Source organism: Citrus clementina, unplaced genomic scaffold (assembly GCF_000493195.1).
Source record: "Citrus clementina cultivar Clemenules unplaced genomic scaffold, Citrus_clementina_v1.0 scaffold_5, whole genome shotgun sequence".
Classification (NCBI taxonomy): Eukaryota; Viridiplantae; Streptophyta; class Magnoliopsida; order Sapindales; family Rutaceae; genus Citrus; species Citrus x clementina.
Window position 1 is genome coordinate 13,152,513 of NW_006262201.1, and position 65,294 is coordinate 13,217,806.

Consider the following 65,294-nt stretch of genomic DNA (forward strand, 5'->3'; position numbering starts at 1 on the left):
GATCCCGGTTCCAACCATGGACACTCGCAACAAAACAAATGCAAACTTCCGCAATGACGTCACCACAACTTTAGCTTAGCACGAAACAAGTTTTGATCAAGTTAATGCTGCCTTGCAAGCTGTGCTAACCAACCTTCAAACTTTTCCTCATTATCGTAACCTAAGTTCCAACCAACCTGAAACCAACCCATTTGCAATTAAAGAAACCTCTTGTTCAAATGCTGCCAATGAACGTCCTAATCACCATTAACACCCCATCATCACCTCAAGTTGGACTTCCCAAGGTTCAACAATGAGGACCCAACTAGCTGGGTTCACAAGGTAAAGCAATATTTTGATCTCAGCTAGCATCGTTTCACATAAAAGGCATTGCTTTACAGTGGCATAGGAGGTTGACAAAATTTTGTGGACCATTCATATGGGAAGAATTCACTAAGGTAGTATCCCCCCTCTGTTTTGGACCAACATATTAGGAGGGCCCGTCAAAAGTTTTGACTCGCCTTAAACAAACCTCGTCAGTGGTAGCATATCGAAAAACTTTTAAAAGACTTTCACACCAAGTTGATGGCTTGCCTGAAAATTTTTTAATTGGTTGCTTTATTACAGGACTCAACAATGACATATGTTTGGACATGAAAATTAAATAAGGTCATATAAGAATGACACGAGTAATTGAGGAGTGAAACCAATTACTATAGAAATTGACCCAACCAATCCGCTCCTAATCCACAATAGTCACGCAAAGACTAGTACTCAACCCAACAGCTGGTGTGTTAGGACCCCTTCCAAATCAGCACCTGAATGAAAATCTCATGACACCGTCAGCAACATTCCGCTTATCATCAATCAAGAGGCAAGTGAAAGACACGAAAAGGGGTTATGTTACTATTGTGATGAGAAGTTCACTTCATGCCACTACTGTGAGCGACCATAATTATTTATGGTCGAAAACTTGCCTCATTCAAGAAGTGAAGACTTCAATAACATCCAAATAGAAAAAGACACTCAGGAAATCATACCAGAGATTTCTTTTCACGCAATGGCAAGAACGAAACATCCATAAACCATATGCCTCCTAGGCAAGCTAAAAAATAAGGAAGTAACAATATTGATAGATGGCGGTAGCACTCACAACTTCATTGATCAATCTATAGTCTCCAAGTTCGGGGTTACTAGTGGTCAAAGATAATAAGTTTCAAGTTATGATTGCAAACCGAGAAAAAATAGAGTATGTTGAGTAGTGTCAAGTGCTTACTCTCATCATTCAAGGACATCTAATCACTATGTCCTTCCAGTCGTTGCATGCCATTTGGTCTTAGGAGTATTGTGGCTTGAAACTCTTGGACCTATCGAAACTGATTATAAAAAGCTAACCATAACTTTCAAAGTCGGCACGGATTGGCCAAACTAGCATCGCAACTTTAATTGACAAGGAGCTCAATAGAATACATAGCACGAGTTTCTTTTTTCAAAAAAGTATGTCAAGCATTAACCAGCGAAAGGTGCATTCGCTAGATATGAGTCGTCTCTTAGCTGTTTTTCTCATCTTTTTGACCACCCACTAGCTTTTCTCCAAAATGCTCCCATGATCATCATATTCCTTTACAACCAAGCTGAGAACTAGTGAGTGTACGACCATATCGTTACCCATATTACTAAAAGATTAAGATAGAAAAGATGGTGCAGGAGCTTTTACAATTGAGGTTGATAAGGGCTAGTAAGATCTCAATCTCATCACTCGTCCTGTTGGTGAGGAACACAAATGGAGGCTAACGATTTTGTGTGGATTATCGCATCCTAAACAATATTACAGTTAAAGATAAGTTCCTAATACCTGTAACTGATGAATTGTTGGATGAGTTGCATGGTGCCAAAATTTTCTTCAAATTGGATTTGCAATAACGAAATCATCAAATTTGAGTAAATGATGAAGACATTCCAAAGACAGCGTTCCGAACACACGAATGACACTACGAGTTTATGGTAATACCATGCAAGCCGTTATTCATGGAACCATGCAACTGACTAAAAATGTTAGAATTAATTGTCATACCAAATGTATTAGTTTGTGGGTTTTATTCAATAATTTCATGATGTGTTGATCTTTAGCTTAGTAGGAAGTTGATTTCTGTATTTTTAATCTTGTTTGTTATTCTTCCACTATTGTAAAGACTATTATATATAATCAACAGTGTCTTCAATACAGGGGTAAGCATATTGAAAGCCATATCATCTTTTCTTTCCTTTTCCTTCTTCCTCTATCAAATTCAAACATATCACATTCTAAAGTCAAATCATCTGATATAAAACAAAATTCATTTATATGTATTAGGGTTTTCCCATCTTTATAGACGACATTACCATCTTTATCCTACAAGTTAGAAGATAAAAAAAAATCAGCAATAAATAAAGTAAAACCTTAATTAAAGTAGAGTGAAGCGAAGAAAGGAAGACTAAGATTTAGCATGGCAAAACATGATTGTGAAATTGAACATTTACAATTGCAGAAACTTACAACCTAGAGTTTTCTATTCACCTAGCCCTCCCAAAAAAAAAAGAAGGATAACTAAGAGAAGAGAAAAGCAATTTATAGTGAAGTTAAGGGACTTATGGTAAGCGTGAAGAGCTGAAAGCAACTTCTCTTCAAAAAAATTTCGTTGTGCATCAATTTTTGTTTGATTTTTTTGTATTTGAAATTCAGCTTCAACAATGATTTTATCCTTTGATGTATGTTTTCGGTTTGGATGAGGGATTGAAGTGGGAAATGACTTTGGCTTTGAAATGCTTTGAGGGTTTTTGGGATTGAAGTGTGTTAGGTTGAGCGTTTTGCTTTGGTTTTGGTTTTGGTTTTTCTTCCATATATCATTTTTGGTTTTTTTTTTAATTTAGATTTAGGATCTAGCCTTTTAGTGTTGGTAGAATGTAAGGGTGGCCGTTCAATTCAAATTAACCCGAATCAAACCAAACCTAAACTTTTATTCGGTTTTCAATTCGGTTTGGGTTGACCTTAAAAATCAAATGGTGCGAATGTGTGAAACCGTTCGGTTTGGCAACTCGGTTTAAGTTAACCCAAACCGAATGGGTTATAAAAAAAAAAAAATTGCAAAATGAAAAAAAAAAAAGAGAAAAACAATCACCCGAAATAAAAACTAAAACAAATCAAAACAAACCCTAAAGCTAAAAGTTTAAAACTATCTCTCAGCCTCTCCTCTTTCCCTTCATAAGATAGGTGGTAGGTTTTGTGGGTTTTGAGGTGGTTGGAAGGAAAGAGGTGGCTGGTGTTAGAGCTCTGGGTTCAATGATAGTTTCGTCAACAAGGGAACACCGCCAACGATGGCTAAAATAGTGGTTGGAGTGGGCTATTGGGTATGTATTCTAAGGTTTTAGAATTTATGGGGCTGGGGTGGATTTTGGGCCTGCTGATTGGTGGCATGGTGGCCACTTCCGCCCATCAGTGGTCTTTGTCCATGGATGGCTGGTCGATGGAGTCAATGGCGTGTGTAATGGTTACGGCTTCGACTTCTTAATTTCCATTTTTATTTATTTAATAATTTATGTTTATTATTATTTATTTGGATTAAGTTGTTTCCTTTATTGTTGTTTAATTTATTATGCACTTTATAGTTTTGAATTTGGTGTCTTAATAACCTGAAGACTTCATCGTTTGTTGAATATTTCATTATCTATTGTTTTATTTGTTCATTTTTACCATAGTTACTATAACCCACGAATTTGTAATCTAAACCGTATTACAATTTAACCCGTATTGCAATTAGAATTATCAATGCGAAACCAAACTAAATTATAAAACCGAACCGAACCAAACTGAAATGATTTTTCAACGAAACCAAAAATTGATAAAATCGAACCGAAAACCGAAATGATTCGTGAAAGAGAAATGATTCGTGAAAAGAGGAAAAATGAAGAGCCCAAATCTTTTTCAATTGTTCAATTTTTATATTGCCCTAAGAACAAATAACACCATTTATATTCAAGAAAATAAAAATAAAATAAAAATTATAAATCAATATCATTGTATTAGTGAAGGTTTATGATTTTATAGCATCAGTAACTACTGACATTTAGTTGTGAAACGCAGAAAAAATACCTTCTGTAATCAAATACTAATACTTTTTAATATAGTATTATCGCTTTAGTATCAATGAATGTTATTTTTCTACTAAAAGTATGAGCATGTATATAGGCATAATCAATTTTAAAATGAAAGACCTATCTTTGAAAGTAACGCTAATTGCATTTATAAGTACTTTTTTTTTAAGGAACTATAAGTACAACTTACTCTCACACACACCGGATGGTATGCTATCTAAAATCCTAATTAATCCAATCATGTACTCCATTATCTTACTACTTGGGATCATTTCACTCCACATACCGTTGACGAATATTAAGCTTATTTCTAGATTCATTCTTCGCTTTCTGATTTTTTAAATATTTATCCTAACAACAACTCAATTAGTGGGCTTTACACCCAAATTCAATTGCGGTGCGCAAAGCAAGTGAGCAAATCAAGATTCCATATGCATAATAATTACGATCAGAAGCCATAAAACACCAACATTTAGTTGTTCAGTCATATTTGGATACATTGATAATCAGATATTCCACTGCAACAATTACCCTAAACTTGGCAATTAGCTGAAAGCATCCATCGTGGTTCAACATTTGCCTTTTCAATAAAACCTGAGTGAAGCATATTTCTGAACTTGTTTTTAAGCGTCACATTACAATCCAAATTTGCCCGTCGTGATAATTAAGTTTATTTAATTTGTAATTTATTTTTGAACAATGCTTGATCTGATAAGAGGACTTGCATTCGGTGCTAATATGATTTTGTGTTGATCTTTTCGAAACGTTGTAACTGGTAGTTAAGATATAAGAATGTATATGATATTAAATAATAGTCGCATACTATTATGTATAACACTCCTTGCATAATAGATATAAAGATAAGCATAAAATCATTTATCCAAATTCATGATAAGACAAGAAAAAGGTGAATTGAACTTACTAGCTAGGTCCATCTAGTAACATTATTTTGAATGATCTTTTTCAGAAAAATTAAAGGTACTTCCGATTTTTCGAGCCTTTTCTATGGTATTTCCTTCGTTAAATTTATTGCAAAATCGATGAAATCTTTCTCGGAACTTTACATTACAATTTATAGCTAGTGTGTGTATCTGGGAAAGATTATACAATTTGAACAGTAATATATTTAACTTCTGCGACAGAATTTTACGACTTTGTAGTGTTAATTAATAAGTGTTAAAAATCTATATATTATGTTTAAATTGAACCAAGCCCATGTGAAATCTCTGGCAGTTTCGTTTCTTAATTAGTTGAGCTAAACAAGTTGACGTATATAAAAGATCATTGAGAATCAATTGTTATTACTTCTGGAGATGCTCATAATAATTAAGCAAATAGAATTTGTTCGTTGAGTGTTCTTGACACATCCAAATTAATGTTAATACAAGTCTGCCACGCCACATAAATGCTCAATCAATTGGTATAATATTTTATAAATTCAGTCACTTTTGAAGGTAATGTAACCTAAAATATTTTTTTTTAACATCTATCTTGATGAAGTTGTCCAACTAGACTTTACCTCCTTTAAAATATTACTTATTATATGGGAAGAAGTAATTCAGAACCATTTACAAGTTTAATTTTTTTTTAATTCAAGAAATATTGATGAGTAAGGACAAACTCAGATGCCAAAATTTCAAGCAACCATGACGTGAAACCAAATTCCATTTTTATGCACAGTTCTTGATAGATTTATTTCTTCTAAATAATAAAATTATTCAGAGTCTTGTACTTTCTTTTTCCTCCTTCCTTCTCCTACTCAGGTTGAGATCCACACGTCAACAAGAAATCCAACAAATCTTCATAATGTGATCATTGTTGCCATTATCATTGACCATTGACGTGTGCAAAAAAGCTATATATGTAAATGATACAGAATGCCGCCCTTAATTTATATTAATTTTCAAAATCTTACATTAACCAGAACAATGAAACAAAAAGACAAATAGAAAACTGAATTTGTTGCTTTTATTTTTACACTAACCCTCCCAGTTCGGCAATAAGTTATATAGTACTGTATGTTTCAATTCATGCTAGTTCTTTCAAAAAAAAAAAAAAATCACTAGCTTCCAATTATTTGAGAAATAAATTGATAACATATATGTACATCAAATTATAGGTTCTGTTCCTCTGCGGGGAAAAGGAAAAAAAAAACTTAAAATCAGAGACAAAAACATTTTTAACAAAGCTATCATAAGGAAATTTTAAAAAAAAAACGAAGAAAGATTAACAAAAGGAGAAACAGATGTATAGCATAAGGGTATAATTTATTAAAAATGATTTTTTTTCGTCGGGGCAAAATTGCCTGAATTTTGCATGGGCAATTAGTTAAACATTAAAACGAACACCATAGGAGTTAGTCCCAAAAAAAATTTAGACATTCGAGCATTCAGATGATCACAACCGTCCGTTTTAACCGGGTTGCTATTTGGCTTGTTAGTATAAAATTCAAGCAATTTTACCAAGTAGCAATGTTGATAAATTAAATTTTGTCCAAACGAAGTAGCAATTGTTCTGACCCTACATAAGAATGGGGTTTTGTCTGAGTCGGTACAGTATATATACATGATGAATTGTGCTATATAATGGATGAAGAGAGAGAGAAAGAGAAAACGTTTCAATTTGATCTATAATAATTTGAGGAAGAAAAAAAAATTAAAGGCAGCAATTTATGACTATGACTATCTCAATTAATTCATGTCAAATAAACTTAACGTTGGGAGAATCACAACTACCATACCTTTTGTCTCCCCCATGTTCTCTCCTTTAAACAAGTTTTCAGTTCCATCAATGGCACAGATAATCATAAAAATTTAATAAAACATAAAAATAGTCTTTAAAAGCTCATCAGTCAAACCATGTATAGTTCCCACACACGTGTAACAACAGCCCATCTTACAGAAAAGTTCACACGTGTGAAGACCATCTAGTTTCTCATTTCAGCATTACCACTAATAATGCTTTTACATAATCTGAAAACAAAAAAACAAAAAAAAGAAAGGTATTTATATATGAAGCAGAATAACCCTAGCTAAAGCATAATATGAGCACATGAAAAATTAATAGTTGACAGAAGGAACTTGAAAAGAAATGAAAAACTTCAAAACTCTCATGTATTACATGACATTTCAATTATCTCAAAATGGTTAAAACTAGTCAATTGAGCTCAGTAAATGCTAACACTATTATTATTAATTTTTTTCTTTTTTTTTTTGGTAGCTACTCTATCCATCATGAATCTATAAAATTATGAATCTATAAAATTAATTAATCAAAGTATGGGACAATATTATCACTAGAAATGGAGCTACAACCTGTTGTCCTCATAGGTGGTGTGTATAGAGAAGAAACTGAAGATGATGAAGATGAAGAAATGACTATAGACGGCGGGGGAGGTGGCGGTGGATGAGGAGGAGGCTGTGATGTCGAAAGAGACGGCGCCGATGAACCGCCAACAATTGAGACAACCCCAGATGAAAACAAAGGGTTACTAGATGAAATAATAGTACTAGCAGTAGCAGCTTCTCTATATTTGTATTTCATTATTTCAGTCCTCATTGCATTCAGCTCAGCTTGTAAAGATTGTACTTGTTGCTGCAAACTTGAAATTGCTCCTAAGCAACCATAAACCGGATCTCTCAACCTTAAGTTTGCTTCAAAAACAAGACTATTTGCAGCATCTGCTCTTTGGCTGTCTGGCACTTCCTACAAAAAATTAACCATTATAATTAAGAACAAACAAATAAAAATCAAATGAAATGCCCCCAACATAGCTCAGCTGGCCGTGAATACCATTTGCGTAACTCGTGTTTAAGTAAAAATAAGGGTCGGGGTTTGATGCTAAGTGGGTAAAATTTTTCATTCCTATCTAGATCTTTTTAAAACAAAAATTATTAAAAAAATACAGAAAGAAATCAAATAGAGTATCTCATCATTTAGTACGAAATTAGGGTTTTGCGTATGTATGTACCGAGAGCAACTTGGAAACATTGCTTGCACCAAAGACTTTATGAACAGCAGCAAATTTTTGGGGTTCATGGGGAGAGAAATAAGGAGAAAAAGGGCATTCTTCAGCACATCTTCTTCTCAAAAGTTTACAAGCAGCACAAGGAGTAACCGTGTTCAAAGTCCCTGCTGATGAATTAGGATTTAACATTTGTCTCCTTCCCATTTGGGAATTTAACACATCACTTTCTCTCTTGATCCTTTTTCCTATCTCATCAAATCTTTCCCTGGAGGCACAACAACCAAAAACAAAATAGAAAAGAAAAGAAAAACCATTAGGGTTAGGAAAAAAAATCATTAAAATTTTAAAGAAAATAATTCTTTTTTTTTAAATTTTGTCAATAATAATAGATTGTTACCTGTCTCTGGACATTCAGGGATGCTAATGGTTTGTTTGTCTAGAACAATAAGGAGGTGAAGAGATAAAAGATATATTGAAAGGGAGAGAAAAGAAGAAGAATGAAAATGAAGAAAGCAGTGCTTATAAGGCAAGGTAAAAAAGTAGGTCAAAGGTTTTTTTGAAGAAAACAAACAAAAGGAAATTTAATAAAGAAATTAATTATGAGAAAGGAAAAAAAAGTTGAAATTGAAGAGGGATTCTTGATTTTATAATTACATTAAACGTTTTGCATTTATGAATTATTCTTGAGGAAGAGAGAATGCCAGCTCTTGCTTGCTCACGTGTGAATGAATCCCTATGGGGCTATTGAGTATTTGACTTTTGATAGCATGGCTGTGATTGCTTAATAAGGATTATGATAATAATCTGCTGTGTGCTTATGAAAGTGGTTTTCCTCTTTTCTTCTGATTCATTGTATTTGAATTGTTTCTCTCCACAATATTAATCATTTGTTTATTTATTTTTTAACTCTCTCTCTCTTTCATAATTCAAAGTCACATCTTTAATCAAATAAAACTACTTGAAAATAATTTAATCAAACTCCTAAGAATTACCAATTAACATATATAAAAGCATATATTAAGAAGTTATATACCGAATAAATTCAATCAGATTTTTTGTTTAAAGCTTGCAAATCAAATTGTGACTATGGATCCATTTGGGATTATTTTTGAAAGACTCAAAAGTGATTTTAAAAAATTTAAATCTAATTTTAGTGTTTAGTAATTTTTTTAGGAAGGAGTATCTTTTCAAATTTTGATTTTCAGAATCATTTTATACCTAATTTCATATATATAGTCATAAACACTATAAAATTAAAATTATCTTTATTAATTAAGAAATAAAATCATTAACTTTAAAGAGATTATTATTATTATTACCAATTATATTCAGATAATAAAATAAAAATAAGTTAATAATATAAAATATTTATTTTAGTTATCAATTATAGTATATATACAATCAAAAAAAAGATATTTTATATACATATTTATATGTGTGTAAATAAATTTTTCAACTTTATATCTAATTCAGTTATTTACATTAATACTCTTCACAATTGATTATTTTTATACAATGTATTAATAGCAATTATTTTAAAGTTACAACATTACCAAACTAATCATATATATCTTCCAAAATTAATAATAATAATAATCATCATCATCATCATCCTATATCTCAAGAAATTTTTAAAACGCAGACAAATACAACTATACAAGCAAAGCAAATCAAGGCGGAAAATATCAACACCAATTTTCTACGCAAAACGATAAAATGTTAACAAATGGGGAAAATCATCCTTAGAAATCCTCCATGAAACAGACGAATGGATGACGTGTTACGTCCATTCTACCTACATACCTTTCTACTGCCAATAGAATCCAAATCGTAGCCGAAGCATGGTGGTGCTCCAATTGTCAGCAAATATTTTTATTCTAGTTATATGGAACCATAGATAGATACTGCGTATCTTAATTCTTGGATTTTATGGAAATATATAATCAACCAAGCTTGTTAGGCAGTACCTACTAGGCTACTACTATTAGATTGAAAAAGAAATTGAAGAACCCCAACACCCTACCAAATTGAAGAACCCCAACCCCAACCCCCTATCTCTTTCAATTATTTTTGTGACCTAATTTATGTGTAAATGCACCAATCATTCATCATTACCTATTATTATTAAGGATTTGGATCTAATGTTGAACTGATGTGTGCTCAACCTTTTACGATATTCTTCTACATATGTATGTATAGTATATACTGTTAATATTCAATTAGTAAAAAACTAAAGACCACGTCGTAACAAATAATTGAATGCCACAAATGTATTCATTTGCGATGATTAAAAATAATAATTTTTATAAATTTATTAAAGCTTTGATTTTCAACAAAAATATATGAGATAATTAATTTTACATGATAATTTTTTTTGTAATGTTGTTCTGTTTTATGAAATGTCTATGATAACGTAGAGCAAAAGAGTGACAGTATCTTTGTTTAAATATTTTAACAAGAAAAAAGGAAGTAAAAAAAATATTGTTTTGAAGTAAACAAAAACATAAATCAAAAGTGCTAACGACCTAACATTTTTTTTATATAGTAATTACTAGAATAGTAAGGCATATTTTTCCTTTCAAGGACTTAACTCAAACGAACTCTCTTATCTAGTTTAAGAGAAAAAAATAATAATAATAAACTGTTAGGGGATTAGTAAGCACATTACCACGTTTAAAATGATATTTTACAAGAACCGAAAGGTATTATTATTCCGAAGGGAAGGGACTTCAATTCCCTCCCTTGGTGTAGCTGTTAGTGTCATCGAAATAACTTTTATAGGCTCCATTTCTTTTTCTGATATTGTGGTTTAAAAGGTATAATTTATGAAACAAAATTTGGAAGTGTTTAGTAAAGGAAATGATCCATGGCAACTTAATTTATACAAATTTTGACACAATTAGTTAACCATTAGATTAGAGATTTATCCATTATTAGGATTAAACGAAGTAATGACGCATGGATATATAATAATTATTTATTAATGAATTTAATTTTTCCAAATGTTTTTCTTTTCCTCTGACAATAATTAACTACATTTTCTCCTCTCTTTCTTAACTTGTCTCTTCAGTCTTCACTTTCCTTTCGTATCTTTTATCTCTAGCTAGTAACAAATCCTCTTCCTCTCTAGTAAAAAAGGAAAATAGCATTAAGTTATATCATCTGTAACTTATAGTAAATCTTATAGTAAATCTAAACATAGTCATGCATAATCTTCTAATTATTTCACATGTTGCCATTTTGTTGTATTGGGTGACTACATTGGGTTGCTGTGAGTTGTAGATGTAACTTACTAGCTGCCGTATTAGAGAAAAAAAAAGAAATTAAAAAGAAGAAAAATTCAATTATTACAATTATTACTAAATATCCATGTCATCAACTGCCCCCAGTAAATATCAAATTTTGAACAATTATTTTGGCAAAAAATAATGAAGATATTATAAGTTTTGAATCAAAGAATGCAAGTGTTTATTAAAGCTGTAGTTTTTAAGTTAACTAAATTATTACTCTACCTAATAACGTTAGAAAGTGGAGCTAACTTATTGAAAATACTTCTCTTCTCAGAACAAACTAATTTTCCTTTTGTGTAGAAATATTTATGATATGTCAATACATATATGATTCTTATTCAAAATTGTATAGTTGCAACATGATACATTAGACTTACCATCTTTAATCTTATTTTGGTCGTGAAGGTATGTATTCCATATGTTTTGTTTTGGCTTTTCTATAGAATTAGGATTTACAGCCTTTTAATAGTTATTATTCATAATTATTTCTAAAGATAATTTAAAAAAAAAAAGGGATTAGTTTATTGTATCTAAATTTTAAAATTTACAAGTAAACTTGAAACACATTCTACATATATATATATATATATATATATATATATATTATCTCATAATTTGAAATTATAACCAACTCTTGTTATCATTAAAAGTTATTTTTTATTCGCCCACGTATAAATTCAATGTTTGGTTTTGGTTACTTTCGCGATCACTCGAGAAATTCAATGTTTGGTTTTGGCTATTCGGATTTCGGCTTACAAGGTTTGTTGATGGGAAAATATGTCAATTTGTCATCTCATTCTTATTGGGCCTCACAAGAAAAGTCCAAAAGGAGTGACACCCAGTTTCATGCATCGTTGACCGCCGATTATGATGAGTTTGCCTGGCAAACTCCTGTACGCTCACAATAAAATTACTAAGTGCACTCCGTGTCCATTTGATGGTAACGTACCGTGTAGGATACGCACCAAAAAATATCATGTACACCAACATCCACGCGCTTATAAAACGTTAAGGCAATCCATCTTTCACTCGTACCATGACTAGAGATGGCAGCTTTTAACCTGAATAATAAGGGGTTGGTAAATTCTAGGTCAATTCGATCGGATTTTGGATTAACCAAGTTGGAAAAAAGTAATGCAAACTCAATTTAAATTTATAATTTGATCTGATTTGATTTAAATTATATTTAAATTGGGGATCAAAATTTTAAGTATTTGTTTTTTAATTTCGTGTAACTCGATCAAAAAATTTGATCGGATCGAGTTGGATAGATTCCTGTACGATCAAGTTGAGGGCTTCATATACTTCTCATCTAAATCCAAATTTTTCATAATGGGTATGTCAAATCGGATCAAGTTATTTACCCATTCCCATGATTAAACTCAACATGAACATAGTATGAATTGGGACTATTGGCCCCCATCAATCACTCTTATAAAACATCTTTTTCTAGAAATACATGTTAGGAAAATTAAAGTAATATTACTGCTAATAACACCCATGTGTTAATTCCATAAATGACCTTACCTATTTTTTCTCAATGAAGACCTGCGTAAACTATATGGAAAAGACAGGGTAATAGCTCGTTTAATCCTTATATTTTGAGGTTAGTGTCCGTTTAGTTTTTATATTTTTAAAAATACATCCTTACAATTAAATTATTGACACCGCTACTATTATTTTTTGTTTCTTTTGCCTTACTTTTGCAATATTATTTTCTTATAATAATGTTTCTTTTTTTAGGATATTAATAAAAAGAAAAAAATTACCAATTTAACCAAAAAAATAAATAAAAATAAAAAATATATATTAATTTTTGTGGAACACTCTGCTGAAGAGTTAATGTTCAAAAAAGTTGATAATTTAATTTTTTTACAATAGTAATTTTTTTGGACATACATGAGCTTCTAGAAAAATTAGTATATATTGTTTTTGTTTTATTTTATTTTTTGGGATTAAATTAGTAATTTAGTTTTTTCTTTTTATTAATGTCTAAAAAAAGCAATGTTGTACCAAAAGAAACAAAAAGTAATGGGAAGAGTGTCAATAATTCAATGACAAGAATGTTTTGAGATATTTTTAAAAATATATGAACTAAAGAACCACTAACCTCAATATATACGGAGTAAATGAGCTTTTATCCGAAAATATAACTCAAGACTATAAAACTATCCCATTTAGTTTATTATTACATAGAACTTCGATCAAAAGATAGGAGTCATAAACTCTCCATGGTGAGTAAGTAAACTTCCTAAAAGAAGCTGCCAGGATTTTGATAACAACATAAGTAATGGTGAAGTCAAAATTGAAGCCACAAACAAACCTCAAACCCTAAAAATTATTACTTCATAAAAATAATTTAAAAAATTTCCTTTCTTTTGAAAATTATCATATTAGATTTAAGATTTATTTGTTTTATTGAATTTAAGGGTATTCTTATAATTATAATTTTTTTTAATTTTCAAAATTTTGTAAAATAAAATAGTATTTTAATTCATTTAGGGGCAAAATGGTTATTTTAATTGTCAAAGTGGTTGATTGATACAAGTTTAAAAATAAAGGTGGTGCAAAATACATATTAAAATTTTGTAATAATTAAATGTATATATGACAAAAAAAAAAGTAGTGTAGAAATAATTTTCCTAAGATTTAATAGTGTTCTAGCCAATCGTATATTCTAAAAGAAGCATGAGGATCGTAGCTAGTGAGAGGGCGAGGAGAGTTGCATAAAAATGGGACATCTACTTTTACTTTTTAAGTTTTGGCGATCTTTAGAAGGTTATTTGTGGAAAATAGGGGCCACTTTATATGTAGATGCTTTATGCAATTCTGAAAGAAGGGATAATGAGACTTGCATGTTGAGTTGATGATGGATAAATTAGTTCTTCTAGCCTTCATAATTGGATATTCTTTTTACAGCATTAATGTTTGCCTCGAGTCAAACTTAGAGAGTCTCATAAAAACAATGTCATTTTGATCTTGAAATTTTTTTAATTTGAGCACCAATGTTGTGTCAAGCATTTTGCATTCTCTTTCAATCTGTTTCAACCACACGATGTTGTTTGATAATGAATTTTGTTAATTTGAGCACTGTGTTGAGTACAAGCATATGCTTTCTCCTTCGATTTACTTTCAACCATAACACTTCAGCTACAAAACCCCAAGTACAGAACCCCTAAATTGCAAAACCCCAACTGGTTCTTCAAAGTTAGTTTCAATTTGTACGTGGGCTTTGGCATAAGGTAACGTATCGGTTCCTGAACGTTTACTTGAATCTTAAGCTGGTTCATTTTGAATTGAATTTTGACCTATCTCATTTTGAACCGTAAGCATTTGTTTCTATATTACTGTTTCTAAATTTAATGAATTTGAGATAATTAATTAATAATATTTTGAAATTGTTTCTAAATTTAATAAATCTTAAGCTATTTTATTTGATTTGTGAGTTGAATCATGAGCATTTATATCTAATTAGCATTTGTTTCTATATAATTGTTTATAAATTTAATAAATTTGGGATAACTAATTAATAATATTCTGAATTTGTTTCTAAATTTAAATGAATTTGAGATAATTAATTAATAATATTCTGAATTAGTATAATTTGCAGCAATAATGGACGAGATTGATGAAGTGGAGGTTGATGAAGTCAAGGAATTTCAAGATTTACAAGAGGCTGATTTTGAGGAAATAATGAAAAATTGGTGGAGTTGCCGAGCCTAAGGTGGGATGTGTTTTAATAGTCCAGATGAAATGTTCGAATATTACAAAGTTTGTGGCCAACAAGAGGGGTTTCCAGTGATACGAAGATCTTGTAAAAAAGGGGATAATGGGAGTATGAGATATGTGACATTTACTTGTGGGCGAAACGGCAAGTCAAAAAAAAATCCAATCATGTATTGCGGCTTCAACCTAACCAGAAAATTGAATACAATGCTAAAATTGGAGGACGTTTGGATTTTGTTAGTGGAAAATAGGTAACTGAAAATTTGTACCTTGAACACAATCATGCCGTAAGTCCGAGCAAGAGTAGGCATTATCAATGCAATCGTACCATTAGTCCTTATGTAAAAAAAACAGCTTTAAATAAATGAAGAAGTAGGAATTAAAATGGCTTAAAGTTTCAAATCTATTGTTGTTGAGGCCAGTGGCTTTAAAAATGTCTCATTCTTAAAAAGAGATGTTAGAAATCATGTTGACAAAGTAAGGTGATTAAGGCTCGAAGAAGGGGATGCTGCTGCATTTCAGAATATTTTAAGAAAATGCAAGCAGAAAATGATGGATTTTTCTTCAGTCTTGACTTAGATGAAGATGGTATGTATTTTGGGCAAATCCAAGAAGTAGGGCAGCCTACAAAGACTTTGGAGATGTTGTTACATTTTACACCACATACCTTACGAATAAATATGACATGCCATTTGCTCCTTTTATTGGAATTAATCACCACGGTCATTCTATTTTGTTAGGATGTGGGTTGATTTTGCATGAGAATACAGACATTTATTTGGTTGTGTGACACATGGCTATCATGTGTGTTAGATAAATATAGTCTTGGTGATATTCAAGGGTTACCTGGTTTATATGAGAAAAATATCGTTGGATTTCATGTTTTGTTAAAACAACTTTTTAGGGTTGGCATTTCAATTGCTCAATGTAGTGAGAGTATGAATGCTTTCTTTGATGGATATGTTAACTAAAAACTAACTTTGAAGCAGTTTATGGAGAAATATGAAAAAACAATGGAAAGTGAAATTAAAAAAAAATGGTAAGCAGATGCTAGGTGCTTCAGCCAACGGATGTCATGTCGTACTAGTTTCGCAATGGAAAAACAAGTTGAGAAAGTATATACATTATTTCCAAGTTTCAAGAATTTCAACAGGAGCTAATGGATAAGATGTATTGTGAGGTTTTCAATTGTGGGGGATCAAAATATGAAGTCATTGAAAATGATGGAAAGAATAAAGAGAAGACTTTTAAAGTTATTTTTTAAAACGATGATGCTGAAATTCATTGTTTGTGTTCAATGTTTGAATGTAAAAAAATTGTTTGCAGACACACCATTGTAGTGTTAATATTTACATCAATTATGATGTAAGGAGTTCGAGCATTGAACATCAGTGATATAAAGAAAAGTGTGTTGCTTTTTATGATGTTGCTGATATATCTTCAAAAAATAAAGAAAGTCATAAAGAGTGTTTTTGTTTGGATAAAAAAAGTAATGAATGATGTATCTCTAAATGCTAGCTGTGAAAGCGAAGATACAACTGTTGTTGGTAGGGCGAGAAGTTGAATGGAAATCATATAGGATCCAATAGTATCTTGTTGAAAAGGTTGTCCACTTTCTTAAAGAAAGCAAAAGCAATTTAAAAAGACAAAACAAATGTCGAACAATACTTCATTGAGTACAACTATAAAGGTAATTCTATTACATCAAAGTCATTTATATTAATTTATCACATTAATTTTTAATTAATTTAATACAAAATTTTTAATATGTCTTGCTTACTTTCATAGGACTTAAAGGTACATGATTTATCTTCTCAGGCGGCTACTATTATCACAACACAAGAGAGCAATATGGCTATGGTAATTTTTTTTTATGGAATATCCATTTAGTCTTTAGTTCTACCTACTGTTAGTGTTGTTCTATTATTATTTGTTTAATAATTTGTGGTTTTTGTTTTGACAATAGCTACCACAACAGGCATTCCCACAGTATGCTTTGTTTCCCTTACTATCAGCCTTGGATAAATTATGGAGGAGTTCATCATGTAAGCTTCCAAAAATTACTACAACAAGATTTCGAGGATGGCAATCAGATGGAGTTTTCAGCTAATGAACCAAGCACATAATCAAAGTTGGCTAGTGTTTTGATGTATTATTTTGTTTTCGTCATTGTTTGAATCCAAATGTCATATTCAGTTGTTGAATATAATTAATTCACATCTATAAATGCAGTCTATATTTATGTTGTTGCAGCAACAATTTAAATGTAATTTCTAATATAAAAAAGTAAAATAACTTAAAAACTTATATTTCGAAAGAAAACGTAATTGCATGTCTACTAGTCTTTTCTTATTACATAGTACAAGAAATCAACAGATATTACTCTAATTGTTGCAATTTTGTAACTCTAAAATAATTGTTCCCTAAATCAACCAAAACCTCAATCAGCTAAAACATAAATCAGCAGCTACCTAAATCAGGTGCAAAAGCATTACCTTAAGTGCAAAACTATCTCATTCGTTGTGGTTGTGGGCTATTACGTGATGGTTGTGGGGAGCCGTGGCTGGCGCTTTGTGAGTGGATGTGATTTGTTGTTTGAGTTAGCTTTGCGAATGTCGGCTGTCGCGTGACTGTTGGTGATGGCAGCAGCAGTGGCTGGGCTCGCATGATGACTGTGAGTTGTGGGCGATAGTGGTTGTGAGTAGTGATTGGAGACCTCGATCGATGGCGAGATTGCAATTGTGGCTAGAGACCTCAATCGATGGTGAGATTGCAATTGTGGCTGTGAGTTGAATAAAAACTATGAGTTTTCATGTTAATCAAAATGGTGAGTTTTCATGTTAGTCAAAATGGTGAATTTCAATTTGGGGTTTGAGTCGGGGCATGAATCGTGGGAAGTAAGATTTTCCTTCCTTTTATTAAACATTCAATTCCCTTGAAATGGATTCATACCTAGAGGAGAAATCGAAATATCCCATGGGAAAAAAAAAATCAAGTTTCGTTTCAATTAATAATTTTTTATTCAAAAAAAAAGCTCATGTGGGTCAAAAGAATTAATAACTAAAATAAAGCTTAGCAATGGCGGTGAGCACAATTCACATGTGAATGTCGTCAACTAATTAGAGTTCGGCAAACCAGAGTTGTGATTCTCTGAAACTCGATAACAAAGTTAGACCGAGATGGTAGGAGAGGCGACCAGTAAGTGTGTTGAGACTTTACACAAAATTGTATAATTAGGGTTTAGTTTTTAGTAGTTTTCTAAAATTAATATTACCATTTACTTTTATTTTCTAATTTTTTTAATTTGGAGAATTTAAACCTATTTTGAATTTGGATTTGAGTTCGGGACTTGATAAAATCTTCTAAGTCGAACTTAAAATATTTGAGGCTTGGAATTATCCCCAAAATGGATCATTTTTATTTTTGAAGTTTTATGAAAGCCTATACTCAACCTGAATTAGTTAGGAACCCATAGAATAGTGATAGACAAATAACTTGATCCAACCAAATTCAATATGAAAAAAATCAAGTAAGGGTAGGATTGGTTGTAAGCCCAACCCACTCGGATGGTATTTAACCAACCCGATCGGTTCAAATTAAATCCAATCTGATCTGGGAATTCAACTGAGTTGGCCTCTTCACAAAAAAAAAAAAAAAAAACCTAGTTCTAATTAAGGAACATTACAACACACACAAACTTGCAAACATCTGCAGCAGCCGCAACACAAACACACACACACAACACTATAATATAATAGTAGTCACAACACTTCACACACACAACACATCACAGTGGCGACAATACACCACACATAGTAGCAGTCGACGACAGCACATACCAAACACAGCAAATGCATTGATGCAAATACTGTTACAAAGAGACACAAACGTAGCATTCACCGAGGATCGATGGAAATTGCAATCACCACCGATTGGATCTGCTACTTTGTGCCCGGATATGTTGCTTCAATCTCCAGGTTTCTCCAAGCTCCAAGCCTCCAAGTCTCCTAACCCGAATTTTTGATGGTATATAGGATATGTTAATTGTTAATAATATGTACTATTAATAATAAAATCTAAAAGTTAGTTTATTGAAAATTTAGAGCTTGATTAAATCCTCATAAGCTTAAATCAAAAGTATGAATTGATTTTTTTTTTGTATGAACCTATTTAACCCAAACCCAATCCAATTCCAACTCAGCCCGATTTTCTATCAGATAATTCGGATGAGTTTTTCTCCAATCCAATCAACTCGAAACTCAATTGGGTTGACCCAAACTCAATTCGAATTCGATTTTGCCCATCCTTACCATATTATATGTTGGCATCCTTAATTTCATGATCAGGAAGAAACAATAAAATAAGAGAAATATATGAAATCATTTGTGGTAATTTTGTCAATCGCAATACGAATTGGTTGGGGTAAGTGTTTGGGGTATAAAAACATACCCCACAAATATTGGAGTCACAACGATAACATGGGGAACAAGAAGGGATTAATCTGGTCACATGTGAAAGCGACCAGAATCTTGCGAGGAGACCAAAATCAACATGCCTGATCCTATGATCTTGGTTGAATCCTCGGGTTATAGAGCTCCACTTGGGAAAGAGAGTTCATAACGTCTGAGCATGTCCCGCTGTAACAATTAAGTATAACTGAACATTATAATTGTAGCCCAATAAATACATGGGAACAGATACATTAACTCGTAGATTTAAGTGATGCTTTTAATTTCATAATGGTCGCGCATTGAAGAACAACTGATACTTGCGGTTGTCTAAAAGAACCAAAGAAGATCCTGAAAAAAGAGATTTTTCTGGGAGTTCGGGGAAATAAAAAAGAATTCGATAGAATAATAAAATCACAAGTATGTGAGATACTATTTTTTCCAAATAAAAAATTCAGTTGCTGACTTGAGGTTTTCGCCATAAAATCTGGCGCCCCCTAATAGTTTTCCATTGTTGCAGATCAAAGGAGGTGTTGTGCAGTTCAATTTCCACTATTGTAGCAAGTGACGATTTCCAATCAAAACAAATTAAAGCGTTGACGAGACAATCTGGTTGCTATAATTAGCTCAACTAGATTTCGGCATCCACAATAAGTATTAATTGTTAATTTAGAATGGTACTTTAATCCATTTTGCTATTCCAAGTTTGCATTAAAGAAAGTTTCAATATCAACCTGAGTTCAATATCAACCTGAGCCAAGCAAATTGGCATTAGCAAAAGAGAGTCCCCTACTGCGAATCAATCCATAATCATCACAGAGTCCATGGATATTAGCAACAACCACAACCGATTTCTCAATATTTAATTAGTATTCTAGTGTATTAACAAACTTATTTATTTTTGTAGGTTTTAATTAAATATCTGCTTATGAATGCTTACAAATATGCTGTAGGTTTTAATTAAATATCTGCTTATGAAGGCTTAGAGATATGCTGGTACATGGGCCAAATTGCAGCTTTTGTCAATTAAAAGGTTTGCTTATCTCATTGTAAGTGCTAAGTGCAAATCACATGTTCATTGAAAATCATCAATTCAAATAGCACACATATTTTGTAGTTGTCGTCGATTAAAGATTAATGCAAGTGCGGTTGATATACATTGCAAATTAAGAAATCGATATCGGATATGGTTATGAAAATTCTAGATTGAAAATCAATATCTATTATTTGATTTTTATTATAGAACCGGAGAAAACAATAATCAAGTCCAAAAATAGTGATAATTCTAACAAAATTATGTTGCAAGAAACTCAGATACCAAAAAAAAAGTTATCAAATCTAATGGTACAAAATAAATAAAGGGAACAAATGGTGAGAATTTAGATCTACAATAAAGTTTCTCTCCAATCTCACACCTTTTAGTATGTAAATAGGAGCCAAAAAGATCAAGAAGGAATCTTTTGGCTAATTTTTATAGAAATGGTCAAGAGAAATTCAAATCCAAAAATTCTCCAAACACAAACATTAATTTGAGTATCGAAATACTTTTTTAAGGTACATGCTCGAATTCAATTAGTGAAAATCATTGAGAACTACTGATCTAGTCCAAAATTTGTGAAGCAAGCAGGTATAATTTATTATCTATTTCTTCTTTAATTTCTTGAATTCGGACATTTGAAGGCTATAGAACCTTCATGCATATATATACTTGAATTGATATATGGAGTATTAATTATTGATTAAGTTATTTTAATTCAAAAATGGCTTAACTAGATAAGCATTACTCTTAACAATAGCAAACCTCAGGGCTAAAAGCATTATAAAAACCATTTTTATTAAATTTGAGATTAGCGTTTAAGTTATTTTAATTGTCAGCCTTGAGGTTTACTACTGCTATGATGTGTTTACTTATGGGATCAAAAATCAGGATCCGCAATGGGAATGATTGATGATGTTTACTTATTAAAGTAGAATAAAAAATTAATGAAAATGAAACATGTTGGGCTCACATATTCGTGCAATTAAAAAATGTAAACTTAATTCCTATGGAGGGAGGGAAACAAATTCTTATTCCTTGAACTCTTCATTTTACCCTTATTAAATTTTCATACCTCCCAAATTGCCCTCAATTAAGTTTTGTACTTTTTCATTTTGGTCCCTGTAGAAGTTATGTAATATTTACAAATAGATCCTTCCTTGTTTATTATTAGTAATATAATAATAATAATAATAATAATACTATTATAATTATATTTATAATAATTATTATTATCATTATAATTATATCGTCGTCGTCGTCATCATTATTATTATTATTAAAATTTGTTAACTTTATTATTATTATTATTATTAACAATAATTATATGAATAATAATAATCCTAATCATAATTATTATAATAAATAAGGACACTAATCAACTAAGATCATTTTAGTAACTTGCAATCTATTTCAATTTCAAGACAAAATAAACACATTAAATTTTTTTTATTATTATTGTTGTTGTTGTTAGTAGTGGTGGTAAGTACATGATAAAAGTATTATTATTGTTGTTAATTTTTTAATAATAATAATCACAATAATTGAAATACAAAATAATAATGATGACAATAGTCAATTATAACTCATTCCAGTTTTCCTTTAGTAAACACACAATTAAAATAATGCTTATAAAATGGGATATAATAAAAGTTATCATGTGAGGCTGAGACGCTGAGTTCTAATTCTAGTGATGAGTGACCTTTTTAAGGTTGAAGTCTTAGGTTCGAATTTTAATGGATACATAAGTTAATTACAAAAAAATTAAGATATATCAATTGTATCCTAAATGACATGTAACCAATCAACGATTGTTGTGCATTTGGTAGTAATGTTTAATTTTTAATACTATCACTAAAGAGATAATTTCACATTATTAAATGAATGACATGTTAAATGTCGCATCTCTGGATATATAAACTTTGTACCCCAATTTTTTAAGCATACTGTTATTTGTTTATATCATCTTACAGTATGTTAAAATTTGAAAAATTTTATAGATCCATTAATCATTATGTACAATATATAATTAACTAGTTCAATTAATAAGGTAATTAAAATTAATATAAAAACACTTAGGGTTCGATCTCTATTCATCAGCTTTAGATGCCACAGCAATTTGATTTATATAATTTAATATTTCAAAGAGATAAAAAGAAAACACCTATACCTTGTATTTTGTAGAACGAAATTCCCAATTCGTTGCATGTGAGATCACGTGGTTGTTTCACTAAATTGACGGCCATGATTAAGTGCCAATTAATGCTCAAGCAAATGTCCAACGTTGTTTATATAATTTTATTCCACAGCGAAAGTTGACCATTCTATTTATAAAGGTTAGTTTGATGATATTCTTATTAATATAATCAATACACATATAGAAGTTCCTAATTTATTGATTATCTAAGATCCATATGACCGTGTCCAAAAGTTGACTTTTGACTAAATAATTAATTGATAAACATTTCTCTACGATTTATAATTTTTTTATGCTAACTAAGATTTAAATTTATTCCCAGTTTGAAAATAGTGTATCTTTTAAAATAATTGTTTTTCGTTGTATTATGGAAATAATCAGCTGTGAAGAAAATCAGTTAAACATTTGGTAAAATTTATTTTTAAAAGTGATGTGAATTATAAAAGTAGTTATATGCATTATTTGGTAGATGTTATTGTTAAGTTACGTAAGAATACAAATAATTGAATTAGATATAATGTTGAGTAAATTTATTTATATATTTATAAACACACACACACACAGAATAATTATATATATATATATAATTGATAACCAAAATAAATATTTTATATTATTAGTTTTGTTATCTCATTATAATCGATAATAATAATAATAAAAATAATCTCTTTAAACTAATTCTTAATGATTTTATTCTTTAATTAATGAGGATAATTTTATATTTTTATAATATATTTGAGAATATATATGAAATTATATTAATTATAAAATTAATTCTTAAAATCAGATTTTGAAAATTTACTCCTTACCTTCTTTTAAAATCTGCTATAAAATAACAATTTACTATAGGATAAGTATTTTGTTGTAGAATAAAGTGATTTCGTCAAAAGTAATTTCTAAAAAAACTTACCAAATACTAAAATTAATTTTTAGTTTTTCAAAATCAGTTTTGAGCTTTCAAAAAGCAAACCTAAACGGCCCTTAATACGTCTTACTCTTATGTATTTAAAAAAATAAGGGGTCTCATAACTGGCCAACTCGCCAAAACCCCGGATGTAACTATCATTTTCCTCACAAAATAAATATGAAGAAAGCACAAACAAAAGCTCAATACATAACATGTGTTTCATTTCATTCATATATCTGATAGTTGTTAACTGCTGCATTATATTGTTCTAAAAACATTGTAGCAAAATGCATGTATTACATAAGCAACGAGTACAAAGATTCATTAGACTCAAAAGCAAAGTTTTATATTGATCACTCATTGAGAATTCTTGAGCATTAATACCTTGATCAAATATGAATACAAGCCTCTAGGCCGAGCATTTGCGCCTCGAGAAGAACACAAAGCTGGTGAGGCATTGGATGATGATCCATATTCATCATGCTCTTCCTCATCATACCGTGCCCTAGAGTCACAAGATAACCTAGGGCTTGATATTTCGTATCTTGCTCGAAAATTCGATGCCTTAATCATCGGAGAAGATGGCACGGAATACGATGATGATCGCGAAGAAGATGCCGATGATGACGACGACGATAAAGGTGATGATGGGTTAACATTATTTGTTTTCCTTGTAGCGCGCTTAGTAAACACCGTGCCCAAAAGACTAGACTTTTTGGGGTTTTTTCCAATTGGAGGGTTTGAAGAATTGTAGGAGTATGAAGGTGGTGGTGTCAAAGGAGGACGAGCCAAATCTCGATATCGGATTTTAGGTGTACCTGGCTCAGATTCCCATCTGAATGGGACTGAAACGGATGCTCCTTCATGGTAATAATAATCTTCCATTAATAAACCATGACTAATCGAAATCTCTCTCGTTAAACGCCTCGTAATCTTGTGACCATCGTTGATTTGTGGGAGCTTCTTGGGAGGATCTGCTCTGCTTGTGCGCATTTGATTACTAGCACAAGTACTAGAAGTAGAAGGAGGAGAGAAGAGCTATGGCTTTTGGCTAAGTATGATTATAAAAGACAAGGGTTTGTGATAGACCGATAAAGCAGATTATTAGGTGCTTTAACTATACATATATAGATACGATTTTCACTAAATAATTTTGTATATTGGGTATATTTAAAGTCATACATGGAATGTAAAATTAAATGAATGATGAAGTTTTATATTATTGAATGAAGGGTTAATCACATGGGGGTTGCATCTCTTGGATTAATTGCCAAAACTGAGGCTGCACCCATGTTACATTAAATGCGCCACCCTTTGGCATATTGGTTATTGTTTAGTAGACAAAATTAGAGTCGTTTGAGAGAACCAAAAAAAAAAATTAAGTCGTTTGACCTTATGATTTGACATAGTCATTAACCAAGGAGAGTCTTTATTACATTGAACCAACTTACGTTAATATTAAATGAAACCGGATTTTTATAAGAATTTAACTTAATTTATTAAATTCTTAGTTTTTATATTAATTTTCTTTCTTTAATTAAGGTCAGAAGGAGCAGCTGCCGCTTTGATATAGACATCGATCATGCATTAGTCAAAATAACTCGATAGAATTTTAGAGCATTGTTTTTTTTTTAATAATTACGTACTCAACCTTAACGAATTTTATGTAAGGATTATTCTAGCTTTCTATATTTAAGTTTACAAATTTTATATTATATTTATCTTTTATATATATATATATATATATATATTTTCAAGTACGTGTGTACTTTTTTTTTCCCACAAACATGTTATTAAATCATAAAAATTTTTAGCTAATTGAACACTAAATCCATGAAACTACATTAAATTGAATACTAACTCTGTTAAACCATGTGCTTTAATAGCATGTCCATATTTAAAAAAAAAGGTCCATATTTGGTAAACCATATGGTTTAATAATATGTCCACACTAGAAAAAAAGAGTCCACATAACCAACAAAGTGTTGGCTCCACTGGCAATGGAGTCCCCTTAAGTGGCTTAATTGGGTTTGCTCCCCAGTTCGAGTCGCAAGAAAGTCGCCTTTGTTGGGAGAACATGTGCCTCTCGGTTCGAGCGAGGACTTCTAGTCTGGGTTGTGGTACGGGCTTAAATGTGCCTCCCACAGTTGGGGCCCTCCCCAAGATATCTCGTGATCAAAACCAAAAAAAAAAAAAGAGTCCACATAAATATATATATATATATATATATATATATAGCCAGTGGCGAAGTTAAGAGTTGCCTAACCTAGGCTGCAGCCCGAATTAGCTTTTTGAAAAAGAAAAATAATTAATTATAATTTATGAATTTATCTTTATTAATTTATATAGAAAATAAAAATAAATTTAATAGCCCACTCTAAAATATGGTGCTAGCTTTGCCACCGAAGGGCACTATTAACAGATTAAAAAAAACATATATTTTAATACACCAACTGACAAATAACATAATTTTTAATGTATTGAAATATGTGTTTTTTTGTATTTTACTGACATTAAAGTAAGAATGCCCTCATTAGAAAAGGACAATATATATATATATATATATATATATATATATATATATATATATATATATATATATATATATATATTTATTTATTTATTTATTTATTTATTTATTTATTTATTTCAAGTGCTACGTTGATGATAACAATTGTAACACACATGAGTTGCTGGTACCATAAAAGAAAGAACTAAATAGTAACATTTAGTTGACAAAGTCGATCAATTAGTTGCTTCGAAATAGGCATAAGATAATGAATGAAAGGGAAATTAACTAGAATTATCCAGAATGATAAGCATGTTTATTTGGTAAGCATACTATGATGATGCATCATTTAATTTAGAATACTACATAAATAACTTCAAAATCACGCATACAAGATTAACAATATAGGAATGGTTTAGCAATTAAAAGTTTTCAAATTAGTACAGAATAAATATATTTTGTATGAAGCTGGCAAAAGAAGACTGGAGGATGACAACACGAGTGATGACACAGTAAATGACCAACAGATCCTCTTCATATTAGGAAAATATTAATTGATAATTATTACTATTAGTATTAGCAGTAACAACAAAAAATCACTAAACACTAATTTTACTCTCAATTATTATTTGAGTAATGATACAGTCATAAATTTTTGTACAAACTTATCTTGTACAAATTAATGTGACATAATAAAATTGACTGAATTAAATATCTCTTGACCCACATGATTTATTTTTATTATTTTATATTTTCATTCAATCAATAAATTAATGTCACATCAATTTGTACAAGATAAATTTATACAAAAATTTATAGTTCTATTACCATTTTTATTATTTCTCAAACGCGATGACCATGGGCACAAAATGTATTCATGGTGAGCCGATCCATGCCAAGTGGGTATAAGGCATTGACTTTTGGTGCAGTGAAAGTGAAATATATAAATTACGCTCTGAATGAACAATATTAAATTTGAGCAATATATATAAATTATGTGATCAGGAAATTGTGATATTAGTGATTGCAAAAATTATGGTGATTGGTTGTATGATAGATTATTTGTTTGCAGAAACTACTGTGATTAATGTTTCCTTAACAATTTTGTAAATTCCTAAAATAAAAGGCAACAGAAAATTAACAACTAGAATTGATAATGATATTTTGAGAACATTAACCTGATTGTCATTAAGGCCAATTGCAAGGGACTAATGGAGATTTTTCTTAAAGTTAATGGAGAGGGTCTAGGAAAAGGAAATAAAGATCGATCTAGAAGCTCGACTGTAAGTCTTGACACAAATCACTTGTCATGAGGCAACGGGGTATGAGATAACTATAAACAATCATAATTTAATAATTTTCTTGCTCCTTTATTTATTGGAAAAGCTAGTACGAAATTTTTTTAATCTTTCATTACTGCAACTTAATAGTATTTTACAAATTGAATATCGTAACGTAGATGCCGGTAAACCTACATAATATTAATTATAAACTAGTGAGCTGAATCAACATAAATTTAAAACTACAATTAGTAACTAAGCAAATAGCAGCACGACACGGCTATATAAGGTCGTCGTCACATAAATTTCTAGATGTTGCATTAAAATATTATTTGCGAAAGAAAGTGAAAAATGTAAATATTATGAACACTTGAACCCATTATACAATTTGAAGGAACTGGAGTTTCTATCTTCACTGAGCCCGGTTCATTCTTCCCTCTTTTGCTCGTTATTCCAAGGGGAGCGTGTGGGTGTACTACTTGCCTGGACACTCTTAACGCCGAATAAGAATTTGGTTAAAGAAGGTAAAGCCAGGTGAGAGTTTTTCAATAGGGTATATATTTTATTGGGTATTCAATGTTCTTAGCTCGTATAAGACAGTATAAATACTACAAAAAATGATGAAATGAAGTTACTATTTGTAGGCACAGAGTTTGAGATAACTTTGGTACCCGAATTGATACACCACGTGTCTTATTTTGATCAGGACACGTGGTGCTTATCATAGTGAGGGTCTTCATATCAACTACCAAGTCTTTACAAGTACCCCAGTGTTACCTTATTCGGAATAAGGTATCAACTACCAAGTCTTTATAAGTTATTCCTCAAGATATATTAATTAGTGGGCTATCGCGTGTCCTTGCGACAGAATTTTCTTTGGCAAGAACTCATATCTGTCAACCCCACTTCATGCCCTTGGGTTCGGAGACCTTGACACCCCAGTTTCTCCTAGGCCCAGGCCCAATTCAACTCAGGTCTTTAAAAATTTGAAAAATCAGGAGGCTCAGGCCTGGGGAAATAATAAAAAATGGAGTGGTGATAAATCTCAATTTATCTCAACAGTCCACTTCTAAATTATCTTTATTTATTTTTAAAAATTAATCATATTTTCTAAACCTATTATCTAGTAAACAACAAAACCTACAAATCATATTCATTCCAACCTAAGTATGCACAAAATCGAAAAGAGATTGGCAACAAGAAAAAAAATTGCTCCAATAAACAAAGAAACGGTGTTGGAGTTATATTTAGCAGAACAAATTTTCAGAAGAATTCATGGGGCCATGCTACAAGCATAACAAAAGTTGTTACTTCAAAAACTTTTAATTTTACCAAATAATTTATCATAACGTGCAGATTCTATATGAAAAATCTAAGCTGGTACATCTCGAGGCCCTGAAGAAGCATTGATCTTTGAGGAATTTTGGAAGAAGAACAACTCTTCCATGTTCAGTCTACAGCTTCTCCTCTACCTCTTGCTCACTTTCTCGTGTTATGTCGGCCTACTTTTCCCTCGCTCTTCTATATTTCTTCTAGCACCTTCAACGATAAAAAAACCCAATGTTGTGCTCCCTCTTGGTGCGGCGCTAGTGCCTATGCCTACGCTTCGTATAATGATGGTGTTCTTAGTGCTCGTACGGATCGAGTGAAGGATAGATATGCTATGTCTTACAAAGTATTTTGAGAGATCATTTTGGCTATTGAGACTTGACTAACTAGATGTTAACGCTATTCAGATAAGAAAAAAAAAATTATGACTAAATGTATTTTTAAAAATAAATAGAGATATTTTGAAAGTAGGGACCATTAGAATAAATTGAGAAGTTTGAATATCATCACTTAAGACCGAATAGTTAGAACTTAAGCTCTCACACATTAAAAGTAGGGACCATTAGAATAAATTGAGAAGTTTGAATATCATCACTTAAGACCGAATAGTTAGAACTTAAGCTCTCACACATTGTGAGAGCTTAAGTTTTAGTCTCCAATATAGTAATATGGAGACTTAATTCCTCTTTCAAATTTGAGTGGAGGCTAATTTTCTGTTTTACGAAATATAAGTGGAGTATACATTCCTCAATTATTAGTTTGTAAATATCAGTTACAGTCTCATATAATATGAGTTGTAGTCTTGAATCATAATCTCATGTAATATATATATATATATCACTCAAAAAAATGTTAATTACTAATTAATTTCATCTTATTCATACAATAAACTAGACACTACTTAGTAATTAACAGTTTTGCATTAATTAATCGGCCGCCCGCTCCTTCAACCACCCTTTTCCATTAAGCTTTATCATTGTGATTAACACGATGCACCACCGAGAAGCAAGTCCTTCGTTCTTCTCACATCCATACATCATTAGGGATGGCAATGGGCACCGCCCGCAGCGGGTTTGCCATTACCAAACCCAAACCCGCACAAAATTTAAATTACCAAACCCACCCGCAACCCGCAGCGGGTTTTAATTTTTTTACAAAAACCCACCCGCAGCGGGTTTTAACAATTACCAAACCCGCAATGGTATCCAACGGATTTTTTGCGGGTTTCTGTATTTAAAATCACAAATGTTTAATATATAAATTTATAATAATAACCTCAAATTCCATATAACATACTCAATTTTATATTTAAATAATGTAAATGAAAAATTAAAATTTCCACATTAATTCAACACAAATTCTCAAATTTAAGTATAAATTACACAAATCCATTTAAAAAACACAAACTAGTATCTAAAAATAATAATTACATTTCATATTATCATTTAAATCAAGCTCCAAGAGAAGATATTCATTTCATTCACCACCATAAGCACCCATCCAACACAATGCCTATAATAATAATTAAGATTAATATTTTCAAATACTAATTCGAAGGAAAATGTCTTTAGTTTTCTTTAGATTATGACTTTAGAATAGGATATAGGCCACATACACACATACACAACTTTGAGCCTTTGGCTATTTGGTAATTTAATTAATGACATTATTTTCTTTATACATTTTTAGATTAAAATTAAATTAAAAATATTTGAAAAAAATATTGCGGGTTTGGTGGATATCCATGCGGGTATCCACCGGATATAAGGTTAATACCAAACCCACCCGCATCCATGTGCGGGTTTTAATTTATAATACTAAACCTGCCCGCAACGGGTAAAATTACCTGCAACGGGCGGGTTTTGGCGGGTGGGTTTGGACGGGTTTGCGGGTACAATTGCCATCCCTATACATCATCCAACGGGACCCACATTCACTATTTATAAATTCAAAAACAATTTGGCGCAACAAGTTAAAAATTAAACCGACTGAAAAGTCACACAACAAAAGCGACCAAAACTGTCGCCTCCCTTCGATTCAAATATTCCCCCAATCCTAGAAAAAGATCTCATCATCCTTATCATACAACCCCCCGCAGGAGATCATTGCCTACCCGTCATCGTCCACCTAGTACTACATAAATGAGAAGTAGCCAAACCCAACTTGGATTGAAAATTTTACCATTTCCATCCATCCATCAAAAATTAATTAAATTAAATCAAATCAAATCAAATTAATACAGCTCTTCAGGTCTGCTAATTTCTATTTGAATTAAGGTAATTTCTTGTATCAAATTTATCTCTGATTTCATTTGTTTATTATTTTTTCTGGTGCAATCATATTAATATAATTTTTTTTGGTCGTAAATTACAGTATCGACCTTAATTGAAAACTCACCGTCTTTCCAGCGTTTTTGGATTTGACCAGGAATGCTGGAAGATGTGTGCTTTAATCGAAGAGAGATCGGTAGCTGAAGCCGCAGCTTCCGTAATATTTCATTTGTTTAATCTGGATGAAATTGGCGGTAAAATATTATTATTTTTTGACAAAAGATTGACTGCTGGTGGTGGAAGTAGTGTTGGTAACTGTAGAGTGCATAACATTAATATTAATATTCTATGTGAAGAAGACGGTTGAGTTTTTGAAGAGTGTGATTTGTTGTATATTATTTGTTTGTATACACTTTATAGTTTCTTAGGGTTTATATATGTTTGGGATGGATCATAATAAGCCGAGTGTGTTAACGGAGAAATACGAAGTAGGGAGATTATTAGGGCAAGGGGCTTTTGCTAAGGTTTATTATGCGAGGAGTATTAGGACTAATCAAAGCGTGGCTGTTAAAGTGATTGATAAAGATAAGATTATGAGGGTTGGACTCGCTGATCAGGTCAAGAGAGAGATATCGGTGATGAGAATCGTTAGACATCCTAACATTGTTCAGCTATATGAGGTGATGGCCACAAAGAGTAAGATTTTTTTTGTTATGGAGTATGCTAAGGGTGGCGAGCTTTTTAACAAGGTGGCTAAAGGGAAACTGAAGGAGGATGCTGCGCGGAGGTATTTTCAGCAGTTGATTAATGCGGTTGATTTCTGTCATAGCAGGGGTGTTTATCATCGGGATATAAAGCCAGAGAATTTGTTGTTGGATGAGAATGAGAATTTGAAGATATCTGATTTTGGATTGAGTGCTCTTGCTCAGTGCAAGCATCAAGATGGGTTACTTCACACTACTTGTGGTACTCCAGCGTATGTTGCTCCTGAAGTGATTAACAGGAAAGGGTATGATGGTGAAAAAGTTGATATTTGGTCTTGCGGAGTGGTTTTGTTTGTTCTGTTGGCTGGTTATCTACCATTTCATGATTCGAATTTGATAGAGATGTATAGGAAAATTGGCAAGGCTGAATTCAAATGCCCCAACTGGTTTCCTCCTGAAGTACGGAAGTTGCTCTGCAAAATATTGGATCCAAACCCCAGTACAAGGATTTCCATGGCTAAGATTAGGGAGAGTTCTTGGTTCAGAAAAGGAATGAACCAGAAACAGAAACAAAAGGTAACTGAAAGCAAGGATGCGGCTTCTCAGGATGCAGGGGCCTCTGCTCCTCAGGGGAGTAGCAGCATTGCTGCTGAGATCAAGCAAGAGTTAGGTCAACTCCCAAACTTGAATGCTTTTGATATCATCTCCCTTTCAGCTGGATTTGACCTGTCTGGATTTTTTGATGAAAATCCTTTAATTAGAGAAGCAAGATTTACTTCCAAACGGCCTGCCTCAGTTATCATCTCTAAGCTTGAAGAAATTGCTAAATCTTTGAGGTTGAAGATGATGAAGAAGGATGGAGGTTTATTGAAATTTGAAGGATTGAAGGAAGGTAGAAAAGGAATCGTGTCCATGGATGCAGAGATCTTTCAAATTACTCCAAATTTTCATCTGGTCGAGATGAAGAAATCAAATGGAGATACGTTGGAATATAAGAAGTTGTTAAAAGACGATATCCGGCCTGCTCTTCAAGATATTGTTTGGGTATGGCAAGGTGAGCAGCAGCAGCCATTACAACAGCAACTAGAGCTGCAGCAACAACAGGATCAGCGGCCACAGCCACAAGAATTGTGGCATCATCAAGAAGCACAAGAACAGCAGCAGCAGCAATAATAACAGCAATACCTGCAGTTGCAAATTTCTTGCTGTTTCTTGTTTGTAACAGCAACCACCCCCCCCCCCCCCCCCCCCCCCCCCGGACGCCGAAAACCCTCCTTTCCCTTCTGACTGTTGTAATTGTATCCCCATGTTAACAAGTATACTGTGTTTTGGTATAGTGTGATTGATTAATGGCTCACTTGTTTTACACATACAATTTGAATTTTATGAATTTCATCTGTCATACACTGCCATTTTACTTGCCCATAGTGGTATCCATCTAATTCGGTGTGTGTTTCTACTGTTGGTAGCTTGGTGTTGCCACATATCATGCAATGATTGTCGGTGAATGTTTAATTTTTCTATTATATTGTCTTCTTGTTTACCATGCATAACAGTAATTCTTACTACGGAGTTTCCCGACAAGCCCAAAGTTCCTGCACGATCTCTGAAGATGTCAAATGTTTCCTGTCTTCTACCACAGGAATTCTAATTTTCTGCATAAAACATCTGTGCATACATTTGGCCAGCTGAAAAATCTTTGGTAAGGTAATTGTAATCGGCTTGGATGCAATCTTTAGGGTACTGTGTGCGCACGCCTAGATTGATATGTGGTTCATCATACTGACATTTTATGGTCTTACTAGTCTACAGTCCAGAATGATTAATGCTCGTCTGCACTGTTAGGATGAATCTGTATTTGCCTGCATCTGATCTCCTTAATTTTGTTCTAAATTTCTCCAAGTGATGTACATGCAATTCAGCTTGGTATCTTTGGTTGATGATTACCGATAATATGCGCGAGGCCTGATTCAGAAAAATAACAAATCCCTGGAGACCACACAGCGCGTATCTAACAGTAACCAGACATCTAGCAGAAGATTCTTTTGATCCGCAAAGAGGACAGGGAATTGATTGGGACCCTCATGGTATCATTTTGCCTTCAGACAAAAAGCTAGACAGCAGTGTGAAAGTCGTGTGATTTATCATGGCATTTGGTCCCCATCATTGTGAGGCTAATAATATTGCCAAATGTCTTCTATTTTCTAATGGATTGTAGAGTCCTGTCTGTGAATTTTGTTTGGCTGCCATTAGTGCTTGTAGTTAACTCAGATTTTATTACTGGGAATCTGAGTACAGTCAGACCTTTCTAGCTGACGATTAAAAATGATGGGTTAATTTTGTCCTGCCCCCAAATATTTCAACATTTTTCACCGAGTCCCCAAATGTTTCAACAATACTCACTCCACGCCCAAATCCGTTATTTTGACCGTTTATTCTAATGGTCAAAGGGCAAATTTAGAAATTTATATACTAAATATTATTTGATGATGATAAATTAAATTTATTTGATAATTTAATTGATGGAATTATTATTAATTACCTTTAAATAAAATTTTTTAATGTAAACATTAATTATTAAATTAACATTTTATCTCATTTTATTTTTCTCTAATTCAAGATAAGGGGTATTTTGGATATTTACTTAAATTTCAAATAACTCCGTTAAATATAACGGTCAAATTAATGAAATTGGGTGTGGAGTGAGCATTATCGAAACACATGGGTGCGTGGCGAAAAATGTTGAAACATTTCGGGGCAGGACAAAATTAACCCTAAAAATGATCCACCGATGTCTGGACTGGACGTCTGCATCAGTATCAAAATTCTGATATGAACTTAACGCTTGTTAGAATCTTATGCTATGTATTCTAGAGTGGGGAGTCATCTGAATCATTTGTTTACTTTCCTTTAGGGTGCACAAAGTAAAAATTTCACTTTATGGGCCATACTCATTTTTTGAGTAAGGAGTTAGATTCTCATTCCCATGGAGAGAGGTGTGAGTCTCATTTCTACTCCTTCCTCAATTTTGAAAATACATTTAACAAAACAAATTTCAGAAATTACAATCTTATCATATATAATTTGGGCAAAAATTTTTTTTTTATAATTTAAATAATTAAAATGAAAGTAATAAAATTTTTTAATTTACATCATTAAATTTTTTAATAATTATTATTATTTTATACAATTAAAATTAATAATAAAATAAATAGGATATTATACGAATATATTTTCTTATTCATTTTACAATTAAAAAGTTACATATTACTTAAATAAGGGTAACCTTATACTTTAAAACAATTCACTCCTAATTTAAGATAAAGTAAACACATAATTAATTTTCTCATTGGCAATTCATAGTCATTCTAGTGTAAGTAAACACTATACTTCCACTGCACACTCCCAATTCGAGGGTTCCACTTCTCAAGATTCTCACTCCAATCCGATAAGTAAACACAATATTATTTATAATCAATATATTGCATTAAGCAACATGCAGGAGAAATATTTTTCTGGTACACATGAGCATTTTGATGAGACAAACACTTTCTAAAAAACAAATAAAATATTTTCCGCCTTATTATTTTTTCTTGTATTTTATGGCAGTGTGTCCAACACTGCTATTATTGGACAAAACATGGAAGCTTAAGTCAAGTCAATGATGACAGGGCATAGACTGCTAACCCTTCTCTTCTTGCTGTATGACATTTCTCTGCAGTTAGGAGATGGAGTCAACAAATCGATGACCTCAACATTCGGTAAGCCAGTAGAGCTCTGGACTTGTAGTTGATCCTTATTAGCAACTTCAATGGTTATAGATTGTCTCTGTGCGAATTGTTGATTTTCTTCATCATTTACAGCAGTAGCGCATTGTTCACTCCTTTGGCGACCCAATTCATTAGTATCTTCTGCAGAAGTGCTGGAAATGACAGAAGTTGTCTCCAGTGAGCTGAGCAAACCAAATGGCTCTTGGCAGTTTACTTCTAGACATGACGAGTCTCTTGGCTGCTCATTTCCATATTGTTTAAATTGACCACATTGCTCATAGGCATCCTCATAAATGCTAAAAGAATAATCTGATGAAAAATTAATTGTCACATCTCCGCGTGTTTCCTCTAAACTTCCACTGTTTTCACTAGCTTCATCGTACTCCTCATCACCCAGGCTGTCTTCATCCCCTAACAAACGCTCATCTCTTTCAGTATAGCAGGGAAGTTCATCCATGGAACGTACTTGGACCTTCATGTGCTCTGGCAGGTTTGGGCAACTAGAAGAATGTTTCGAGTATTTTGTTGAAAAATAGTTCACCGTGATGTTCAAGCTGATGACAGAAGACGCACATTACATATTTGACGGACCGACCATTGGTTAAATAAAACCAAGTTAACCAAAGCGTACCTCTCCCAGTTAGGGAGGTTGAGCATCGTGTATGCGAGTTTGATTTTATTGGCAACTCCAGAGAAGGATTTAAATGTAGCAGCTGCCCGCCTTACAGCCAGTGATTCCATTGGATGCTGCCAAGCCCACTCAAACTGCAGGTGTAAATCAAAATTAACCCACTTCAGTATGTCAGCATTATTCAGCAGAACTCTCATCTAATCTAATACTTCATGTTAAAATAAGAAAGAACTTTCTCCCCATAAACGAGCAATGAACTTCTAATTATAATTGATGGATAACTTTTAAGAGGTTCAGAACATTGTATTGATTGCATATACTAAAGCAAATGAAAGTTTCAATAACAGCAAAACGGCACCCTTCTTTTGCAATCAAAAGACCGTCACTTACATAAAAAATCAAATATATAAACAACCACCTGACGAAACAGAAGTTATTGCACAAAACACAATTCATCAGAATTTCCATTATGCACCACCTATATAATTTCTTTGACATGGATCAGGGGTTCACCAATAGAATGCCAAAGAAAGCCTTATATGATAGAGGTATGACAATTTACAAGCACGTGCATGCCTTGTTCTCTGTACTTATGTGCACAAGAACTGCAGGAAACATTCAACACCAGATAAAGGGATAAAAATAGTGTATTCAGTATGATTACAGATTGTCATTCATTAGATATAACAGTGAATAGCTGAGAGAAAGCATTAGCATTCATGTCAAGGCAATATTTCTCATTCGAATGACTCAATTGCCCACGTAAACAAACTAACTTATATAAACCTTGCATATCATTCACCCAGTTATGTTAAAGTAAAATAACATGACACGAGACAAGCCATTAAGTTAAATAACGAATCATCTAAGAAGAAGTGATTTCAAGAAGCGCAAACGCAACTTGATGGTAAAGATGGCAATAAGGTCAAAGATTTTGTCGAACCTGAAGAGCTGAAACATTTGTTGGGAAACCATAAATGCATAAAACCATTTCCCAAGGGCGCCTTTTCTTCGTCCTCACTGCCCCACACCTTATTTCACCATTATGCTGCCTAATTCTACGACGCGGGTTCACAGTGAATCTGCAGTGATCCAATACTAGCATTAGATAAGCATCCCAATTCCTAAAATTAGCTTTAGCTATGAATTATCAACAGCATATGTATCAGACACAATCAATAAAAGCAGTTAATTTGCTCTAGTCTTTCACGAACCCTTATTAATTAAGATCGGATAAAATCTTGCACCATAGCAGAAATTTCAAGAATCAAATCAGAGATGCAAATATATTATTAAAATACGTACCGAAAAAAAAAGAAAAGAAACCATTAATCTTGAGATAAAAAAGTGATAGAAAAATATATGATCAGAGCTCTAATTAGTGATCAACAAAGTAACCCAGATGATAAAAATTTGAAATTGAAGAGACAGAGAGAGAATTGAAAGCTCACCCGATATAGGTGTGGCCTTTGAAACGGGGGCATAAGGAGGTTAAAAGATAACAAGCGAAGAACCCTTTCCGTTGATCTTTGGCTTTCTGTTCTTCTTCTTCTTCTTCAAAATCATCTTTTACTGGATCTAGAGTTTTTGACTTTGAAATTAGGGTTTCTGAGTCATGAACTGCTTTGCTTCCCTTTCTCTTCGGCATCTCTCTCAGTAGCATCTATTTTGATGCTCTCTGTCTCGCTTGAGTGTAATTCGACCGTTGAAACTTTGCCTTTTATTCAGTCATTTCAAGTTTCAAATGTAATTTCCTTTTCTAACAGAGAGGTACAAACTTTCATGTAACAATATAAAAGGGGTTTGTAAACCATATATGATTGAAAGTTCAAAAAATGCTGTCGCTCATATATTAATATTGTAATGGATAAACTTCAATTCTAAATAGAACGACAATTTTTAATTTATTTTCTAAAAGTGTGAATCCTTCAATTTATTTTTTTTATATGTAAAATGCAGGGTTTATTAATGTCTTTTTTTTTATTTTAATCTTTTTAACGACAAGTGAGAATAAATTAAAGTCTTGATACTTTTAGGGGCAAATTAAAGTTTACTCTATTGTAAAAAGAGTAATAATAGAGTTAAAACTACCTTATATAAATAAGTGTGTACAAACTAACGTGATGTGAAGATTAGTTGTATAAAATTATCATGGGTCTACATAATTAAAAGTAATAATTCTTATTACCTTTTAGCAAATTTTTTCAAGTCGCACTAATTTCTAAGTACAAAAATATTTATACCTCATTGTAAGAATATTTAAACAACAAATTTTATCACATTTGGTCAACTAATAACTATGTAAAAAGACTGGTAGTGGTTTGTTTGTAAGAGTATCATCTTGTTCAAAACGCCACTATAGGAGCTTGTTCAAGTTTGAATCCCGGAGAGATAGCCTATATAGTATATACAAATTAACATTACCCTTTAATTCTACCCACCTTGGTGTCATCTTCAGTTACAGTTCATTTTCCTTCATTTGAAAACATGCTAATGTTGCCGCTGCTGTTGTTGATACGTTAAACTTTTTCATAAAATACATCTGCAGCTTCATTAACTTGCAAGTGGATGCCGTCATTTCTCTTGTACACTTGATCTTGAGCACAACATTATAAGTAGATTATTTAATGTCGCAAAACTCCTAGATTGATATTTTCTGTCCTATTACTTGTTCATACCTACTAGATGAATGAAACTTTCATCCCTCATAAGAATTATTTCTTTATGACATTTAAATCTCTAATAAACATTTAATCTCATTTCTTCTCAATGTTAAAATGCGAATCGAGTTCATGCATGGACTTGTAGCAGGCCAATGCAGTCTAAAATACCGTTAACAAAATCTAACTCCATTGATGAAATGAGATATTGTTGCATAAAATTATTATGGGATCCGCATAACTGAAAAAAATAGCTGTTATTATTTTTTATCAAATCTCTTCTTATCACATCAGTTTATACACATTTGTTTGTCCAAAACTGTTTGTACCTATATCATTATTATTATTAAAAATTTTAAGGAACTCAAACACCAAAAATAAATTAGGAAGGAAAAAAGTGTCATTCATAATTTAAGTTCCACCTTTTCTCATTCTTGTTCATGTTTTGTCTATATTTCTATCAGCTAGCTTCAGAAATGATGCTAACAAAAATATTTTTTGCTTTTATTTTGCAAACTATCTCAAAGCAATTCATGGTATGAGCCATGAATAACAAAAAATTTGCTCATGTATACCAACTTCCGAGCAGGCTAAAAAACATATCAGCAACCAAAAAACACATGGCATTCAATGACATCTACATAGAAAATCTTAAGAAATTCCTACGTGAATTTACTCAAGAAAAACTCAAGGTCGTGAGAAATCCTAATCTAGTGATAAATTAGGTATAAGCAAATCCCACCTCAAACTCATCACTAGAGCAACAGAATGATAGGTAGGCAAGAAATTATTGAAGCTTTCAATATACTATCACCATATCCAGATGAAGCATTCACTAAAATACCTAGAATCATGAATTAATTCTTAAGGGGCACTTTTGATTTTGATATTGATGCTTCGCAATGACATAGAACATAAAAATGATGACCTGTTGTTGAAAAATGTCACAAAAATTTTTCACTCTCATATTACTTCGTCTATCAAATTCTAAACTGATGCTCAAAAGAAGTATACTACCCTATGCAATCACAATGTGGACTCTAGAGACGCCCGGCAAATTCTTAAACAAGTGAACCTACCCAGTTGCTGTCCCATCCATGTTTTTACTCTTAGCAGCACACAGCAACCAGGAGCACAGGTATTCCCTGCTAACAGACTGGATTAACCGATTAAGAATGAGAAACTCAATAATTGCAATGCTATTCCATTCATCAACTTGATAACCTAGAAAATGGACAATCTGGGCATGGAAATTACTAACAGGGGAGTACAGTGATCATTGATGAATCTAAGGAAACCAGACAACTCAGTAAAACATGTGGATAGAACTTTCAGTAAACACCAGTGCAGCTGATAGATTTTTAATTTTAAAACAGAGAATATAATGTTAAGATAAATAGCACCACCTCCTCTCTCTCAATTTTTTTTTTCAACTTATCGCTAGATTTCCTAACTAATACATCTTCTCCACAAACCACTCAAAACTAGAAGCTACTCACATCAACTCAGTTCATTGGTAATAATATTAATATCCATTAGCCAGCAAAGCCAATTATCAAACCGACATCAACTACTGTAAATAAGCATGAACAGGCAGTGATATACCCACACTAGAAGGGAGATAACCTAGCGATCAAGTACAGGAGTGTTAAGCAAGTTGTGAGTAAAAACACTTATACCAAAGTTACCGCAAGTAACTTTGGTGATTATATGAGAAACACTTCTATGAGTGACCTAGTTATGTGATTATGTCTCATACATGGGTGTTAAAATCATAGATAAAAATTATGTGCTAGCAAGCAAGATGTTAGGTGCTATAAATAATTAAATGTAATCATTTTAATTTATATGAGATTCAGCGCATAAATAGACATATAAATAGCAAACCACACAAACAATAACACCATCAATTCATTCACTTTTACATCTTCCTTCAATGAAACTTGCAATTGTTGCTAAGGGCACCCGCATTTCGAGAACCCCCAGATCGGAAAACAAGAAATTGTACGTGGCAAATTCAGTGATACAAATATCATTTATTATTCTTTACAACAACAAGAACAACAACAACAAAACCAAACCCAGATCAAAGAGAACGCTTTGAGGAGGAACCCAAATGCCTCCACAAATATTTACCACTGGCCATGTCAACAAATGTCCAAAATCCCGATTCCAAAGCTAAACGAACCTGCCACGTGTCAACATTACAATCATTCGTCAACAACCCAGAAACAAAAAACCAAATAAATAAACGAAATCCCAGAAAATATCAGAAACCTTGGAGCAGGGGGATTGATTTTTGGTGGTGTCGGTGCTGTCGTCGGCGTCCAGGAGAACATCGTCGGAAAGCTGTTGCTGTGGAGATTTGAGGTTTCTGATGACGAAAAAACCGGCAAGAGTGGCGGAAAGGAAAATGAGGATCAGCCTTAGCGGGCACATTTCTCTTTCTCTTTCATTCAATTCAAAGATATTTTGTTTTTTCAATTCAATTGAATGAATGAAAGAGGAAATGGTGAAGAAATAAAGAAAGTGGAGTTGAATGAAGCTTTCGCTTTTGTCAAATCCGTTTACTAATCGCTAATTTGCTAACGAGCACACGTTCTTTTTATTAATTGTCATCGATAATGGGATTTGGTGAAATCATTCAATAATTGCATTTGACCTAACCAACCAATCTCAAGGGTATTTCCGGTGTTTTCATTTTAAGAAATTACTGTTTTTGAAGGATGACATTGGCAGTAAGACGGAATTATAGTGTAGGATAATATAATTAAATTTAATATAACTATTATTTATATAATGTTTTTTAAAAATAAATAAATAAGTTATAATATTATTTATTTGTTATATAACAGTTTTGGTATCTCTAATATATCATAAAAATTTTCGTAAGTGGTGTATAAGAAATATGCTAGGACATACCTTAATGTATTATTTTTTGTAAAACTCTATCTTAAAATAAATATTATGGCATTACAATTCTAAATATATTTTTGTTTAAACTCAGGAATATCGGCTTATTAAAAAAGGGGAAAAATTACTCACATTCTACAAAAGTTTATTAGGAGCTATTTAAATATATTAGAGTTGAAAAAATTACTCCTATATCACAAATTTGTTTAGACTTGCTTTGATGGTTTATAGTTGAAATCCAACACAAAATTTTAGTTACTAATCTAAAAAAAATAATTTACTCCCGGATATAAAAACTCAAAACTCTCGGACTTAAAAAAATGAGGCAAGTGTGTACCTCCTTTTAAGTCAATGAATAGTTGACTTATGAATAAAACCAAATAATAATAGAGTAATAATATAGTTACAAACTCTTGTATAAATTTATTTTGTACAAACTGATGTGGTATTAATTCATTGATTGAATTAAATATCTCTTGTTCTACATAATTTATTTTTATTATTTTATATTTTCATTCAACCAACAAATTAATGTCACATCAATTTATATAATATAAATTTATACAAAAATTTGTAATTGTACCATCACTTATCACAATAATATGTTTTAGATGGTATTGGAAGAGTGAGAGCGGAATATGAGGATGGGTCCAGTTATTTTGCACACTTGCAATGTAGCCCAAAACTTTTCTTTGCAATAACTATTAGTTCTTAAAAAGTAAGGGTAAAAAAAAGCATAATTATTATTTTACTCTTTGAATTCCTTGTTAATCATCCGTTCTTATTTATTTGCTAAGTTATTAAATTAGAGAACTGAACTGGGAAACATTGATTAGTTTGTTGTTTTCTCTGTTTTTATTTTCCTGTTGATTATAACAACAAAATTGAGCAGAGTATTGGCAAAATAACTATACCTTGTCTAGTGATTTCATGTACATTTGGTAGAATATGTGGAGACTAATAATGAATTTATTAAATTATTAATTAACATTGATATAATTCATGTAAAGATCTCTAATAATTTTGTTGATTTGATTTTTATGAGCTAAAATGAAAAGAGATTCCGTGTTTTTTTTAACTTAAAAGATAGAAACAAATAGAGAAAAGTTTCTCTAAATGGTCAAAATTTAAAAAAGTTGTTCAATGTCAGTTAAAACTTTTTTCATATTTGGCCAAAAACTCATTTTTTTCATGCTTTTCATAATAATAATAATAATAATAATACAATTTGAGATGAGCAAGTTGTTTTAGTAAAGTTGTTCAATCAAATTCAATATAGTTTCAACAATTACTCAAGCTTTTTTTTTTCCCGTCATTAATAATTGAAACTTTGAGATTGAAGTTGGGACATGAAAAGGATTAGCGTGAATATGGAGAGAGATAAAAGTTCAATCCATAGCCATTATACAAAATAAAAAATAAAAATTGTCCATCACATTAATTGATTGATTAAAATTGGCTAAATTAAACTGACTATTATTGAGAGACTCACACCTGCAGCAAAATCAAACCAAATTAGCATAGTCATCGAATTTAATTAATTGATTTGCTATAAACTCCTCTTATTATCTTTGAAAATTCAAAAGTTTAAAATTACATACAAAAATCTATCCATAGAGAGAGAGGAGAAGAAGAAGAAGAAGAAACAAGATTAAATAAAGTTAAAAAAGTGAAATGTGGAGCAGGAGAGGGATTGATAAGAAGAGAAAAAGTTTTAAAATCTACAATGGGCATTCGACTCAATTTCGGTTTGGATTGAATTTTGAAAACTGATTGGATTGAAATTCGGATAGGATTTAACCCAATCCGGATCGCTTTATAATTTTCACAAACCCATCTCTCTCACGCTCAAAGTATCAAAACAAAATTGAAAGAAAAAATACTTCTTCTTCAGTCTTATTTGAGATTTAAGTACTGTAACTTTTAAGTTACAAGAAAAAAATTATAACTATAAATAAAAGTTAATAATATATAATAAATATAAATTTTAAATAATAATTTTAACAAAATTATTAAAAATATAATAGATTTTCTATTTTCCTTAAAAAATCATATTAACATACCTTCCAAACTACAACTATTAATGTTTACCTAACACTTCATTATTTAAGTTATAACTGTCTGATCTCAATTCTAAACAGACCATTCTTCTTCCACTGTTGCAACTCCCTCTACCATCGTCTTCTTTAGCTACTGCAACCCCCTTTACCCGCCCTTGAAGCCCCAGAGGCGGAGCGGCTGATCTCTCCATTCATCTTTGAAGTCGCCACCATCTTCATGCTGTTGTACCTGTCCCGCCGTCATCTTTGTGAGCCACAATTTTAAGTGTTACTTAATCTTTTTGATTGATTGTAGTTAACTTTTTATGTTAATTATTAAATATATAATCTTGTAAATATTAATTAGTTAAGTTCAATTTGATTTTTGATAGGATTCGAGGGAGAACAAATATGTAGGGTTAGGGTTAATAACCTAAATTAAACTTTTTTTTTAATATATTACAATCAGAGAGCTATTGATATTTATAATCAGAAACTAGTTGGGACTCTTATAAATAATTATATTACAGTACAGTCCGAATGTCAACCCTCACTTCAAGATGGAGGGAGGTCTTACTCTCACTATTAATATTAGAGAGAGATCGATTCTACTTCAATGTGAGGAGTCTACTAAACCCCATTATACAGGAGAATCAAGTTCCAGTGCTAACCCTGCGCTAGGACTTGAATCCGTGAGTGTGGCCAATGAACTACGGGCCCTTTGATAACAACCTAAATTAATCTTGAATTTATAAAAGAACCAACTTAAATTCGATTTGATTTGATTTAGAATTCAATTCAAACTTGATTGGATTAAATTCTTCAAATCAAATGGGTTGTAATTCCAACCAAAACTCAATCTGAAACCCAATTTACCCACTCCGTATAAGGTAACACCGGGCCGGGCAAGATATTCTGTCGGCATAAAGTTGAGAAAAATAAAGTTTAGAAGCAAATGTGAGATGTTTTGGTTTCAACATTTCTTTGTCCTTACAAGAAAAAAAAATAGAGCTTTTCTTTACGAAGAGTATTTCAAATATAATTTGAATCTTTTCATGGGTGTCATTTTCAAGCAACAAGAACTCAACAAACAATTTTCTTTTGTGTCAATGGTCGTTCTCCGTCTTTATTAGTATTTTTTATTTAAAAAAAATAAAAAATAGTGTTTGAAAAATAGTTCCAAACACCACCATATTAAAGTCTAAATAACTTGAAAATAGTGTGAATCCAAAAATAAGTTAGGTATTGCATCTTTTAATAGATAAATTATAAAGTCAAAGAGATGGAATATACACCAATTATATTCTAAAAAAATGCTAATTATGTTCCTCCAATTCTCCAAGCACTCATTTTTAATTTTATTCATACAGTGGTTTTTTCATGGGCTGCTAGCTGTATGTAGACCCCACGCTCACAATTCCACAAATAGAACGACTAGGTCCACACAATTAATCACTGAAATCAATATTTTCAATAAAATTCGGTAAGTTCTTGGATGATAAAAATTTTTGAAACTTACAAAATTTAAGAAATTTGCCATTTTTTTCCCTAAATATTTGTTTAATTTGTCAATGCTTAGCTTCTTCGAGTGGGCTTTTACATTGGTAATCTTACTTTTGTTGGAGTGGGGATTACATTATTGCCATGTATTGACAAATGACTTGTATTAATAAATAAGTTAATTTTAAAATACTATTTTCGTGAATTTATTTTTTTTTCAAATTGTTATACTTATTTTTTAAAACCTCAATTTACTGATTATTTTTGTTAAAACCAACAAAAGTTTATCTTCGTAAGGGGAAATATTTTTCTCTTTATTAATGAGCACCCCCATTTTTCTCTTATCTTTTAATCAATTCACAAGATAAAAATCCAAAATTTACCCATTACAAATTAACAATCACAGAAATGAAAAAATATGCAGCCATCAGCCTCCCATCACTTCTGTATCAAGGCGTTTCCAGAAATAATAACTTTAGCCAACTAAACAACTGTAATTGTATCATCATAAATCAAGACAATTTCCTCACTCTCTGCTCAACTAATATGAAATATTCCAAATACCAATCTGTGCATTTTTTCCCACTGACTCGATAGGCATCTGTCAAGATCACATCAAAATCATCCAACGTTTCTATAAACTCACTGCAGCCCTTGAACCGGCTTAAAAGCTTTTATTAGCCAGCAATACTTTCCTGCTATGTTTGACTGGGAAAAATAGGCTAACAGATCATGTCAATCAACACGAGCACTTCTGCAACACTAAGCATCAAATTGCACAAAACTTCACCTAAAGAGTTTCAAATAAATATAGACATTCTGCTCCGCAGTTCCAATCTACCATGTTTAATTGCTTATATCTGCAGAGAAGAACGGTTGTTTGATTAATCAAATATAGTTTAGTGAATGATAACATGCAAAGTATACATATGAAGCTACTAAACAACCAGCAAATTCCCTAAATTTAATTGAACACATGTAATTATAAATATTATAATACACTTGGTTTCAAGTCATTCCAAGCACATTCAAAGAAATGGTTATTAGTTCAGGGCAAAAGTCTTCGCTTCTAGATAAACCCAACCAACCCCCCCCACCCCCTCCTCTCTCTCTCTCTCATTACACGGTAGGCTTGGCAAAATCCGGGTCCGGTCCGGGTTTTGGTGTTGCCCGGGACCGGACCGGATGAGAGAAATGCAAACCCGGACCCGGGTTAAAACCCGGTTTTTCCGGGTGCGGTCCGGGCTTGAGCCCGGCACCTTCCGGGTCCGGGTTTTGATCCGGGCTTTTTAAACCCGCATGTGATAAATTTAATTTTTTTTCAATTTTTTTCTTCAATTTTTTTTTAAATTTCTCTAACAATACAAATTTTAAAAAAGAAAATAATCAAATAAACTCATTCAATTTCAAATTTTAAAAAAGAAAATAGTCAAATACAAATATATAACACATTAACAATACAAATTTTGCACAAATGATAAATAAAAATTATTTCAATCTACTTTTTAATACCTAAATTTATCCAATTTCTAACTTAAACTCATTCAATCTATATATAAAATAAATAAATTAAATTCAACAACACAATAATTACACAATAAATTTAAATAACATCCAATATATCATAAATTCATAATTATATATTTATATATAATATATTTATTTTTTTAAAATTTATTTAAAAACCGGGTCCGGTCCGGGTTCCGGGTTTTTTGTGTTGAACCCGGACCCGGGACCGGAAATGTCCGGGTTTGAGAATTTCAAACCCGGATCCAGTTTTTATATGCATGCGGTCCGGGTTTTGCCCGGACCGGATTGGCCGGGTCCGGGCCGGGTCCGGTCCGGGCGGGCTTTTTTGACACCCCTATTACACGGTTATAACTACACCAAAATATTAAATCCACAATTCATGACTTCCATGGTAAGAGATATTCACCTTAATTAGACCTTGGCAAACCGAGCTATCTTAGAAAGCACTGTTCTTAAACTTCGAATACCAGCTCCCGATTTGGAGCTTACCATCATCTGAAGATTAATCAAAGACACAGCATTCAGGATGCTTCCTTGAATTATAAGCATTAGAGAATATTACCAAACAGTATTTGACAACGAGCTTCTTCATTCATACCACAGGTTGAACTAGAGAATTATTTGCCTTCAGGCTCTGCAAAATGAGATAAAAAGAGAGAGCTGTTAGTCCCAAAGGTAAGCATGCTCCTATTAGAACAAAATTGTCAACCACATAAGTAAAATATCACCTCTTCAATTTGCATTGCACGGCGTGCCACATCAATTGGGAACACTGTATCTGTCTTGGTTAATACAACCTGGTATTTAGTTTGAGATCTGCAAAGTTGATAATGAACATTATAAATATGCTCATGTGCAATACTTCTATATTATTTCTTTGCAACAAGAATTATGCACTACCACTGATGTAGCAGAGCCTTGCTGCATGAATTAAACATAAGGCTGAAAAAAGACTACTTCACATAATTATACTATCAACCACCATCAAAGTAGTATCAATTTCATATTCCGCTTTTCAATCCAGTTTTAAGAAGCATCATGAATGTAAAAAGTTTACACCCCACCATTTACAAATGCTCAAAAGTATCAATCTCCAGGATATCAACCCATACCTTTCCATCAGACTAATAAGTTCATGATCTCTTGGCTTCACGCCCCATTTTGTGTCAATGAGAAGACATACTCGTTTTAGACTAACTCTGGTGGAAACATACTCCTTCACCTGTAAGGTTTTTCAACAGTTTTTGGAGAAAAACATCAACTGGAATCTTTGATTCAACTCATTAGAGGATTGCAGGCAGCAAAACAAAATTAGAGAGCAAGTGTATCTCATTTGCCATCGAAATCTCTAACTCAATAGCCCATGCACATACCAACCACCACATCCATTCAATATGTATTTGAGCATTTGAAGTACACCTAAAAGAATAGTAAAAAGACAAAGACATTTATCTGAAAATATATTGTCTAACAGAATCCTTTTGATGCTGCCTAGAACAAATGAAAGTGGGAAGCAAAGGTACCATCAAGATAATAATAAGTTCAATAATAAGTTCCAATTTAATCCTTCCCTATTTGTGTGTGCATACAGCCTCCCAGAGATCAGTCCACAAGAAGTTGTCCAAAATGAGGAATCCTAACCTTTTGCCATCGAAATCAATTCAATATGTATTTGAGTATTTGAAGTATGTCTAAAAGAATAGTAAAAAGACAAAGACATCTATCTGAAAATATATTATCTAACAAAATCCCTTTGATGCTGCCTAGAAGAAATGAAAGTGGGAAGCGAAGCTACCATCAAGACAATGAGATCCAATCTAATCCTTCCCCATTTGTGTGTGCATACAGATAGGTCCGCAAGAGGTTGTGCAAAACCATTTTGATACATAGAGATAGTTCCATGGGGTTACCAAAATAATAATTATCCTGGTCCTCACCCTTCAATGTTCAGCAACAAAAAATAGGTCCTATTTTTAAGGTATGACCATGCAAGTTCTATCTTATTCAAGCATTAAATGATAACAAGTAATTCTGTTAATAAACTTTCTCAGAAGTATAAAATTATTACATTAGTGTAAAAAATGTAGATAAGAAAGCAGGTACATGACCAAAAATTTCTGTAAGAAATACTCACAAGCTCCTCCCAAGCATCCTTAACCTCCTCTTTTGCATAAGCAAAACCATACCCAGGCAAATCAACTAGGCAGAGTTTTGTTCCCAGCTTGAAGAAATTAATGGTCTGCAGAAGAATGTTGTGGTATAGAAATTTCAGCCGTTAAGTGTTCTTATTATAGAAATTCTGAAAAACTGTAAGCTTTATCTGTGAGAAATGAAGCACCTGAGTGAGACCTGGTTTATCTGACGTTCGTACTACACCCCATTGTCGTGTTAGTGCATTTAGCATAGATGACTTCCCAACATTCGACCTTCCTAATGAGGGAAAAGGCATTTGTCACTCCTTATTTCTCAGAAAGGGTATATACATCTAAAGCATGCAGTACTTTGTAATCTGAATCATGTTATCGATCAATTAAAATTTTCAGAAGAGTGAAGCTCATCCATCAAACAATAAACTTGAATCAAACATCACACAAAGTATAAAAATCCTCGCACTGGACTATGCTTTTTCAATACATCTTAGTTACATCAGTTTCAATCATATAATTGTGATTTCTGGTACAGTCATTCTTAATCATTGAATCTGTAAATCTACCACATGGGTCCAAAATAAATTAGAAAAGTTTGAAACTGCAAAATTTTGATTCAAAACTAACAGAACTTGGGGCCTAATCTTAAAAAAAGAAATAAAAATTAAAATCAGGCAGGGATATTTAATATTCTACCTGCAAATGCAATCTCTGGAAGATCAGGAGCTGGAAACGATGATGAAACCTTTGCAGCAGCAAAGAATTCCAATTTGTTCCTAAATATCTATAAGAAACTAGTTAGAACGAGATTGATAAAATGAAAAACCAATCACTAGTCTACTAACAAGCAACTTTAAGCTTGCTTTTATGTTGACATGACAAATAATAATGAAGGAATCACCGTAAATATGAGAAACATTCAAATAAAAACTGAAGGTGCTCATCATACAAACTTACATTTTCTTCAATGCACTCTCTTTCAGAGCTAGTTGAGAAGGGGATATTATCTAATGGGGCAGAAAGCTCAACGTTATAGCCAGCCCTCCGCAGCTCTATCGGGCGTCTTCGGCCCAACAACTGTCAGGGAAAATATCCAGAATCATAGTACAGTAAATGGAATGTATGCAATAGATATCAAAGTGAGCCTAAGAACCTCAGAGATTACTAATAAAAATTACATTATCTTCCACAAATGAAAGGATAGAGGGACTGGGTTGTATCGCACGGAATTGTGCATTCTTTGACATTTCAACATTCTTCTCCATATCCTTTTTCTTCTCTTTAGCATTTTCTGGAAAGCAAGCAATAGAAGTGGAAAAAGAAAGAAAAGTTTACTGTAAACAAACATAAGCAAAGAATATTGTTGCAAATAGAAAACCAAATACATAATAAAAGATTTCTGAGAAATATAATGTAATTGTTATCAAACAATCAAGAACATTCTCTATGTGATCAAAAACAAATCACAGTAGAGCAATGGCTGCGGTTGGTTTCCAAAATATATCAACACAATCCAAAGTAGAGAAGTTCAAGCCTGAAACATGCTACTATAACTGGGTCCGTGTTCTAATGCCCATAAATAACCACCTCCCCACCACTCCCCCACTCCGAAAAAAGGGAAACTTCAGAAAATAATCAGATAATTTAGAAATAAATCAGAGGAGAACAATGCAGGCATTGCTTGCATAGCTGAGCACAAAGACAAATCCTCTATGTCCCAACTCATTCACATGCAACATGCAGTCCGAGAACTATAAGATTCCGAACCTCACATTTTCCATTTTCAAACATTTAAACTCAGACTCAATCCAAGCTTATTGCTAGAGCATTAGGTGCTTGATGCAATATCTTAGCTAAAGCATTTGTCCCTCACAAAGACAAAATAGGGACTCAAAACCATCATTCCTAGGGACTTGAGTTTAACCCCCCCCCCCAAAAAAAAAAATCCCAAGAAATTCAACTTGTACAGGCCAGGTCGCAATAAACAACTCGCTTTTCAAATGAAAATCAACAAAAGGATCACAGATTTCTTGCCTAATCCATAATGCTCCAGTGTCCATTCAGTTTCATGAAAAGGTAGGAAATAAAACATATTATAACTTTTAAACTTAAATCCTCGAATCAGAATAATCAGAATACTAAATGTGTTTAACTTAACAAACTGACACTAATTTTCAAAGATTTTCTAAATGTGTTTAACTTAACAAACTGACACTAATTTTCAAAGATTTTTAAAAGTTTGCAGTAGTTAGCAAAGTCCATACTCTCAAATTCAATCCAAAATTGAGATAATAAAAAAAAATTATAACACTGTTAAAACACAGAAATCGTTTCACAGTGAAAATGGGAATATATATACAATAGAGAGACAGAATCAGATGCAGGCATACTAACCATCGGGAATTAAACCATCATCTAGTCGCTTATTTGAGGTATCATATGGGTCTATCCGGATCACCCGCTTCTTCTTCTTCTTGGGCTGATCATCTTGGGCCTGTGAATCTCCATCAAAACTCTTCTTGTCGCTAACTGTTTTTTTCAAGGAAGATCCAGACATACCTTGGAGCTTTATCTGACTTGCATTCACTTTCTTATTTGAATCAGGTTTGCTTTTGCTTACCTTCTTAGCCAATCCCTTATCCCAAATTGTACGAGATTTTCTACCACTTTCTTGCTCAGCAAAGCTAAATTGTACGAGATTTTCCACCGCCTCAAAACCCGTCTTAGATAAAGTCTTCTTGCCATGTGCCCCTGCATGGTTGTCATATACCCTCCCAATAGCATCACCACCAGCAGCATAGATTCTCTTCCTTTTCCTATCAGAATTCATGGTTTCATGTCTTCTTGTCTCATAAACCTCTTCATCACTACCTTGACCTCTGAAAACTATATTATCTTTCCCATTAGACTTCAACTTCCTCTTTCCATCCATGGCACGATGACGAGCCTTTATATTCTCTCCCTTTGAATTCTTATTCGACTTCCCAATTGAAATTTCGAGTTTTCCATCGTTTACTCTTGAATTTAACAACTTCTTATTCCCACCATTCTCATTCTTGGACTTTCCATTCGAAATTTTGAGTCTTTTATTGAGCTTATGCCTCAATGTAGACTCAGCGGGCATTTTTCTCGTCTCAAAACCCAATTCAATAGATATAATAACTCAATACACTAACCACACTGGCTCAAAAACCTGGTACAAATATAGAGTTAAAACAAAATAAAAAATTCATTCAGGCAATAAAACAAACACATTGCAGGTCAGTTAAAAGATTCAAAACAAATCACAGTTAAACCAATTTCAACCTAATGAAGATCAAATAAGAGTGATTACAAATAAAAAAAAAAAGTGTGAACTGCGAAATTTAAAAAAATAAACTCACTTTAAATCAGGCAGTTGGCAGAGGCCGGCTTTCGTGAGTTGTACTGTTTTTGTGAAGGGACCAAGGAAGTTGCAGCGGCAGAGAATTGAAAGCCAAATGAAGATTGCCGTTTTTACATTTGCCCCCTAAAGAAATGAGGTATTACTAATTTTCCCATTATACTTTCATAGTAACTTGTTACCCCCTTGAATGGGTGGGGGTTCGGTTCGGGCTAAACCAAACCGAACCGAACTCAAATTTTTATTCAATTTTTAGTTCGGTTTGCGTTAGCCTTGAAACCCAAACGGTTTACATCTTCAAAATCGATTAGGTTCGAATTTAAAATTTAAAACTACTTGATTTTGACCAAAAAAATGCATCCAATGACAATCGAGCAAAACAAAACGAACCCTAACGAAACTCAGCCACAGGTAGGGATGGCAAATTGGTCCTTCCAAATTGGATAGTCATATATCCAATTCAATTAGATTGGATAATATCCATCAAAAATCTTCTTGGATATGGAAATTGATATTTTTAAAAATATTCAATTAGATATTAGATGGGTATAAATATTTAATGGATATCTAAAATCCAATTAATTTATCCATTTAAAGTTAAAAAAAATATATTGTTAAACTAAAATGAAAAAAAACACAATAAAATTTCATTTCCTCTTATGTTAACTAGTGAAGAATTTAAATTATATTAAAAACTAAAGTTTCTAAAATTACCCTTCAATTTTTTAACTTATTTAATGCCATTAATAATTATTATTTTATTTTATTGATTTAATATTATAAATGGACCTCCACCGGAAATTCGTCAGACCACCGCCGGACCTCGCCGGACCACTGTCGACTTCGCCGGAAAGTTGCCGGACCCCTCTGCCGGACTTCACCAGACCTCCGCCACTGGCCACCGGACCACCATTTTATTATTATTATATATATATATATAATTACTAATATAAACAGTTTAATAGCCAAATTTGATATTGGAGTTTTAACTATTTTATATTATTATTTTTATATAATAAAAATAAAATATCTATGGATCTCCATATCTATATGAATAAAATCCATATCCATGTCCAATATTAAATACTGGATATGGATAATTATGGATTTGTATTAATATCCATCCATAATTGGATTTTTGCCATCCTTAGCCACAGCCCCACCCACACATATAGCCCACAACCTAACCCTATCATCAAACCCTCTGGGTTTGCATGTTCTTGCATGCCACTTCACATCAGCCCACTACGACAAGCCGCGACGCCCTATATCTTCAGCCTTACGGGCAAAGTCTCTATGATAGCACAACTGCATAGCCTCATCCTTCTCTCTCAAATCACTCATGACTAACGGTTATAGTCAGCTTCCTGTCACTAGTCACCACTACAGCTTGCCCTCACTTTTCCTATCAGCTCTTCATAATCATTGTCAGCTTCTTTTTTGCTTGTAATTGCTCGCGTGTTTTGTGAAATTGCATAGCTCTTGTTGATTGGCTATGAGTACAGGCAAAAACATGCATACCCAGAATATAATTATGAAAATTGAAAACTGTAGGTCTCTAGAGTTCGTGCTCTGATGGGATTGGCTATTGAGTTGTATACTTGTATGATATTTTGGAGTTTAGAATGTAAAAAATGTATCCAAGTCCATTTGAACATCCCAAATCTACAACATTAAACGAACATTTTTGAATATGAAGAACACAATTGTTGGCTTGCTACTTTATCTTAAGCTTCTTGCTACTTTAACCTAAAATGTTTTATAACCCAAATCGTATTACAACCCAAAATTAACAACTCGTAACCGAACCAAACCAAATTATGAACTTGAACCAAACTAATCGAATTTGAAATCGAATAGAACCAAATTGAAATAATTATCCAACCTGTTTGGGTTGAATTCTTAAATCTGAACGTGTTGCAAATCAAATCGAAAACCAAAAAAATCAAATTGAAAATCGAAATGCCCACTCCTACCCTTAATGTTAAATGACTGGCACCCATTTTAAACGCACCAAGTATGCACACACCCAATTTTTAATATAAAATTTATTAATTAATTCTATCAATGACAATATAACAAAATTGAGTAAAATATTCACTTCATGTGTTCATTTTATATGTGGGTAAGGATGGTAATGGCAGAAAAGTATGAGTTAGAGGGTTTCTTCTATTCTCCATCTCATTTAGAATTTGGCCCTTATTCACTAATAAATTTATGATGTGTTAACTAATTAAGAATGGAATGAGATTATTGGAATAAGAATCATTATAACATTTACTTACAACATTAGGTGGGGGTAAGAGAATGAATTAGCTAGGGCCCACATAAATTTGGGAATGATTACTTGGGAATCAAAACTCATTTCTCGCTTTATTCTTGTATGGGGTGGGAATTTCACCAAGCCATGTCTCATAAGGAGAGGTTATTTCTTGATTGAAATAAAATTATGCTTGATTGTAAATTTAAGCTTGGTGGTCTACAATTCATTTGATTCTATTATATGTTTTGGATAACAAGGTCCAAGAGCGTATTCAAGCAATGACATTGTATAAATAAACTCCTATTACAACTTTGACTATGATTGTTGTTTTATTGATTAATAGATTTAAACTTAAACAATAATAACACTTGCTGTGAATAGTGATGTGGGAGTAGAGTATACCAGCGAATAATGGAGAACCATTAGCTCAATATTAATTTTCTAAGATTGTTGCAGTCTAGTAGTTGTAATTAGGACAAATGTGAGAAAAAGGAACATTATGGAAAATGAATATGAAAGTGTGTTTGGAAATTAGTTTTGGAAACTGGAAAATGCTCTTAACTTTCTTTTAAACTTTCTCTTGGATTTCTTAACTAAAAATGATGGATACTTGAATGAAAGGTGAAGTTTGCTATTTATAGACTTCATTTCTTCACTTTGATTAATTTGAATGTATGCTTAACATTAATCTTAATGCATGCTTTTGCATTAAATATCAATACATGTTTATCATTAATTAAAGTACATAGTTTTGCGTTAAATATCAATGCATGCTTTAGATTAAATATTAATGCATGATTTATGATTTAATATTTTAAGCTAAATTTATTATTACTACTAATACTACCACCACTACTACTGTTATTATTATTATTTTAGAATAATTGGTTTTTCACTAGCTCGTTCCATAAGACATTCCCTTACAGGTAAGGTGTTAGCCTAAAGGGCTCCACATAATGTAATTTTGATGATAACAAACATGTGTCTTAAGTAAAAATAATAAATATTGTATTTGACATTTTTACTAGTTTTTTGAAGGATAATATTTATGCAAGTGAATCAAGTGAAATTAAGCTCAAGACACTCAACGGACAACGGCAAAATCAAGAATAAAGTTTAGAGCTCAATGGACAAATTAGTGCGATAAATTCTTGTAAAGCCGGTATGATTTAATTGATGCATGATTTAGCATTTGAGAAGCTCAAGAGATTAATTTAATTAAATATTTTTCATAAACTAAAAGGTTTATTTTTATAAAGTAAAGCATTTTGTGGATTTGAATAATTTGAACTTAAATGCTAAGTTTTGGAATCTTTGTTTTTAATAAGTATTATTATTAAATTTCGGAGTTGGACATTTTTACAAACATTTGAAATGTTTTGGGTCATACTATAATTTATGAATATTTTGGACTAAAGTGAAAGGTTTTGAGAACTTTGAAAAATATGGGCATTATGTTGAAAAAGACCTTTTTGAGAAATAATAATATCTTTGTGGCTATATCATAATTTCAAAACGTTTTAGAATGTCAACTATTCTTAGGAAATTCTGAAATTGGACATATTTAAAAAGTTTTATGACATTTTAGGTCATAGTATAATTATAAAAAATTTGGGTCAAAGTATAATTTTAGTGAACAATGTTCTTTTACGTAAGAAAGTTTTAGAAAGTCAACTTTTACGTAACAAAAGGATTCATTATTCTTTTCATGATGTTAGAATAGAAAAATATAGTGATCAAGGAGAAGTTGGTAGTAAGTTTAGGAAGCAGTTTAAGGACTTTATTGAGTTGATGGCTACTTTTCATGTGGGAGATTATATTTCATGGCAAGGTTGGTTGTGCTATTTCAATAGCTTGAATGCCAAGCTTAAGAAAACTTCAAAGGAGGTTGATGATTTTCTTGAGGTAGTCATTCAAGAACATGAGAATAGAATGAGTAACAATTCTCAAGTTGAAGATCACAAGGACTTTATAGATGTCTTGCTTTAGCGTCAGAAAGAAAATATTTTAGACTTTCCTATTGATAAAGCTTCATTTGCTGCTATTTTTAGGTTTAATTTTCTGCTGTTTCTGGGTAAGGTGGCTGCTATTTTTAAGATTATTTTTCTGCTATTTTTTGATAAATTTACTGTTATTCCCAGGTAAATTTTTTTGGTGTTTTGGGCTTCATTTGCTGCTGGTTTTGGGTTAAATATTTTGCTGTTTCTAGGTAAATATACTACTATTTTTTAGTTAAATTTTCTGCTATTTTTGGATAAATTTTCTGCTGTATTTGGGTTTCATTTACTGCTGTTTTTAGGTTAAATTTTTTGCTATTTCTGGGTAAATTGGCTGTTGTTTTTTAGTTAAATTGTTTGCTATTTTTGGATAAATTTACTGTTGTTTTTGGTTATATTTTTTGCTGTTTTCAGGTAAGTTTTTTTGGTGTTCTGGGCTTCATTTGCTGTTGTTTTTTGGTTAAATATTTTGCTGTTTCTAGGTAAATATACTGCTATTTTTGGAAAAATTTACTGCTGTATTTGGGATGATTGGCTGCCATTTTTGGTTAAATTTTTTTGGTGTTTTGGCCCTCATTTGCTGTTATTTTTATGTTAAAATTTCTGCCGTTTCTGGATAAATTAGCTGCTGTTTTACAGTTAAATTTTTTACTATTTCTGGATAAATTTATTGCTATTTTTGTGTTAAATGTTTTGCTGTTTTTGGGTAAATTTGTTGCTGTTTGGATAAATTTATGACTATTTTTGGGCTAAATTTTTTGCTGTTTACATGTAAATTTTTGGTGTTTTGGGCTTCATTTGCTGCTGGATTTGGGTTAAATGTTCTACTGTATTTGGGTAAAATTTACTACTATTTTTTAGTTAAATTTTTTACTGTTTTTGGATAAATTTATTACTGTTTTTGGGTTATATTTTTTGTTGTTTTACAGGATCCAAAACTTGTGATATTTGACATTTCTTTTTGTGCTAAATCTTCATGTACAGGTTCTTGTAAACTCGAAAATGGCTGAAAATGTAGATGAGGGCAACGAGAATGATTTCAAGGAGAATGATAATGTGAGCTAGGAAAATGAAATTTTAAGAAGACATCGACCTTTCATTGAGTATTTGTAAGTCTTCTTACATTAAATATTATGTGTTTGACTTTTGGTAAATTTATGAATATTTAGTAAAGCCAAGCACAATAATGTTAATGGGCACTGATTATATTTTTTTTTCAAAATATTTAATTGACTCGAGCAAGCAAGAAGAAAAAATATTACGGGACCAAGGAAAAAAAGTGGTGAGTGTAGGTGCGATAATTAATTTCCATTAAATGTGGGATGTGTTACAAGCAATAACTTATTGTCATTTTTTTTAATTTTTTAGGATAGAATTAAATTAGGGAAATGTTTCAAAAATTTGAGTGAAGAAGAGAAGGCTAAATTTAGAATGGTTGGTAGTGATATAGCACGGAATAAAGACAAAGAAGATGATTTTGTGAAGGGAACTCAAAAAGCCATGGAAACTAGATGTGCTCCAGATCGTTTTGCAAAACTGGTAGCAAAATTGTCAGAAAATAAAAAAAAAGTTGTTGTGGAGTTAGGATTCGAAAGTCTTCTGCACATAAAATGTGGTCGACTGAAACAAGATTTATGTTCATGGTTGGTTCAAAATTTTGATCCATTTACTTCATGTATTTTTTTGCATGGTAAGAGTGTCAATCTGTCGCCTCAAGATTTTGAGTACATTATGGGAATAAAAGATGGTGGAGTCGACATTGATATGGATCTTGGTATTGATGACATAGATAAATTGAGGAATGAATATTGTGATGACAATGGATACATTAAGCCGAAAACTTTAAAGTCAAAATTGGTGAATCAAAGGGAGGTGAATGATGACTTAAAAGAAACTTTGTTTTGTTTGTTATAGCTACAATTATTTTTCCTAAATCGGGGTTGAATTTAGCCCCGTATTACTTGGTTTTTTTGAAAGACACCAGTGCCATAAATAAAAAAAATTGGGCAACGTGGGCTTTTAAAGGGCTAGTTGAGGGCATACAAAAGTTCAAGGCAAGACAACATAAAGTTGTTAATGGTTGTGTACTATTTTTGGAGGTAATAATTTTTTTAAAAATGATTTCATCAGTTTTATTGTGTTATTTTGTTTGTGCTTTGTTTTGATCATTTTGTTAATATTGCAGCTTTTTTACATGGATTCTATATCATTTGCACGAAAATTTATTGATAAATCTTTAAGTCCAATAACAACATGGACAAATCGAGATGTAACTAACTTATTGAGTTTTGTTAAGAAAAATGGTGGTTATGGGAGCTCAAAGGTATGGCATCTACTTTTTATTAATTAAATATTAACGTGTCATATTGAAATGACATGTATTTAATAGTATGTGGTATTTATTAGGTTAATTTGCTAGAAATCCATCCTTAACAAAACACGGCCCAGGAAACATTTGATGGAACAAGTTGGAAGAATGAAGAATGCATACATAATTGTCAACATCAGAAGGAATTATCACTTGTTCGAAAAGATATTGGCCGTATGACATTAGAGCTTGATGGTTTAAAGCATTTAATGGGTAGTTGGATGCAGCAAATGCAACAAGTAATGGAAACCCTTAAAGAGAACTTAACCTAAAAGCAAGTTGAGCAGCAAAAGGAGAATAATGGCACTGCTGTTGGAATTACTTCTCCTTCCTGAAAGCAACAAAAGAACGATGAATCAAGCCATGAAATTTTAACTTTTGCGGAACTAATGAAGAGAGCCAAAGAAAGGCTAGATGGAGATGATATTCTTGAGAAGAAATTATTGGATGAGGAGAATGTTGTAGAGAAACATGATGAGAGAATTTTGACGGGTGAGTCAGACCTAAATGAGGGAAAGCGTAAGCAAATTTTCTACAATGTAGCTATGCAGGTATTTAGCAATAAACTGTGATCTTTTTTTTTTTTTTGCACAAGTAAAACATAATAGTGCATAGATGAGTATTAAGTTATAAATCATAATTTTTGTAGGATAATGGCCGGAATGATGATTGTTCTATTGAAGAGGAATCATCAAACCAACTTAGTGTATTTGAGGTTAAAGATATGCGCTCCCGAAAGCGAAAGTATGGTCCATACCAAAAACCCCCTTATAATTAGTTTCCCAAAAGACGAAGCAATCAAAATTTTTTTCATGATTCAATCACTCTACTAAATTCATTTTCAGAGGAAGATATGAAGTTGCTGCAATATATATTTCAAGGAGAATTGCCTATGGAGTAATTGGATTTTCGCATGACCCATTTTCCATATGTTATTATTTTTGCATTAACACTGTTATAGTTTTAATTCTATTTTTGGATTCTTAATACAGTGAGCATATTGTTGATGGAATTAGTTTTTTCGTCTCTCGCCAAGAGATGTTTTCTTTGGCTCCTAATACTTGGATCATTGACACAGTAAGCATACCTTCCTTATATTTAGTTTAATAATTCAATTTATTTATTTTCTTTCTAAGTATTTAAGTCTTCTTGTTTAATGGCTCTATTCGTAGGTCATAGATTGTTTCGTCAACTACTTGACAAACAAAGAACGTGCAAAAACGAGCCTAGAGATGCGTATTTGGTATTTGCCCACCATATTTTCAGTAAGTTGTAAATTTTATACTATGAATTTTTTTACTGATAGTTGACCCTATATGTTGATAATATACTAATTTTATATTTATTTTATGAGTTTTGCAGCAAAAAATAGTGGCAAACATGGCCTGCAAAAAGAAATCAAGCATCGAAGAATTTGTCAAAAATCATAATATTCGAGATAAATACATGTCAGAACTTGCAGTATGTGAAAATGTAAGAAATTAAATACAAAATTACAATAAATAATGGCATTGTTTAAGACATTTAATGGTAATTATTAAAAATTATGCATTTGTCATGTATATCTATGTTCTTATAAATGATGGCTATGCACATTGGTATCTAGCGGTGTTGATTGTTAAAACGCAAACCGTTGAAATTTGGGACTCTTTACCTAGTAATAGTTCGAATTCACATCGAGAGGAAATTGTTAGAGCAATTGCAAGTGAAGCTTGCATTTCACTTGTATTATTACCAATAAATGCAAATGTATGCTGACTATTAACATCATTATCACAGTTACAGGGACTCGACGAAGTTTTCCTCGATGACTTTTTGGGAAAATTTCATTCATGTTGGGATTTTTTTAGTTTTAAAATTTCATATCCAGATAATGTCCCAATACAACCAAATGGAACTAACTGCGGTTTGTTTGTGATCAAGTTCATGGAGGTGCAATGTGATCTATTATCTATAAAACATGTATGTGACATTAATTTTATATCATATTGATTTAAAGTTTTACAATGAATGATGACTCTTTTTCTCACTTTTTTATTTTTTCTCTTACTATATTTAGTATAACTCAACAATAGAAAGATATCGCATTGCACTCCACCTTGTCAACGGAGATACAAATAAAATGAGAGATAGTATCAGATGTAAGGCTGAAGAATTTCATGATTCGCACAAGAATAATCTTCCACCGACCAAAATGACGAACAAAGTTAATGGTCAAAAGAATTTGAAGAAGAAAAAGTAGAGTTCAAAAGCCTGCAACATGTTAAAAGTAGGTTCTCTTTAACTATTTCTTTCTTGCTTTTTTTTGCTCCTATTACATTTCATGATTTGTATTAGTTATTTATTAGTTATTGCAATTATAATTGTTGTTTCACATAAAATTAATAAGAAACAATTTCCAATTTGCAATTGCCTACCGAGTATAAGCAAAATGTGGACTGGAAATAGTCAATGTTTTACTGCAAGTTTTCCTTTATTCTCCAAGTGGCTCACAATTTCCTCTTCAGTAACATCTTGTGGGAAGGTGGATCATCTTTATTGGGGAGCAGTAGTAACGATAGTTCTTTGTTTACTACCATTCTGTATATTTTATTTGAAATTAGTATTATTCTTGGTTATTTATTTTTATAATGATTCTAATATCTTGTTGACTATTTTTTTTTTAAGATTTTCTTTTGAAATTTTTTAGGATCTGCTAGAGTGAGTAAATTTTAATCTCTTTTTTATTTATTTGGGTGTCGAAGTTGTTGAATGTAAGAAAATTTTTTAAAAATAATTCGCTTAAAGTCCTAGATACTATGAATACTATAAAGCACTTCTTGGAAGAATGATACTCCGTTCACACATTTTAGATAGCTTCGTACATACACAATTGCTTAATCACAAAATATAATATTGTAAGATGTCTCAAAAAAAATATTCATGAAAAGTGATCACCAATGTAAAGCCGTCAGGATTTGTACCAATATCACGCACGTGAGAGTTAAAGTCCATGTAATCAACTAATATTCTCCTCAACATTCAGAACCTATAAACCTGGACAAAATGAGAAACTTTATCAAAAATAAAGAGTACGACATTGCAATTTCTTTTCCAAAAAACTTATAATTAAAAGGGACCGTAAGGTTTAAATTAAAGATGCCAATTATTTGATTTCAAACTAGTAATGAGGTCTATCAAAAAAAAAAAATTAGTAACATATCTCTAGTTGGACCTAGTTTTTTCAGAAAATTATATTGTTTATATCATAAAAGTGACTTAATTCTATAAATATGACATAATTTGTCGTGAGATTACAATCTTTAGTTGGAGCTATTGAGATTACATAATTTGTCGTGAATGTAAGAAAAAAGTACTGTAATATTTATTAAATTAAATATTACAATGATTTGATTTTAAACTAGTAAAGAGGTCTATCCCAAAAAAAATAAAAATTAGTAACATATCAAGTTTTAGTTGAACCTAGTTTTTCTGAGAAAATTATATTGTTTGTGCCATAAAATTGACTTAATTCTATAAATATGACATCATAATGAGTAATTCCAATAATATGACAATTCATTAAAAATAAGTTGTAATTATTCTTCAAAGATTTTATACTTATTCTCCATTTGTACCTGTCCATTATTCATCTATTTTTACCCAGCCATACTTAATTTATGCTAGATTGTGATTGCGTCTTTTTCTAATTTCTTGGGTAGGGAAAAATGAACAAGAGGGTATACATTTTGAAATTATACACTTTTGTGGCATATATAAACCAGAAAATCATATCCTTTCTTTCTCAAGTTAATTGAATGATATTACAATTTTTTCATTGCCACTTTGGGATTTAGGATAAAATTTTGCTTATTTAAAAAATGCAACTCTACTAAATATCAACAAGCATGAAGTACAATACAAACTTATATTGTGTCAAGATTTTGCCCAAAACAATATCCTCTCAAACAAACATTAATCCATCTAATAATAAGTGTATGGAAAAATACTAGTTACAAAAGATTTCACCATCACATTTCTTACAACGAAATAATTATAATCATAAACGTTGAGGTTTTGGGAAAAGCTATTTCCCCTGAATTAAACCCCGAATCGCACCCCGAATTTTGTCAAAAACAGTGCGTTTTGCTTTTTGCCCTTTTGTTTTTAATTGCAGTTGTACCATGTGTGAGATTTCCCTTTATTTGCTTTCAACCACAACACTTCATTTTTTATGTATTATTTTGTTTTTATCATTGTTTGACTGCAAAAGAAATATTCAAGTTAATCAGCATAGTTTATATTTATGTTGTTGCAGCAACAAATGAAATAAATATAATTTCTAACATAATAAAATAAAAAAAATCAAAAATTTAAGACATCTTTGGTATTATTTCTGAATTTGTATTTTTTAAGAATAAAAATAAAAATGAAAAATATATTTTACAGTATTTCGAATTTGAATATATTTTTTATATCATGTATTTTAAAAATAAAAAAAATAATTTACATTCGGTAGACACAATTAAAAATAATAAAAAGAGAGAATATACATTCGGTAAGACTGAACTGCTTGTTCAAAAGAAGGGGCTGCAGTAAGAAAAACACATCATGTACTAATTATAAAACATGTAGAACTACTGTATTTTACCAGTCACAAAACCTTTTTTTCTTAAGAGGTAATGTCCCATGGCAACTATAAATATGGGAAAAAAATTACCACAAAGTATAACAACCCCATCTTTTTCTCCAAACAAATACAACCATTTTAGTTCATATCTAAGCTAAGAACCATTCTACTTTCAGGTTTCGACCAACGAAATAACCATAGTATAAAAATAATTATACTCTAATCCAAACATGGCTTCAGAATTTACGATTCATACCAGACTCAATTGGCCAAACCTATGGAATTGGAATGATGCATTTATTTAACTCAAAAGGTAAATATTAGGCTTAAGGTTCTTACATATTAAAACAATAATAATTCATTCATTTTGAACATGAGATGCAACTTGGACTATTTCAAGTTATTCCAAAAGAAAGCATTAAAAGGAATTTGTTCATCCTACGTGGTATAAGTAGCATACTTCAGTTAGTATTATACATCATCAGTTAAATCATTTGGACTATTAACATTGATAACAACAATAATAAAATAAACATATGTAGTTATAAAATAAATAGATAAATTCAACTTCGGATAAATTTGGGTTGTTACAGTAACCCTCCAAGCCACCACTGTATTATAACCAATAGACATTTGAATTATAACAGATAGAAAAGAATAAAATAAAATAAAATGAGTTAAAAAAGCTGATATAATGAACCTTGCGGTCAAATGTTAGATCTGACTACTTCGAACGAACTAAAGGCCAACAATGAAAATTTCACATAAAAGCAACCAGAATACCAGCAAAATAGCTTAAATTAAAAGTTTTCTGACTTGTTCAGGAGAGACATCAACAATTTTCAAAACTTTTTACTGGACCTCACCTTTATAAATTATCAAAACTTCTGCCACCAATCTGACAACATCACAGAAAAACAAGCAACACCATATTTAATTAAGTTATAAAAAAGCTTCAAGATTTGCATATTCTGGGATATAATAAGAAACCAATCATAGAACATGTCATAAGCAAGGGCTCAAGCAGAGGAAAGATCTTGAATACCTCAATGTGATGATAATCATCATGAAACAATATCAATAGATGTGATCTAGGGACATATCTCACATAAAAACCTTCAAACAATATTAATATAAGCGATAGATCATATAAAATAAATAACTTCATAACAAAAGAGTTTACATTAGGGGTTAGAAAAAAAAAAAAAGGTACTAGGCTAAAGCCTAACCTCTGGTTACCGCACTTTCATTTGTGTGTAAAGTCTCCCAAATTCTTTAGTCATGGCGTAATAGATTCTCTTATATATATAATGAATAATGCTGTTAACAAAAGCCCCTAAACTTAGAATTACTTCCACTTTTTTATATTCTTAATTCTAATAAGGCAAGAGTGAGTTTTGGTATATCTAATGGGATATAGAAAGGTATTTACCCCTATTTTATCTAGCAACTTCGAAACCTGGTAAGTCTCTCGCAAAACCTGAATTTAGATGGATGGACTTCAAATGAAAGGATTTTCTAACAAAAGCTAAAACATTGCAATGGCATAGTGAACATAGGAAAATGAAAATATAAAGCAAAAGAAAAAGTTCCCATTGGATAAGACAAATACAAAATGATCCAAGTTCTTATTGGCCATGCCAATATTATTCATGCTGAATTAATCTAATTTATTTTTCAATTAAGGTTAGTAACAATTTATCTGTAAATAA

General features: G+C 31.9%; 6 protein-coding genes and 1 long non-coding RNA gene across 8 annotated transcripts; 2 read left to right on the forward strand and 5 right to left on the reverse strand.

Moving 5' to 3' along the window:
* Window positions 1-6,961: 6,961 nt before the first annotated feature.
* Window positions 6,962-8,549, reverse strand: LOC18041214 (LOB domain-containing protein 15). Of its 2 annotated transcripts, XM_006431924.2 has the most exons (4): window positions 8,475-8,549; window positions 8,081-8,342; window positions 7,425-7,815; window positions 6,962-7,082 (listed from the first exon to the last, which is right to left on the reverse strand). In XM_006431924.2, the coding sequence occupies exons 1-4, from the start codon at window positions 8,486-8,488 to the stop codon at window positions 7,045-7,047; spliced, it is 705 nt and encodes a 234-aa protein (XP_006431987.1). In that variant the 5' UTR covers window positions 8,489-8,549; the 3' UTR covers window positions 6,962-7,044. The 2 variants fall into 2 exon arrangements, with proteins under 2 accessions (XP_006431987.1, XP_024040363.1); XM_024184595.1 differs by lacking the exon at window positions 6,962-7,082 and having other exon boundaries at window positions 7,351-7,815.
* Window positions 8,550-24,038: 15,489 nt separating this feature from the next.
* Window positions 24,039-24,674, reverse strand: LOC18041218. The gene has a single exon (XM_006431925.2). It carries the CDS (start codon window positions 24,672-24,674, stop codon window positions 24,039-24,041), a length of 636 nt encoding a protein of 211 aa, XP_006431988.1.
* Window positions 24,675-30,981: 6,307 nt separating this feature from the next.
* Window positions 30,982-33,190, forward strand: LOC18041219 (CBL-interacting serine/threonine-protein kinase 10). The gene is made up of 2 exons (XM_006431927.2): window positions 30,982-31,075; window positions 31,173-33,190. Exon 2 carries the CDS (start codon window positions 31,507-31,509, stop codon window positions 32,944-32,946), a length of 1,440 nt encoding a protein of 479 aa, XP_006431990.1. The 5' UTR covers window positions 30,982-31,075; window positions 31,173-31,506; the 3' UTR covers window positions 32,947-33,190.
* A 2,032-nt stretch (window positions 33,191-35,222) lies between these two features.
* On the reverse strand, window positions 35,223-37,994 carry LOC18041220. The gene is made up of 4 exons (XM_006431928.2): window positions 37,626-37,994; window positions 37,118-37,256; window positions 36,175-36,308; window positions 35,223-36,097 (listed from the first exon to the last, which is right to left on the reverse strand). Exons 1-4 carry the CDS (start codon window positions 37,835-37,837, stop codon window positions 35,422-35,424), a joined length of 1,161 nt encoding a protein of 386 aa, XP_006431991.1. The 5' UTR covers window positions 37,838-37,994; the 3' UTR covers window positions 35,223-35,421.
* A 2,733-nt stretch (window positions 37,995-40,727) lies between these two features.
* On the reverse strand, window positions 40,728-41,436 carry LOC18041390. Its single transcript, XM_006431929.2, has 2 exons — window positions 41,112-41,436; window positions 40,728-41,022 (listed from the first exon to the last, which is right to left on the reverse strand). Exons 1-2 carry the CDS (start codon window positions 41,271-41,273, stop codon window positions 40,921-40,923), a joined length of 264 nt encoding a protein of 87 aa, XP_006431992.1. The 5' UTR covers window positions 41,274-41,436; the 3' UTR covers window positions 40,728-40,920.
* Window positions 41,437-45,654: 4,218 nt separating this feature from the next.
* On the reverse strand, window positions 45,655-52,456 carry LOC18041391. Its single transcript, XM_006431930.2, has 12 exons — window positions 52,347-52,456; window positions 51,358-52,156; window positions 50,142-50,254; window positions 49,921-50,040; window positions 49,660-49,747; window positions 49,155-49,246; window positions 48,951-49,055; window positions 47,929-48,038; window positions 47,545-47,632; window positions 47,415-47,450; window positions 47,223-47,311; window positions 45,655-46,146 (listed from the first exon to the last, which is right to left on the reverse strand). The coding sequence occupies exons 2-11, from the start codon at window positions 52,085-52,087 to the stop codon at window positions 47,228-47,230; spliced, it is 1,566 nt and encodes a 521-aa protein (XP_006431993.1). The 5' UTR covers window positions 52,088-52,156; window positions 52,347-52,456; the 3' UTR covers window positions 45,655-46,146; window positions 47,223-47,227.
* A 7,338-nt stretch (window positions 52,457-59,794) lies between these two features.
* LOC112098500 lies at window positions 59,795-60,237 on the forward strand. Its single transcript, XR_002905605.1, has 3 exons — window positions 59,795-59,870; window positions 59,966-60,050; window positions 60,146-60,237. It is a non-coding gene; the product is annotated as an uncharacterized LOC112098500 (long non-coding RNA).
* Window positions 60,238-65,294: the final 5,057 nt, after the last annotated feature.

Coding starts and splice junctions, on each gene's coding strand:
- LOC18041214 (XM_024184595.1), bottom strand. Junction 7,816..8,080: donor ATGTTTCCAAGTTGCTCTCG/GTACATACATAC, acceptor AATTTTTTGTAG/GAAGTGCCAGACAGCCAAAG.
- LOC18041218 (XM_006431925.2), bottom strand. CDS start 24,674: ATGCGCACAAGCAGAGCAGATCCTCCCAAGAAGCTCCCACAAATCAAC.
- LOC18041219 (XM_006431927.2), top strand. CDS start 31,507: ATGTTTGGGATGGATCATAATAAGCCGAGTGTGTTAACGGAGAAATAC.
- LOC18041220 (XM_006431928.2), bottom strand. CDS start 37,837: ATGCTACTGAGAGAGATGCCGAAGAGAAAGGGAAGCAAAGCAGTTCAT. Junction 37,257..37,625: donor AAAGGCCACACCTATATCGG/GTGAGCTTTCAA, acceptor GGATCACTGCAG/ATTCACTGTGAACCCGCGTC. Junction 36,309..37,117: donor CAAATGTTTCAGCTCTTCAG/GTTCGACAAAAT, acceptor TTACACCTGCAG/TTTGAGTGGGCTTGGCAGCA.
- LOC18041390 (XM_006431929.2), bottom strand. CDS start 41,273: ATGTGCCCGCTAAGGCTGATCCTCATTTTCCTTTCCGCCACTCTTGCC. Junction 41,023..41,111: donor ATCAATCCCCCTGCTCCAAG/GTTTCTGATATT, acceptor GACACGTGGCAG/GTTCGTTTAGCTTTGGAATC.
- LOC18041391 (XM_006431930.2), bottom strand. CDS start 52,087: ATGCCCGCTGAGTCTACATTGAGGCATAAGCTCAATAAAAGACTCAAA. Junction 50,255..51,357: donor TGATGGTTTAATTCCCGATG/GTTAGTATGCCT, acceptor CTTGCTTTCCAG/AAAATGCTAAAGAGAAGAAA. Junction 49,748..49,920: donor GAGAGTGCATTGAAGAAAAT/GTAAGTTTGTAT, acceptor AGTTTCTTATAG/ATATTTAGGAACAAATTGGA.